The following is a 71673-nucleotide window of genomic DNA, read 5'->3' on the forward strand; positions in this document are numbered from 1 at the left end:
CCTTCCAGGTGGACATAGACTCGCATCCCACTCCCACCAGCCCTTCCAGAAGGACAGGGGCTCATATCCTGCTCCCTCCAGCTTGCCCGCCTCTCTTATCGGCTCTGTGTAATTGGCCTGAGAGTCGGGCATCGTAAATCATGCCATGCGACAGCTGACACGCATGGAGAGCCTCATCCGTCAGCCGTCCTAATCGCCGCCAGCCTCAGCCCACCACCACTGTCACTCGCGCGCGTCCGGTGCTTTCAGTTTTTTTGGAAGTTATTACACGCTCCCAAAACCTGCAGTGCAGGCGCCCATGAGCAGCGCCAGGGTGTGAGGGTCAGCCGGCTGCCAAGGATAGTCTGTCGTTTCAGGCCTGACATGGGGAGTGGGGGGGGGCTAAGCTATCAGAGGGACAGTCAGCACAGAGTGTGATTACCAGCAGGTCAGCAGCATGTCTGACAGGGGGCTTTGAAGGCTGCGCCCCACAGTGGCTAATGAGGATTATCGAGCGGCTCTTTGATTTATATTATGAGACTAACTGGTGCTCAGAGACCCTAACGGATCTCATGAAGCCCGTTAGCTTACATTTTCAAAGATGCCCATTAGCTCAGGTCGTCAAGGATGCCCGTTCGCTTGGTTGTCAAGGATGCCCATTACCTTGCATTGTCGAGGATGCCCGTTAGCTTGTGTTGTGGATGATGCCCGTTAGCTTGTGTTGTCGAGGATGCCCGTTAGCTTGCATCATCAAGATGCCTGTTAGCTAGCATCGTCAAGGATGCCCATTAACTTGCGTCATCAAGACCGACTGTTAGCTCCAGTCAACATGGATGACTGTTAGTTCAGGTCATCAAGGATGCCCATTAGCTTGTAACGTTGAGGATGGCATTAACTTGCATCGTCGAGGATGCCGGTTAGCACACGTCATAGAAGATGCCCATTAGCTTGTGTTGTTGAGGATGCCCGTTAGCTCAGGTCATTGTGGATGCCCGTTGCCTCACGTTGTTGAGCATGCCCATTAGTAGCATTCTGGAGGATGCCTTTTAGCTTGCATTATCAAGGATGCTCGTTAGCTTGCATTGTCAAAGAAGCTCATTAGCTCAGGTCATTAAGGGTGCCCATTAGCAGTAGTCATCAAGGATGCCCGTTAACTTATGTTGTCAAGGATGCCCATTAACTCCAGTTGTTGAGGGTGCCTGTTAACTTGCGTTGTCGAGGATGACTGTTAGCTCGCGTAATAGAGGATCATTGTTAGCTTGCATCTCCGAGGATGCTCATTACCTCAGGTCATCGTGGATGCCCGTTAGCTCACATTGTTGAGAATACCCGTTAGCTTGGGTTGTTGAAGATTCCCATTAGCGTGTATTGTCGGGGATGCCCAATAGCTGACGTCGTAGAGGATACTTGTTAACTTGCATCATTGACGATACCCGTTAGCTTGTATTGTCAAAGATGCCTGTTAGTTTAAAGCATAGAGGATGCTCATTGGCATGTGTTGTTCAGCTTGCGTTGTAGAGGATGCCCGTTTGCTTGTGTCGTTGAGGATGCCCATTAACTTGCGTCAAAGATGCTCATTAGCTCAGGTCATTGAGAAAATTACCTTTACCATGCATCGTCAAAGATGCCTGTTAGCTCGCATCGTCGAGGATGCCCGTTAGCTGGTGTTGTCGAGGATGCCCATTAGCTTATGTGGTCGAGGATGCCCATTAGCTCAGGTTGCCAGGGATGCCCGTTAGTTCACGTCATTGACAATGCTGATTAGCTTATATCGCTGAGGATGCTCATTAGCTCAAGTCGTCGAGGATGCCCCTTATCTTGCGACGTTGAGGATGTTCCTTAGCTTGCGTCGTCTAGAATGTTTGCTAGCTAGGCTCATTAGAGGTGAACAAAGGAGCATGTACAGGCACGTAAGAGACAAACACACACACTTGTGCACGCCCCATGCCGCGCACAAACACACTAACTTTGATGTAGGGCTCTTCACAGGAAACAATGCAAATGACATTTACTAGGGAATTGTTTTTTTCATTAATGAACAGCACTTCAGGGAGAACCCTGGCAAGAGGCATATAATTTCTGAACTATTTGAATTGCTAATTAGTTTCTGTAGAGGAGGTGTACGCCTAACGCAGACAATTACAGCAGCTCCTAAGTGTTTGCCTTACAGTTGCTAATTACTGCTGGAGCCAATTAATTGCAGTCGACTTTTTGTATTCTTTTTACTTATCGGCAGTTAATATTTACATTTATAATGAAGACAAAATTGGCAAACAGTGTGTCATTTTGTAATGAACAATTTCGGTGTCTAAACAATGAGCACATTATCTCGGCTGAGCCTGAGGAGAGAGGCTGATTAGCATATGTTCAGTTCCGTGCCCGTGCAGCCTTCGCCTCCTGCCACTACCGGGGCTGTTTACCCGCTGACTCTAGCGGCTCTCCAGCCTCGCCAGGACACTGGTCAGACGGGTCTGCCATCGCCCCGGCTTCCCGTGGCCCCTGGGGCCCCCTGCCTGAAGTGCGCATTAAAAATGCAGTGGGACCGAGATTCCTGTTCCTCTCCAACAGACGGGTCTCCCTCCGCACGCAGGAGCAATTTGCACCCAGCAAAGGTCATGGCTGGCACGTGTAATCAGGGGGTAGGGGATCGATACAGACCCAATCGATGGCTTGGGATGGAATGGTGGGCCACACAGCAGACAGAGCGTGTGTGAGATGGGACATCTGCTGCTAAACAACACAGTTGTTAAAAAAATAGTGTTTGAATTATTATTATTATTATTATTATTATTATTATTATTATTATTGTTATTGAGCTCCCTATAAATAACATAAACAAACATCAGCTATTTAAGAAGTGTGTTTTTTAATGCAACTGTGTAGTTCCTGTGTAAAAAATAAAGTTTTTGTGAAACTTCCAGGTGAAGATATAAAGGCCGTAGGTTTGATTTTGACAAAAGAACAGTACCATGTGTGAAACAATATTGGTAGGGACATGGCCCTATCATTCATGCTAAATCCACACACTTCTAAATAGATGGCGTTTGTGGGGAGAAGAAAGATTACCCACGCTGACCAAAAATCTTAATTGCTGTATCATCCCAGGCAAAGATATTTTACCTGAATCGCTTTGGTTAACATCCAAGCGCGTCACTTTGGAGGAAATCGACACTTGTTATTCAAATGAACAGCATTTGATTTCATGAAGAGCTGAGAAGCTACGAAGGTGGAGAGATGGGAGGTATTGGGGCTAGAGCGACAGCTGTGAAAAACGCAGCAGTAAGCTCTATAATCGTTACTATTAGTGCTATAAGCTTGTGACACAGTGGTGGGCGACTGGCACTCTGAGCGTCTGCTGGAGAACAGGAGCGTGATGCTCCAGAGTGGGCAGAGAGGGAGGTTGGCCACACCGAGTATTAAGCGCAGGTAGACAGCCAATTAGCATGGAGAGCTGGTAACAGGGAGGGGAGGGGGACTGGGAGTATGGCGAGCCACGTCCCGAGCACGGTCTCACAGCCATATGCACGCCGCGGCGATTCTGAGAGGAATAAACTCGGAATCTCTCCCCGAGGTAAAACCACCCGGCAGCTGCAAGCAGCTGGCAGGCAATGAACATGCTAATTAACTCTCGCAAACACCTGCTACCGTTAGCGATTTGGCAGATCTGTCCGGGCCCCGGCCGGGCTGGGATTCGGCCACAGCAAGCCCCGTTATAAATCTTTTGGGTTGAAGGCCAAACCAAAGGTAATCCTAAGCACTTCTAAATAGCTGCCTGGCTATGCTACAAACCCATAGCGATGTGCATCAGTCCTGGAAGTATCCACGGCGGCCTGACTGCGCTTACCTGCGAACTGCGATGGACTTAAGGCTTAAACATCGCAACCTGCATCGTGGGAGCATCTAGATGAATTCCTCTCACTTTTATTCAGGAACAGGGGGTCTATCGCCATTCACAACATAATTGCCCTGCAGTGACCAGCTGAAACAAAGAATGTTCAAAATTAATGTTTAACACTGCCTCACCGCTCCTTTTTTTAACCATTAAACCATATTTTGGCAAAGCATAAATTAGCCGCAGGAAAGAGCATGTTTTTAGTATGCTTCTCTTAGCGGCAAAAAGCAGAAATGGGGCATGCACCTCTATAAAATCATATATTCAAGGTGTATTGGGTACAATGACTGTCTTTTAAATTGGTTCACATGCAAAACAAATACTCATGACTTAATTTAGGGGTCTGAATTTCATTACTGCAGCAGGATCCAGAATTATTCTTTGACAGGGAGCTGCTTTGCTCTGTCTGTGAGGGTAACAGATTCTAAATCATTTGTTGAAAAGACTGAGTCAGCTGGTCATTTATAGTGTTCACAGGCTAGTCATTTATCATCTATTGCTTAAATATACACTTATATTTTTATAGGGATACGGACGGTCAGATTATAGTGATCACAAGTCTGTAATCAGATTAATTAACGCAGACTAGTAAATGTATGCACTTGCTAACATGATCCGCTGAAGGTTTCTCATCCAAAATGTTGTCATGATAAATTACAGTTACACCCATCCATCTTGTAACCGCTTATTCCGGTCAGGGAGGGGCCTGGAGCCCATCCCAGGCAGCACAGGGCCCAAGGCTGGGATTCCAGTCTACTGCAGGGTTTACACACACTCAGACTCCATAGGCAGCCTAGAGACACCAATTAGCCTGGCTGCATGTCTTTGGAGTGCAGGAGGAAACTCCAACACACGCAGAGCAGAAGCAAGACTTCAGCCCCCAGCCCTGGAGGTGGGAGGCAACAGCGCAGCCCACTGAGGGACCCCCCCCCCCTTTATAACACTGTTATTTATCTCAGATATGTCACTTAATGCTAATTATACAATGCAGCAGGGATATTTTACATATAGTCAAATCCTGTATCATGATATTTCTATAAAATATGAGAATACACAAATACAAGGAACAGAGAGGTCTTAAAAGTGACTGAAAGAAATATATGTTGCAACATTTTTAGCAGAAATTGTAACTATTATTGTTTAAAACAGGGTCCCTGTGCAGGATGATCCCCCGATCGGGGGTTGGCTTTGAACCGAGAGACAAGCGTAAAACTAAAAAGCTTATAAGTGTTATTCATCACCCATAAGGGTCACAGCATAGATGAATTTAAAGCAAGAGACTGGCTGCCAAAATGCATTTCAAAATGTAGTTTACATGAAATTCAAGGATTCAATATTGCACATCCATTGTTAGGAAGTAATTGAGAAACAATTAACCTCATAATTGTGCCTTATAAACTGGCGTATCCTGCGTAAGGATGCCCTACTGCCCTGTGCTGCCTGGGGTCTGCTCCAAGCCCCACCCCCATGAATCCTCCGCCAACAGGAGGACAGAGAGCGGCCTAAAACCACAGCTGGCGCAGTGAGGGACGGCGCTCCTCTGAAGGCTCGTTTATAAATAGTCAGGCTTTAATGCAGAAGTGGCCTGCTATGGCTAAATTACTTCTCTTTAAATGCCTCAAAGTGGCGTCTCTGACCCAACGTGCGGCTCCCAATCATGGCAGCCATTCTCACTACAATAACAACATCATCCACAAGGGCCCTTCAGCGCTCCAGCGCGACTCGCCTCGCTATTCCCAGGTCAGGCCCACAACGTTCCGGCAAACCTCCCCACTCTCTCTTCCAACAAAATCTCTAAATCTTGCTCTCCTATGAGACACACAGACGGTGAGAGCAAAGCTTGGGGTCGGAGCACTTGGTCAGCCATTTATCTGGCACCTCTGGAATAGCGGGGGTTAAGGACCTTGCTCAAGGGCCCAACAATGATATGATAATTCTGCTGGACAAGGGATTTGACCCAGTGACCTTCTGGACACTGACACAGACTCTGAACCCACAGAAATGCACACCGCCCTCTTTATGTAATTGACTGTTAGAGTTTCTGGAAAAAAAATTAGAGAAAGCAGGGAATAGGCCTGTCCTGTTTTTGCATAGGATTCATGCCTTTTCGCTCATTTTTTAATTTATATATTCCGGTTTACAAGATTAGCCTTAAGTTGCTCATGCGTGAAACTCTGTCTGCTTTAACGGAATAAGCTCAGGGCATCAGCCTGCCTGGCCGGGCCCGGTAACGTAGCTCTCTACGCGGTAACAGGATCAGCAGCGCTCCTGAGAGCAGGTGCCTCAAAGCTTCGGCACGGCAGCCTGTCTCACGGATCCACTGTGTCACTGACCTATTCAGCAGCACCACTGCCGTCCTGCGTGGGCGTGGTCTGTCTAAGACCTGGACAGCTCCGCCTTTATCCTGACCAGAGCCAATCAGAGGCTGAGTGACACTTAAGGGGTGGGGCTATGAAGGGAATCCATTGTTAGGAAGACATACTATTTCCAACAATGGGCATTAAGTTATGTGGAATACTAATAAAATAATACGGGGGGGGCGTGAAACCTTTATTAAGTTAGTTGATCACAGCAACTCAAAGCCACATCCCAAAGACATTACTTGGCTGGAGGGGGGGGGGCAGAGTTGTCTCAGGTTCAAGAAATCTGTTAAAAAAAGAAAGCAGAAATGATCAAGGAATACCTGAGGCCCAAAGCAGGGACAGATCAAAGCAGCCAGCGGCGCTTGGCTCGGCCACACGCGAGGGAGACGCGGCCCAGTGTCCAATCCTCTCCTCCGCCTTGTTCCCCAGCCGCCCTTCTCCGCGTGTCACATCCTGCCGCCTTATCTTGTTACGAGCTTGAATGAAGCGCTGCTCCGCATTAGGGAGTTTTCCGTGTCGCTCCCCGCGGGCGGATGATTATAAGTCTGACCTTTGGAGATTCGCTGTATTTCCCACTCAATCAGGCCCAGAATGAGGCAGTGGGTGAGGAGGATCTGCGAGATCCCGACGGGAAAAGCTAAGTCATCTAAAAAATAATGAGTTTCCCCTTTCTGAGCCGTTTCATCAGCTCCAGATAAGGGGCTTGATCTCGGCGGCACAATAATAATGCGGCACACAATCCTCTCTTTACTGGCAAATAGGAACACAGCCCCCGCCAGCCCCCACCCTCGCAGACGGAAATGTAAATTGAGCCCCAGCATCGAACAAAATGCTTCACTTGGCCTTTTCTGAGGCGGTGGAGCACGCTGTTCGAGATGAGGCCCAGCGAGACTTTTTGATGCCTCATAGCCTGTGTGATAATTGGCTCCCTTGTTGCCTGGGCGATGAGAGGAGGCTGGGATCATCCCCTCTTTGTCTCGTTAAAGTGACATGCCCATTGGTTTAGAGATAATCTCGCTAAGCTCCCGTGTTTGGTCATCAGTCACCATCCTAATAATTGATGCATTTTTTTTATTTTTTCCCCCCCACACCCCCTCCCTCTGCCTCCCTCCCAGCACTCTGTTCCAGTTCTCTAGTCACTAATGCTGACCGGCAACTGGCTAATGGAGCTAATGTGACCCAGAGAGAGAGAGACTGGGCTGCTTCCTCCCTGCTCCTGCTATCAGGCTTCAGGTAACAAGGTCAGGGGCTTGGGGGAGCATTTCTCACGGCGTGTGGGAGCCACAGGCAGATGCAGAGGCTGCATGCTGATCTGTATTTACCTCTGCAGCCAGTAGTACGGAGCACTGGCTCCAATAAGAGCTCCAGGGCTAATATTGTCTCAGCGTAGGGGTTTTTCTACACCTTAAAAAGAATTAGAATTTAACCTCCATGCCAAATCCTTAGAGACTTAGACTAAGCAGTTACCATGTGAAATGTAGCAATTAGCCTCTTAGAAATAGTTAAAATAAGTCAATATAAACATATAAGAGACTTACTATAAAACAATGTAGTTTTAAGCTTTGCATTTTCTAAGGATCCCGTACAGAGCACAGCTTCTAAATAAAGAAGGGGTCAATGGTCACCGGGATTACCATTTTCTGTAAGAGTCAGAGGTCAGATTAATGCGATTAATAGTGTGTGGCATGAGCAAGACAAAGTTTGACCTAACTTTTAAATGTCTCTTTTTAAGACCCTGTGACCAAGGCCTTATTTAGTGATGTCATCTATTTACTCTCATCATCTAGCAGATGCTTGTCTTCTTTATCTTCATATATGTTTATATATGTGTATTACATACTTTGTAAGATGAGTGCGTGACTGTCTTTCAGTGGTAATAGAAACGCAGTTGGAACAAATGTGGTTTCACTGCTCCTTTCCCTGTAATTGGCACTGGAGGAGTCATTCTGATTGCTAATCTCACGGGGCTTTATTCCATAACAAAGACATATATATTCCCCACTTACTGGATGTGTCTCAGGGCAGCACAGTGATGACATCAGCAGCTGTGCTGGTCGCTTGACCTGGGCACTTCAACCAGGCTGGTGTATACACCTTCCCAGTGACTGTTGGGGAGTGGGGGTGGGGGACTCCATCGTGGTTCTGCAAACCCTGTTACATACAGGAAAATGCCTTCACTCTGCAGCACATCTGGACCTGCCAAGGCTGAAGACCCCGATCGGGATGCTGCCCAGTTAGGCCGGTTTGCCTACCCTCTCTGGACATGTCAGACGTGTGGGAGGGAGACAGCTGAGAGCTGAGAGCCGTGTGCCGCAGTATGAGCCCTCAGAAAAACCCCAGTAAAGGCCGCTCAGCTGCACTGGACCTAACATATAGCAAAGCTGTAGATGGGTTGGGGGTGGGAGGGGTGGGTGTGTGAAAAGCACCAGTGTACCCTCCACCCCCTCCCCCCCACACCTGATGGTTTGAGTCCATCCATGAAGTCAACTTTGATGATCTTTACAGAAACACCACCATCCACATCATCAGTTCATGTGCAAACCCACCAATGACAACCTTAACCGCTACCCAGCCCTAACCGTAACCAAACCAAATACAAGGCTTTCAGCATTTTTACTTTTTTCACTGCAGTCACTCACAGATTTTTATAAAATGAAGTTTCCCATTGTGGGGAATGAAAAAAAGGTATTTACACACACACACACACACACACACACACACACACACACCATGGCATTAATCGAATCACTCCATCCTGTTACTCCTCGTTGCTCGTTACTCCTTTCCCAGTCCAGAAGAGAAGCAAGAATCCTGTGTTCTCTGTTGCTTATGTGTCTTTAACCTACAATGAGATCACAGGCGGGTCATGTGCACCTGCTGTATTCACACATGAAACTAATTGGCTTGATTTGATCTGCCTACTTATCTGCAAGGATAAATATGAATAGCCATAATGAAAATCACTTACATTTTTTCTTTCAATGCCCAAATGAATGTTAGGAATTAAATAATCTAAACAGCTCCTGCCCTCAAAGGTTAGTACAGGGGAAGCCATTCTCAACAACTATGGTCGCTGGATCGTACCGCCTTCACTAGTAATAATTTATGGCTTAATCTTACAAGCAGACATATTAAATTAGTTTTACTCTTCGAAATTGACTGTACAATAAAACAAGCGGAATTAGCCACCGGAGAGTCTTACCGAAACTCAATGACGAGACTCCATTTTTAATGAGGGGAGCGAGCAAGCATTATCGCGGATATGGGAGCAGGACCCTGTCAAATCTGACATTCATTAATATTTGATGAGAGGAACGTGACAGAGACAGAAATTGATCTCGTTTTCCAGGCTCCCCCCACTCCATCCAATATTTGAAGAAGTTCTGAAATGTAAATAAAAAGAGCTAACAAGACGTAGCAAGTAGCACACATCGAGTCTCGAATCTCTGATCAACCCCAGTAGCCTGAATTATTCAGCGTCGCCCTGGTGCAACTCATTACAAAGCTCTTTCTACGACTGGGGCCCAGTCAAATTACACTCGGGGCGATTCTTCCCGAAAAAGGATTATTTACCGCCAGCTGTATTCCGCTAAAAATCAGGCAAGACCAAAAAAGCTTGACAAAAGTGTTTGGAGGGAAATGTCAGCGTTGTCAGGAATTGGGAGTGATATTCCTGCTTTGTTCAGAGGAAATGCAGTTGCCACCTGTTAACTCCGTCAATATTAATTGTCGGCTATTTGGATCTGTTTGCCTGCAGCTCTACAGTTTCTACTCCATTACCTTCACTGTATTAAAATGTATATATTCCAAGCGGTGGATTTTGTGTGTATCGGTCCGATTCCACCTTTATTTGAACAGAACACAATTAGACAGAGCAAACCGAGTCAGTGCGGAGCTCTAATCTCGATGGCGAGGAATCATCTCTCGTTCCGAGAACCGGGATGAAATGTAAATATTGACGAACATGAGCGGATGTAAATTACACGCCTAAGTGGAGGGCTCTGATTTGTGCTTTGCAGGAAACCGGGAGCCATTTTGAATGAGATTTATGCTGGGCTGCCGCCTCAGAGACTAGCTGCCGAGTTATTCTTCGGTAAAACAATAATTTTTTAAGAAAACCTCTAACCTACTTGAAATCAGACCGCTGTAATAGATGGCTGTGATCAGCTGTCTGCGTTATTTTTACAGACAGTGCAGATATGCATGCTGGGATATTTAAAGTAAACTGCTCATTCCTTAATAAATAGGATATTCAATTCTATCATGCTAAATAGGCCCACTGGAACCATTTTGAATAAAAAGTTTTTATTTATAGATATTACACCCTGCAGTAGAGAGTTTAATACAAGGCAGCACAGACCAATAAAATATCTAATGCTATAAATAACAATAACATTCGAATAGTTAAATCTAGGATAGCTCTAGATTTCTTCTAGGTTTACACAGACCAACAGAGCAGAATATCTAAGCCAACAAGGTATCAGTAACTTTTAGAATTATTATTATTATTTTTAACAGTTTAAATATCAGTAGATAGTGTTTTTTTCACTACCCAGATAAACAGCCATAGATTTTATTTGACTGCCTAAGACTTTTGCACAGTACTGAAAACACACAGGCACAGGTTTGTAATTACCTTTGTGGGGACTCTCCATTCATTTCTATGGGGAAACTCTAACCCCAACTTGATGACCTTAACCCCTACCCAGCCCTAACCTTAACCATAAGTAACCAAACAAAGTACGAGACTTTTGGCATTTTTAGTTTTTAGGTTGCATTCTCAGATCTTTGTGGGGATCTGAGAATGCAACCTAAAAATAACAGGTTTTTACCACATCGTGGGGGCCATTTTGATCCCCATAATGCAATATAAACCTAATCCACACACACACACACACACACATAGATATATGTAGTATATCAAATTTTGTCTTGGAGGCGTAGGTTTTATGTCTATTTTAGTCAAGTTCAAAAGAAAACAGCTGCATTGTGGCTCATGCTCTCTGGATGTGGCCTCGACCTAGCAGTGAATTAGCATAATTTCCCAGGCACCCCCATGCTTCGCGCCCCCACTCTGATCCTGCAGTTCAGATGGCTCCGGCAGACTAGAGGACAAAGTCCCTGTACAAATGGAGAATAATGGAAGCCGGTTCTCCAACAACAAAGGCTCACTTTACTTCAAAAGACTGCTGGGGGAATAGGAGATGTCTATCTTCATTATCCAGGCCTTCATGGCCTCTCTCCCCTTCTGAACTGTAACACGGCTGAGCACCAAAGCCAAATCAAAAGCAACAGCGATTGATACACTATATGCGATTTGTAGATTTAAAGAAAAAGGAGAGATTGCGCTCGGTGGCACCACTTTACCCATCCGCTGCCTTTGTTGAGGTGTAACATTTCAGGAGCGTATCTTTAAGGTTCCTGAGGGAGGTTGGTACACGCCGCAGACCTGTCACCCTCAAGCTCTCCGTGGCGGCGATGATCAGAGCGTGCTTGATGTATGAATGTCGCTCGCATTGTCTCACTAGTGCTCTCCGTGAGCGGTGGATCCGTGCAATGTGGGTGGCTGTAACACGGGACGGTCAAAATGCTCTTTTAATTACACAGGCACTTGTGATGTTAGCTGGGCGACGTACTGACCTGCTCTGTTCCCGAAACGGCCCAGTTATCAGACACTCCATCTTATCAGCCTGTTATGGGTTTTTTTTCCTGTCCTGCAATCCAAAATCGAGGCTCGGAGGTAACACCGCTGCTTTTGTCTCGTGGGACGAACAGGGCATAGGGGTCCCCCCCCCCCCCCCCCCTGCCGTGAGTGTGATTCTGATGCAAAGCATCCTTTTAAAGGTTGCAAATAATAGAAGACAGTTTTCCATGATGATTTCATGTTATTTTTGGAAACGCTCCAATAGGAGGGTAAGGATGCTGAAACCATCTCCGGATTTGGCAGCCGGCCACATGAGCCATCCGCGGACGCTTAATTGGGGATGACATCGGCGCTGCTCGGGGATAAACAAATTTTGTTAATTATGCGCATGGGTGCTCAATCGTTTTTTTTTTTTTATTATTTTCAGCCAGGCCCAAACCAGGTTGGACACCCCATGGATGGGGTCCTTCCATCCTCCTCATCGGCATTGTCCACACTTCTGCTTTTCTGATACTTCTTGTCTTCATTGCATTGCGATGCCCATGTCACCTGTCGGTTTCCCAGCGGAGCGGCTAATAGAAGGTGCCAGAAAACTTCCGCAGAGTTTCACTGAATAAGGAATAACTGCAGCCCCCGTGTCAGCATATGGCCAGAAATAAACGCCTGTTCTGAATGATACACAAGCAGCTGCCACTGGAAACCTGAATGAGTGTGTTACCATTTTCACATGAGAGCTGAGACAGGTGTGTGTTGAAGGGGGGCTGCATCACCCTCTCTGATGTCCCTGTGGCGTGTGGTTCAGGGTGTTTGTCAGCTGGGTGATTTACATGAGCTCACAGACAATGTTACCTGGCAGCTCTGGTTCACCAGGCATCTGCGGTTTGGGGGTGACCCACTCGGGAAGCAGAGTGACATCGGGGGGCTTTAGCCACCTGGCCTTGGATTCGGATCCCGCGTTACACTCTGCACTCCGTTGCAGGAGCACCTACCCTGGATATTCGAGACCTGGGTCACTCTGCCTTGCACTGCCCCCCAGTTGGGCCCCAGCCCCACCCAGCTCGTGCCCCTGTACTGAATAAGCCATTAGGAGGTGGATGGATGTGGACTTCTACACAAACTTCACTCCTCTCACTTTCCAGGTTTGAAGATGTTTGCCCGTTTGAGGTGGATGGCGCCCCCACCTGGCTGGATAAAGGACTACAATGAGCTAATGAGCTGGGTAGTTTCTGCAGACAGCTGACTCCCCAGTTTTAGGTGGGGAGGGGGGTCTTCTCGCACATATATTTGGGCTCTCCCATCCCAGAACCAATTTGTCATATCAACCACAACTCCCCCCCCCCCCCCCCACCCCTGCAGAGGGCGGACCTGGGAGGCTCTGGAGTGTCCCAGTGCGGCCGGCCTAATGTTGTGCATCAGCACCTCCTCACATTCATCTTCCCTCTCATTGCCTGCTCCGTATCTCGCTCCTGGGGGGTCTGGCAATGTAATCCTATGTCTGTAGATAATATTGCCCCCCTCCCCTACACCCAAACTACCCCTGTTGCCATCACAACACCTCCCCTCTGCTGTACTCTCTTCCTACTGTATGTCCTTGGAGCAAACCCAGGGTGTCTGCGATGGATCAGGCAGCTTCGGCCAGCGTGAAGATGACACACATGATCACATTCTGAAATTCCTGAATAAAAACAGAGAAAGACTCCCATATGGTCGAAATCTACAATCGTGTTTAAAGCTCTTTTTCAAAGTAGTCACATTGTATTATTCAAGATTTGCGCATGTTTTATCATATATTTATCCATAAACTATCTGTAAATATAATAGTTCAGCAACATGCAGCCCATTTTTGTTCGTGACCCACTGGAAAGGTCTCACTGAACATGATTTTATAATGGTTTTGGATTTATTTATTTGTCTTCTGAGACACATTAAAGTGAACCAACTTAAAAATAGGAGCATGCAGTTTTATTATGGAAGTTTTGTACAGGAGGATGTCCTGCTGGGAATTGCACCTCTTTTTGGGTCGCAGGTCCAGCTCCTTGAAGTGACAGACAGGCCGCTGTAGCCCGTCATGGCGACCAGAATCCGCTCTGTATGTACATGCTGTCTGCAACACTGGAAGGCAGCCACTGGCTTCGCACCTGCGATGTAAAGGCCAGGAGTCCCTCTCCGCTTCACTGACATGCAGCTAAAAACCTCCAGTGTGACAGTCCTCCTCCCACGCAGTGTGGAGGCAGCTCCTACTGTCAAAGGTTCGACCCGCGGAGTAGCCGAGCCAGTAGAACCCACCCTTTCGGCTTGGCGGGGCGGGCCGGCCTCTCCGATCACCACGGGTCGCTACCAGCCGCTTGCTCCGCGTCTGACGGCCTTGCGGCCTCCTGCCACTCCTGGCTGGTTACCAGCTCTGCTGATTTAACAGAAAGACGCTGATCCACATGTTTTATTCATTCCATGTTTGTTATCATTTTGCCCTAGTTTCCATTTGCACAGGGATGAAGGGATGAACAGCATAATGGGGATGTACTTATAACCTGCTGTTTTTTTTGAGAGAATACAGTGAAACACACGCCGCATGCATGGTGACGTATGCCCACAAAAGTTTGCATGCAGACATGCACTCGCAAAAGCATGCACGCACATGTATGCCCACAGAAGCATGCACACAGACGTACACCCGCAGAAGCATGCCCGCAGATGCGCGCCCGCAGACACACACACCGATGGATGCCCGCAGACATATTCCAGCAGATGCACGGCAGCAGATATATGGATGCAGATGCATGGACGCATGCAAGTTCCCAAGTTCCCAGCTACTGGAATGAGACTCCTGCAGCGTCCTGCTTCCATGGGACACTGACAGTCTGACTCGGGTCTCACTGTGACAGCTAGGAAACAGCTTTTAACACATTTAAATGTGTGCTGGGATGTTGAAATGAGGAGCACAATTTCTAACCCAACAAACTGGCATGAGTATGACATCACCAGGGTCTTATCATTCAGGTGGCACTATGAATCACCCTCTGACACTGTGGTCCCACCCACCACCCAAGACCCAGCCCAGCCCCCTGAGACTCTGCCCTTCCCCAAGGCCCAGCTGGCCACTTGAGGCCTAGCTTGTCACCTAAGGCTCTGCCTACCAAGAAATGCTTCACCCATCACCAAGTGCCAAGCCCACCTCTAGGTCCCACCCACCACCTTCGGCCAAGCTTGGCCCCGCCCCCTTTGCCGAATTGTTGGATCATTTTCTCTGGGGTCCCGTGCGGTTCGGCGTCGTCCCGCTCTGTGGATTTTCTGCCCTGCTCTCTCTCTCTGCGCACTGCACCATTTCTATTTTTCAGCCCAAACGGGGGCCTTGGCCGTCCCGTGGGGGTTCATTTGGTTAGACTTTGATACAGCGCGTCGGATCCAGCCTTAATATTTTACAGCAGAAAACCCCCGCACCATCTTTTATCTTTTATTTATGCCTGTCTTCTCACCCATTGCTCACCAGCGGCTAGAGAGTCAGAGGTAGCGGCATTGATCTTCCCATTTCTGCACCTCCCCCCCCCTCATCCCCACACCTCAAGCCTATCCCACCGCCCGGGCTTTTTCCCTGTCCCGGAGACAGATGAGGTTTTGGTATGTGCGGCTCTTTGTGCTCCTTCCCCATGCATGAAATCAAAGCGCAGAAGCTGAAATTTGACAACTGGAAGTAATGGTGGTCATCTCACTTATAAACATATTACGACAGCCCTCAATAATTTAAGGGGCCTCCATGTCTCTCAGAAAAAACAAAGAAACTCTCCGAAGCGACAGCAGCCGCAGTCGGTCTCGCCATGAATCAAACCCCATGACTGTTTGCATGGTGGCCGTATGATAACCTGGACCCATCAGGACATTTTCTTCAAAGAGACCTCACATGACACTTTCTACAGACTACGTTACAAAGTCAAACCTACATGAATGGCGATGGGACGGGGCCAACAAATGGGGGCATTCTTGAGCTCACAACTAAAGGCAGCTGAAAAGTGGCACCGGTATACTCGATAAATCACGCTTACGTATACTCAGGCTGTACCTACTCTACTTACAGTGTTACTCCAGACTAATTACATAATTGCTAATTTTCACAAGTGGGACCTTTGCCTCGTAAAAACACTAAGTGCTCATTTTAGGTCCTAAGTGGAGTAATCTAAAAATGTAGGGAGGCAAATATAATTAAATACACGTTAAGTTCTCTTCCAAATATCTATGGGGAAGACTTTCATTTTACGTTAACCAAATAAAAACAAAGAACTTCCTGAATGTGCATTTCGTAGATTTAAAATGGACAGCTGACACGTGAGTGGAGAACGCTCCCATGTGGAACATCCAGGCCAAACATGTGTGGGGTTTGCATGTCCTCCTCTGGCTTCCTCGGTTCTCTCCTGCATTCCCAAAACATTTCAATGGACCCACAGTATGTGTGTGTGTGTGTACGTGTGTGTCCTGTGATGGACTGGCATCCCATTCAGGCTGACCCTGCCCTGTGGGATATAGGCTCCAGGCTCATAAGAATCCTGTCCTAGATCAGAGAGCTAGAGCCACTGATCCAGTCATGTGAATTCCTGCTGACCCCAGTGTGGGGACGTTGGTCTAGGCAGAGTCTGGCTTAGTCATGTGACCATGCAGAATATAACCTGGGGGGGGGGGCTCCCTGTCTCGTTTTATTTTATACATTTTATTTCTCTGGGAATAACCCTAATCCCAACAATGACAACCCTAACCCCTACCCAGACCTAACCTTAACCATAAGTAACCAAACAAAATACTAGACTTTTGGCTGTTTTGGTTTTTTGATTGCATTCACAGATCTTTGTGGGGACTTGGAAAATGGTCCTCACAACATCAAAATAACAGGTTTTTATCATATTATGGGGGACATTTGGTCTGCACAATGTAATATAATCATAATCCACACACACACGCAGACACACACACACACACACACACTCACACACACAAACTACGGTCAGTTACAGATGCCAGTTTACTGAGCTCCGTGTATTTGGGCAGTGGGAGGAAACTGCATTATGCAAAGGAAATGGGGGAAAACATGCAAAATCCACACATATTTTATGAATGAAAGTATTCAAAAGCTCAGTACAGCACCCGGAATGTTAAAGACAATCTTTTCAAAGATTTAGAATCAAGGGAGAGAATTTCTGTATGAAGGCAAAATAAGCCAGTCTATAAAGATATATGCAGCAGTGCCAGTCTGGTAACGAAATAGCAATGGAATAAATGAGTATTTATAACCTCACACTTCTTCACATTGTCCACCCATCTATCTTCTGACCGCTTAGCCTGGTCAGGGTTGTGGGGATCACTTTACATCAGTGCCACTTAAATATATAAAAACTCAGAGGCAGGCGGGAGTGCAGAGTGCATTTTGATTTATAGAAAATAAGGAATTACTTTTTCATAGGCCTCCATAAATGAACCAGCACACAGAATTACAATGACTGAAGGTCAGATTTCCTGACGGTGCAAGCCCTTCCTGTTTACGACTCACATGTTTACCTGATTCATTGCACGTCACTCACAAACGTGCGTAAAACTTTGGACAACGTTTCTAAGAAGCTGCCAAACAGCTCTCTCCATCAAAATCATGCAGATAGCATGTGGCTTGTAACCCAAGACATGCTGATAGATCGATAAAACATAGTTTGTGTTTCAGAATGCAGATACACAATAAAAAAATAATATATTAATCTATCTCATCCTAGTCCCAGGCAGCATAGGGCCCAAGGCTGGGGTACACCCTGGGCAGGATGCCAGTCAATCACAGGGCACAAGGCTGGGGTACACCCTGGGCAGGATGCCAGTCAATCACAGGGCACAAGGCTGGGGTACACCCTGGGCAGGATGCCAGTCTATCACAGGGCACAAGGCTGGGGTACACCCTGGGCAGGATGCCAGTCTATCACAGGGCACAAGGCTGGGGTACACCCTGGGCAGGATGCCAGTCAATCACAGGGCACAAGGCTGGGGTACACCCTGGACAGGATGCCAGTCAATCACAGGGCACAAGGCTGGGGTACACCCTGGGCAGGATGCCAGTCAATCACAGGGCACAAGGCTGGGGTACACCCTGGGCAGGATGTGAGTCAATCACAGGGCACAAGGCTGGGGTACACCCTGGGCAGGATGCCAGTCAATCACAGGGCACAAGGCTGGGGTACATCCTGGGCAGGATGCCAGTCAATCACAGGGCACAAGGCTGGGGTACATCCTGGACAGGATGCCAGTCAATCACAGGGCATTCACACTACTGGCAACTTAGTGGCACCAGTTGTTCTAACTGCATGCCTTTGGACAACAGGAGGAAACCCTCTCGACGGCAGAAGCAGTTTTACGATAAAATAAATACTACTTTTGCAAGGAAAATATGGACATTTCTGGCCTACATCACAAATAATGGAAAAAGACGCAATAAACATGTTATATATAAAAGAATATTCTCAGTCTTGTACATATTCCATGCTAAAAATTACCTCAGTTTATTATTGAGCTGTAAATCTTTTAAAGCGCTACATACTCATGATCTTGGTAGTGGAAATACGAAGTAATGGCCTTTGCCTGTATGTTTGCGATCTTATAGCATAATGGCAGCCTTAAACAGAGCTGGGAGTGTATGCACTGACCACATGGTCACAGGCTGTGATGGACTGCAGGGAGCAGCAGAATCCCCTCTGTGTCTTCCAATCACATTCCTCCCAGTGCAGGTTTGATCACGAAGGCCCAGATGCATGATGGCTGCAGCGTCAACCAGAGGCCCCGCCCTACCAAGCATGGGGGGCGGGACAGGGGGAGCAGCATGCCCTCTGATTGGCCAAGGATCCACCCACATGCCCCTGGCAGCTGTCCCAGAGGGAGACATGGGAGTCAGTGCGCAGAAACATCATAAGGCGGCGCTTTGCTTTGGAGAGCCTGAGCCTTGCCTTTGGAGATCAGAGGAGCGGGCTAGACATCTCTCCACACAGTAGCCACATCTCTGGATGCTGATCAAGAGGGACGCGCATGGCCGGCGGTGGAACTGCTCCAATCCACCTACCCCGCCGCACGCTGGTCCACATGCAGAAACTGCTTCAAGGCCTCAACCTTCAGCTTCAGTCCTCGGAGAGAAAGGAAGCCAGAGGATAGCAGCTACCGTACTCACACACGCAAACACACACACACACACACGCACGCACACACACACACACACACACGCACATGCTGATAGCATTAATCCGCACATACACAGAGTCAGTGATCCCCACAACGCTGGGAGATTTAAAAGCAGACCCATTTGGGGAATTACAGAAGCGGATGGAAACAGGCCTTCCAGGGGACTAGGAGAACAGTCCCACCCAATGAGGTGAAGACTCACACAGAGGATCCGCCTTCCTCAGCCAATGAAACGGTATGCAGAAGCTTCCGGAACTCCTGCCAGAATAAAAGCCCGTGCCAAGGTGATGGAGGCCCGCCTTCTCTTTGCTGTCTTCAGTCTGTTTGACTGTGTCTTATCCCGCATTTGATGGATGCCCAAGCAGCATCCATTGAGGACACCATATCTCTCCCGCAGAGCCGTCGTATATCCGTCATCCTGCTCGGCGTAAACTGCAGCCCGTGTGTGATTTAAGCACAGCCTGCGGGGGCTACGTGATGTGAGGCCAGGCCTCCGTCTGTTTCCCCTTTTACTTCCCCACCTACCTCACCCTCCCCACCCCAACCCCCCCACCAACAAACCATCGCTCCAGGAGCTGAGATCAATTTTCAAAGCCGTTGATCTCCATTATCTCTTGGGCTCGGCGCCAGGCCCGGAGCGGCTCTCTGTGGGTCCGCTGGGCAGTGCCAGGCTCTCGGCATGACACTGAGACACTCCTCCTCCAGCCCCCCCAGCCCCTCACCCCACCGCCCCATCTTCAGATGGTCCGACCCGACTCCATTCTATACCCCATGGCGTTCCCGGGGTAGGAAAATAAATAAGTGTGAAAGTGCCAGCGGAACGATGGGAAGCAAAAAGATGAAATAAAAATTGAAAGGAACAGAAAATGAATGTATGTGACGCCCATATACCAGGAGGGTGGGAAATCGATTCAGCTTTCATCAAATTTGTGCTATTGCTGGTGATTTTCATCACAATTTCCTGCTATAATAATTGACCTACTGAACCCTATGTGACCATCTGCCCTGCGATAGATAGAGGAGATGAAACCTTATATACACGGATGACTAAAGAGTGACTGAGTAATACGGAATATGAATGAAACATGACGTATAATTAATTATAATTATTTATAACTAAATAATAGCATGATGCTAAAAAACACACCAAGAAGAGTTTTGTGGGGTCGATTTTTGTTTGGGTTTTTAAAAATAGGTTTGGAGAAGAGCGTCTCCTCTACAGAGTTGGCGCGTAAACCACGAAGCCGCAGCATATACGGCAGGGCCTCCGCGGGCACGTGCACTGGATCTGGGGAAGGGGCATGCTGGGAATCCTCAGGGGCTGACACACTTTGAGTGAAGCTGCTTGCTCCCCCCCCCCCCCATCCGCCTCCCGGCGCACGTCATCACGCAGTCGATAAAAAAAGCCGCTCTCATCGATTTAAGGTTCGCGCTCCGATTGGCACACCGGCATCGGGTCGACTTCGACGTCGGTAAGTCCCATCGATTCACGTGTCGCTTTACGATCTGATCTCCGCCGCCGCGGTCTGTCAGTCTGGGTGGGGGGAGGGCAGGAGGAGGGGGGAAGCAGTTTGGAATTCAGCACTAGGGAAACACAGGAAAGCAGACTGTGCTGCAGAGAGATACAGGCCTAGAAATCAGGGCTGGGCCGTGAATCCTGGGAGAAGAAAAACACTACAGACTCATAGGAATGACAGCAGCAGAACAACAGAGTAGTAAACAAACCCCCCCCCCCAAGTAAGCTTACACTATAACACTGAGTTACTCTGAAAATACTATGTACTTTAAAAAGGTGGGTTTTAAGCATTTTATATGGGGTCCAAACACAAACACACACACACACACACACTCTCTCTCACACACACACAGGCTCATGAGAGCAGTCGATCACCCTGCGTGAAAAGAAGCAGAACAAATTGGTAGATAATGCCCTCTTATTAGCATGGAGATCAGCAGGTGTCGCCGCGGTGGGGGGAAGCCCCCAGGAGATGCTGATTGGACCTGACAGGCGCATGGCTGAGGAATTAGCCAGCCTGCCCCTATCGCTGATTGGGGAAAGCCAAGGAGGAGCGGTCACCAAACTCTCCAATCCCCTGGGTGCTAATTATAATTTACAGGAAAGCGTTCGCCAGGCTAGACGCTCCTACTTACTGCAATTACCAGTCGCTAAATGTTGGAGGCAGCCGGGGCTCCTAATGATTTCCTCGTTCTCACAATCCCCTGTCTTTGTTCTCCTCTCTGTTGCTCTCCTCCACTCGCGCCATCCTCCTCCTCCACCTCCTCCTCCGCGGAGCGACATCACTGGGTTTCTCGACTGAATCGGCTTCGTATGAAAAAAAAATTCCCACTTTGGTAGCTCTCCAATTAACAACTTTACGCTGCCAAACAGACATCTCCCTCATGCCACTCCGCCCCCACCTTCTGTAACAGACCAGACGCCCACCTCCATCTTCCCGGCTGAGGCACCTTTCCCAGAATGCAATGCCCCGTGCCAGCAGAACACTCGGCTTTGGGGGGGGGGGGGGGGGGTGTGATGGTGTAATAATTCTCTGTTTTATTTTGCGTTTCACATTTCCTCCACAAGGATCTCGAATCAGATCCCGCCCACTCCTGCCCTGCAACACGTCCAGCTTAAAAACAATGATGAATACTCACAAGATTGCATCTTGCTTACACAAACACGCACATATAAAAAGTGGTCACACGCGGGTGCGCAGCCAAACCCCCGTCGCACATGCGCTCGCGCGCACACACAGCACATGCAAGCCCAGACTCGCAAACACGGACGTGCACTAACCTAACATCACAGATAAATATCACACGTTGAAATAAACACGTATAGGGAGAATCTTGGGAAAATCTCACCACAGAATGATGATATACCAGAGAAGCACAACGATAACACATGCAGCATCTATTCATTTCCTCTGCTGTGTTTTTAATGTATTTCGCCTTGTTATTGGCCTGGCAATGAAAACAGGCTCCACGCACTGAAGCTAACAGGGCTGTCCGGTTCATTGCCCGTTACAAAGGCGCAAACAGTACAAGTGGTGACATCCCCGCAATGATCATAAAACACGTTCCAGGAACACTTTCATACCACTGCAAAGAGCAATCATTTCCAGTCTTAAAACACTTTCTCACCATTTTGCAAAATAATTACCGGATAATATCTCAGTAGGCACCTTTGGTTTCTACTGATGCGATAAAACATAATTCAAAATGAGACTATCAAAGAATTTATCCGAATCCTGCGCATCCAATTACATGGGTGTCGGAGCTGTTAATTAATCACAAGATAAACACATTACAGAGAATGGGAGCCTTTTTCCGGCAGCTGGGACTGTGAGGAGAGCAGACATTCTCACTTAATCACTTATTCAAAGACTTCAACCTTGTTCTAAACCCCGAGTTTCAGTCCGGAGAGTGGCTGGACATTTCCAGATGGGGTAAACAGTTTCTAACGGAAACTGCAGTTAACGGGACATCAGTGTGGAGCAGACGTCCATGCAGCCATGTGGAAGGCGAGTGGCAGTAGCTCCGCCCCCTTGCATCAGCATCGCTCGCCTTCCGGGGTGCCCGGCTCTCACAGGGCACCTTGGCCTGTCTGCCGGCCCTAAATGAAAGTATGTGGTGGGATAAAGCGAGCATTTATCTGACAGGCTGGCGTGGGCTTGCCGCGTGTGACTTGTTTGTCCAAACATTACCCAGGCATTAAGCCAGAATCTTGACATAGAGTGCAAAAATGTTTTGACAACCCAATCCCGATTTAGTACCGGATCCCCTGGAGATTAAGACGGATCCTCTGTCACCGTGTTGGCTGGGAAAAAAATAAAGAAGACTTGGCAAAGAAATATTTAAGTGCCCTTTGCTCTGACACACCATATCACATCCGTTATGATGGCTGGCTGTTCACTGTGATTTGATTGGCGGCTGCCATTGGGGTCAGCATTTGTCATTGGAAGACTGCATAATTAGCTCATCCTGGCACTTAAATTTGGTTTTTCATAGTTTTAAAATTAGTTGTAATTTAAGCTAATTAGAATGTAATTGCTTTCAATACCTCAAGTCAATTCAAGTCTCAGCATTCTCAAAACAATAAGTAGCAATAAGTGTTTCTGTTTTCGATGTAATACAAACAAACATACTCTTAGACCGAGACAAGTGAAATGGAAAATGACTGACATGATGAGTGAATTAATTACTGAATGAATGTAAACAAAGTTAAAATATTTTAATGTCACATACACTATACATATAAATATATTTTTTAAATTTTGGAAAAGCTCTTAAATGAGAATACCCCTGAATTAAATGTCCTGTTCTTGACTCTACTGACCTCATTGCCTTCCACAGATTGATATCCACATTTCATATGACCTTTAACCTGGTAATGTCCATAGTATCTTTTTTGGTCTCAGATCCAATTTGCAGTGTAGACACAGTGATCATATCTCCATTCTCTACATGTAACAGCAAGGTACCCACATTATATACTGTTAAGCCATGATGTTCACAGCATTTGAAATACCCCGAGCAGTCGTAGTCTCTGTGCATTTAAACATGGCGGACATCTTAATGCCCCCCCCAGTCAGCAATCAGGGGTCAGCGGCGACCCCACAGCCAGCAGGGGGCTCTGAGGGCAGGCCGGAGAGCGGGATGGGTGGAGGGGGGGGGGATGCCAGCCGGGCCGGCGGGCCGTAATGGCTCCCTGAGCCGCCGCTAAGGTTAGGCCAGGCACTTCACGCTCACTTTAATGGCTGACATTTTATTGCTGGGCATGGTGGTATTCCATGCCTCCCGGAGGGACAATTGTCTGACCATTATTGCTGGGGAATTGCCCCTTAAAGGATACTGAATAATGAAACAACCACATAACAAGGAGGCCGCTCCTGTCGAAATTATTTCCGCATTAATTATTTAAATCATTGACATTTGCCCATGAAGGTCACAACCACAGTTCAGTGTAATTTCCAGGCTACTTATAACCACACTGGGCTCTCGGTTCCTCCTCAGCCACCACGGGCTGAATTTTAAAATATATTTGCAAGTTCATCCAGCCAGGAGTCCCAGCGGCTCCCCGGACATGCGGAGCGGAGAGCCGACGGGGGCATGCAGAGTCGGGGGGGGGGGGGGCTCCAGGACCGTCGCGCGGGTGTGGAGCTTTTAGCTCCAAAAAGATTCTGTTTTATTATTATTATTATTATTATTATTATTATTAATATTATTATTTTATCACCATATATTTACACTCGGGCTAGCGTTTATGTAACATCCCTGCCCGGATGATTCATCTGACGTTTGGGCGCGTATCTCATGTCGGTGGTCTGTGTCTGTGATGCGTATCTCATGTCGGTGGTCTGTGTCTGTGATGGGCATCTTTTCAGTGTTACACCATGGCTCCATAATTAATGAGGAAGCAACGTTGCATTAGGTTGATTTCGAAACTTCAGCCGTATGTAATGCACAGTATAAGTATCTGTGTGTGTGTGTGCGCGAGCGGGTTTACCTATCCTTTTGGGGACATAATGTCCCCATAACGTGATAAATATCCATTTTTTTCCCCCGGTTTCCTGGTCCCCATAAGGGAAAACTCTATTTTATAAAAATCAGTGACTGCTATGAAAAAACTAAAAATGCAAAAACTCTTGTATTTTGTTAGGTTACTTATGGTTATGGTTAGGGCAGGGTGGGGGTTAAGGTTGTCATAGTTAGTGTTAGCATTTTTCCCATTGAAATGAATGAGCGGTCCCCATAAGGATATGTTTACTCTACAAGTGTGTGTGTGTGTGTGTGTGTATGGGTGTGTGTTCTCCAGTATGATTTTTTTAATATCCCCTCCTGTCCCCTGGACCAGCTCTAAAGGAGGGATATGTAACTGTTAAGTTCTCTGTTATCCAGGCCTGTTACTCGCCCTGTGAGTTCACACAAAGTGATGGAGAGCCACGCAGTGGGGAGCGGACAGGCGGCCGGCCGGGTGGGCGGGTCTGCCACCGGCCTGCTCCCGGCTCGGGTGGGCGGCGACGCCATCGCCCGGTCCCCGCCAGTGGGTCCGTCTCCAAGTTCTTCAGCAGGAAATCGCAGACATCCCGCGACTCGCGGACACCAGCAGCAACGCCGAGGTGCCGAAGTCGCCCCCCCCCGTCTGTTTTCTTGTTCCGCTCTCCACTGGGAGAGGATCCGGCACCATGAAGCGGGCTTACACGTTCGCACCCGCGCCCACGCGGCCTGACGCCCAACGCCCACGGTATTGACGCGTCGTCACCACCACGCGGTCGCCGGGCACGCCACCAGCCACCGAGCGTTAACGCTCCAACGCTACCGCTTGCAAACATGGGGGTGGTGGAGGGGAGTGGGGGGGCTCGCTGGCGCCCCCCACCCGTCCCCCCCGCCTGGCGAGCCTCATGCCTCCAAGATGTAAGACAATATTATAATTTAACAAAGCGGCCTCGTGCTAAACGGCGCTAAGCCCTCGTGTGAATCTCAAATCATATTCTAGGTGGTTTAAGGAGTTGAGGAGGTGGGGTGTGGGGCAGGGGGAAGAACAGGGAGGAAACTAGGACAAGGTACAGACCCACGAGAGAGAGAGAGAGAGAGAGAGAGAGAGAGAGTAAAAAAAAAAGGCAATTCAGTGGAAACCCACAGAAAATGTGTTTTTAATTCCCTGCCTATCACAGCTTGTGGCTGCTGCACGGGGCTTCAGATAAGATTAGTTGGTCGGCTGCTATCAGCACCTCCACATTTCCCCCGCGGGGACCGTGCTGACAGCGCCGAGCCGGAGGCTTGTCTGAAGATTAACACCAGCTAATGATTATACACTGAAGCTTTGCAACTGTCGGACTAATAGGATTAAGCTGTACCAGATGCAGGTCCCTTGCTCAGGTTAAAAATGCACTTTTTACATTACAAAGTCAGGCAGATCCCTTTGAACATGCAATGAATATGGATGTTTTCAATTATCACAGACTTCCAGGGCTATACCATCTAGTAAATTAATCCCGTTAGAACAGCAGAAAAAAGGGGGGGTGTGAACGCATGGGGGAAGGAGGCGGGAGCTAATGGTGGACAGGATTTATCTGTGCAGCTTGGGGGAGGGGGGGGGCTGTATTTTTTAATCTGAGGAAGAGAATTTCGGTGTGCCGTGTAATAATCTCCCCTTTCTGTTGCTCTCCAAATGGAGGCGATTCCTGGCTCGTTCTGTCTGGAAACAGGTAGATTATACTCTGCATGAAAGGCTCTTTAATAAGCATCGCAAAGCCCTTTACGTCTATTTAATTACTTGGGGAAAGAGCAGTGCACCGTGTCATTATCATCTGCATTATTTTTACACTTTATGCCCATTTGCAGGCCTGATGATTTAGAGTGATTGGAGTGCCGGCAGTCGGGGGGGGACGGGGGGGCTCCCTTGGTTTGCTGTTGGAATCCGCCGCCTCCAGATTTTCAGAAATCTCTGGCAGATAATTGCAAAGGCAGCGCTGAGGTTAACCACAGCACACTTCCAGCGCCGGATGGCTTACCTTACTCCCTTATAGCCAGACGGAGGTCACGCGGTATCCACCGGACATCCGATGAGGCCGGCGTATCTCAGACGGGCTCCGTTACTTCACTCGAGCAGGAGCTGTTCAGAAGTCTAATGGCTTTCATTAACTTTGCTTGATTAAAGTACCAGTTACTTTACTTCTTATTATATACATGAAGGTAAGGGGAAGGAGGTCAGGGATAATGCTGGTGGACATGCGAGTCAAACACACAGTCCCTCCATCCACACACACACAGAATAGGTATCTATATCTTTGTGGGGACTCGTCGTCCATTTCTATGGGCATAACACTTATCCCAACTATGACAACCTTAAACCCTATATTAAACTAGTGGCCAAATTTGTGGAAACATAGCATTTTTGGCATTACACTTTAAAAATTACTACACAAATATTGGTGGTGATCTTTATAAACAATAAAAAGAATGTTACAAATATCATACATTGGACGATTAAATAAGTAACTGGAGCAACGGTTGAATAAAGTTCCACAATCACAAAAATTTTGGTCACTAGTGCATATTTGGTCCCATGGGGTATACGGTCCCATAGGGTAACATATACATGAGCACACACACATACACACACAAACTAATGGCAGGTTATTTACACTGCATGTCAGACTCCACACATAGACCCAAATCAGGAATGAAACCCATATCCTTAGTGATGTGGGGTCAGCACTGAGTCATTCTACTTCTACTTGAAAAAGGCATGAGCGTTATTCATTTGACCCTCTTTCATATCAATACCACCAAAGTGGATGATTGCTGGATTACATGAAAAATCAGTTTCGTATAAAATTGATTCTCAACACTTATTTTCTTGTGAGTCCCCATCACTGCCGTCCATCAACACGTCCTCCTGAACCCGTGAAATAACAATCTGAATGGCTGCCGCAACCTTCACTTTCACGCAGAGGCTAAACTCGCCGTTCGAAAAGTAGAACGATAAAACGAGGATTAAATCATCGTCTTCACCATTTTAATGCATCCTTTGAGCGGTGCTGTAATGACCACGAACTATGTCATTATTATGAATGTTATCTCTAAACGCCTCAGAGTTTGATAGAATACATAGGAAACTCCAGAATTCTGCAGAAGCAGGTTTCTGCCTGACGCTTCAGATCCGGCGACTTGAGGAGACTCGGTGGACAAGGAGAGCGGAGTGAGCCGTCATGTCGGGATATACAGGAAGGCGGTACAAGTTGGTGTCACCATGGGCCTTTTCACCAACAGGTCGTCTACACGCAACACGCGGCAAAGCGAACAATCCGGGAACACAACAAGGCCGAGCTTCGGAAGAATCCCACAGCTTCTCATTCCGCTCACGACAGACGCCGTGGGATTCCGAGAGAAGGGGAGAGAGAGTTTATTGTTACCTGGCCGATGTTTAAAAGTCTGCAAACAACCATGGGATGAAAACAACTAGGAGTGCTACCCTTGACAGGCGGGGGCCGTTAGCGCTCGGCGGCGGGCTAATCGCTGCCTCTTGATTGAAGTGCTTCTTTGTGCATTTGCTTAAACGTTCCAAGGAGAGATGCGGAGTACTGTTGGAGTGCTCCGCTACATCACAGGCACTGGGAATAAAAAAAAAGACAAATAAATAAATAACCAAAAGCACGATGCTTCTATAAAGCCGGTTTTTATTTTGGGTTTCTTTGTAACAAAGACGTGCTTTAACTAGACCCAGTGGGATTAACTTGCAAAACCCGCTCCGCGCATGAGAACTTTATTGAGTTCTCTCTCTTTTTTTTTTTTGCTTTCTCAGAAGACCGCAGGAATGTTCTTCTAAGCATGCGATGTAAACACATCTCTTGCGTGGAACATGAGTTTTATATTGCGCAGATCTGACTCTGATTAAGAGAAGTGCATTTTTGTTACGAGCCCCCTGTTGCGTGTCATGGAGTGAGAGCCGGTCGTTTCAGCAGGCTCTAACTGTACATGTTTAATTCAGAGGCAGAATGTGCTTTAACATGTACCTCATAAAGCACAAACGTGAACCATCATAGATTTTTCTGAGATTGTCAACCCGTCTGTACATGGACAGACGCGTCTGTGGCAAGACCTGCCTAGGACTGTGGTAAAAAAAAACTATATAAGCTACGTTTCTAAATGCCATGTCAGGGGTAAAAATTTCGATCATACTGTCCGTCAGAAAATCATTATGGTGTTGTACCCTACCGATGACTTTCGAATGAACATTGACAGCCCTTTGTCCACGCTGCAGGTAATACATTCTCACATAGACTGTACATGCGCTTGTCTTTCATTATGCAGTTGCAGTCTTGAATGCCTGAAGGTATCACTTTTTGCATCCTAATTTTCCCATGAGGATTAACCAAATTTATGTGGAATCTACAGTAAATTTTGAACAAATGAACTAAATGCTACTTAATGAATTACTGAGTTGTGGAAACATTGACCAATAGACAGAAATTATAGCATCTTAAATGGCAGCACGGCTGTGGATGTGTTTGGACGAAGGCCTGGATATCTGTATTTTCACCTGTCATAGTATGTCATATAGGACCAGGACAAGGAAACAGGCCTGCCATTGGACAAGGGCTCCAAAATGGTTTTGTAATCATTTACCACATGACCTCCTTCTAGTTAAGTCCATTAGCAGTAAGTGCTGCTTGCATTCTTACTTTTTCCTTCTCAAGTAAATTTGTGGACGCGGCACCGGGATAAATTCCCATGGTTCTGTTATTTTATTCATTTTGCAGCTGCATCACTCTGCTGCGACAGGCGGGTGGCGACGCCAATGGCACTCAGGGCATCGTGGCCGTGATAAAGGGTGAGCTTTGTGGAAAGAAGCTCGCTGATCTGTTGTCGTTTCACACGTGGGCTCACTGCATGTGATATGCTCCCCCCCCACAGTTAGTCACGCTGGGACACCTGGAGAGAGTGACACGCTGCTTACCTAGTCGTCCACATCTGCTCATTTTCTGGTGAAATCGTGCTTTAAAAAAACCACCCCCCTTGTTTCACCATGTAAGATAATCAGGTATGATTGCGAGAATTTATTCTGCGGGCTAAAAACCCTTGACAAAAGATAATGGTTCACTTTCGACTTGTTTCCCATTTGCAAAAATGCACACAAACGATCCCTATGTGTTGAAATTGTAGTTTATCACAGCTTGATGCGAACCGACCAATCAATAGTCCTGAATCCAAAATTTCATTCAAATTCCCTTTTTTTCCAATACATCGGACTTATAGGCATTGTAATTATATATTATAACACAATGCACACTATGAGATATGACACATAAGATCGGGCATATACCTTTAAAAACACACATACACATGATTACGTGGATAAGGACACGGGGAGAGGTGAGCGTTTCGGTCTGATTCTGTCTCCCGTTTCGGACATGTCAGACTTCAGCTGGTGGCGGCAGGTCGCAGCGGACAGCTGCGGCCAAAAGAAGACCCATAATGTCAACGGAAGGCGTCACGCAGATGTGAAATAGGTCAGATAATTACCGGAATGCTATGCTGACATTTCCCAGCAGCCCTCCCTCCCCCCCTCTCTCGCTGACTCGCCCGGCGTGCTCGCTGGCCGAGCATGCTAATGCAATGTGACTAACTCCTCACACACCTTCATGTCCTCTAATTATAGCCGCCGTGCTCCAGGGAGTCGCCCCAGCCTGCCGATTGACTCCTCAAGCACTTAATTATCTTCTCACTCAGGTCCATTTCTTCGGCGCTGTCAGCATCGTTCGTGTTTGTATCCCGAGCATCAAGCCGGGGACAATTAAGCCGGTCGATATGCCGGAGAGCAGAAAAACAAGCCGTGTGCGTTTTAAGTGCAGCTGTCTCCAGTCCAGCTCGTTCCTGCTGGCCGACGGCACCTTCTCAGTCCTGCTGACGTCGCCCAGGATGAAATTAAAAGCTGAATTTAGACAAGGGCATGGGTACGATCAAACATCGTAAATGTCTAATCTGACTGGAAGCAGCCCGTGTTTTGGACCAAAGATACTACTCTGCGGATTTAACATCCTCCACTAGGCCGCAAAGATTGCTGGGTGATCTTGATAGATTTTTTTTTTTGGGACATAATAACCATCATCATTCACCGAAAGGGTAACGTCGTGTGGGGCTGGATAAGTTACCACTCAGGTGGAGGTCCTCCTGGAATATATGCTGAGATTGACCAAAAGGGGGCGCTCTCCTTCCTGACTCAAAGAAGGCTGCAGCGGTCCTTATGATTTGCCAGAGGCAATATCACCCCATGGGATGGGATGTTAAACCAAGACCCGACTCCCTACAGTCATTAAAGATCTCGTGTCATTCGGTGCCAGTGGGACAGGCATTAAGCAGAATGTCTTGTCTAAACTCCTGGTCTGGATGTTTAATCGTTGCCATGGCAACAGAGAGAGAGAGTTCAGGAGAGAAATGGTTGCTGTACATCATGCTGCTTCCGTATACACATTAGCAGCCAGTCGTGATCTAAGCGCTAACAAACGTAGCTACATGCTTAAACTGAAATGATAATAATTTTGTCGTTTAACTGCAGGCATTGAGTTTCCTGGAAGTTTAATTGTTTTGTTTTGTTTTTTTCTAAAAAAATCCAATGTTTAATTTAACATGTTTTCAATAATTAATTATGTCATTTCTTGGCTTGTCAGCCAAGAGATTACTAGCAGTATAAAATACATCTGAGGTAATAGTAGGTGCACACGACAATGGCATTTTTCTTCCACACCTTTAAAAATGTCATTTCTCTCCCACTAACATGAATGAGGCTTCATGTAAAAAGGGAAAAAACAGTCAACATCTGTGATACAGAAGGTTCGCTAAACAAAACAAATGGGATGCTGTCACGGACTGAGATAAGGCAGCGCGGAGCAGTTTATGAGGGAACAAATGGACTGGAACCACATGCAAAGAAGCATAGGATTGAGTGCAACGGTGCTACGAGGTGTGGCCGGTGTGGAACCGACCTCTTCCTCCCCCTGGAAACAGATTGGGGGGGGGGGGGGCAGCAGGGAGGTTGCCAACTCCAAATTCCTCAACTTGACTACATGGAAGTGACCAATGGATGCCAAAGAGAGACGTAGCTGAAAATATTATCTCCAGAATAGGCACAAAAATATGGTCCCCACTAAACTATGCAGAAAATAGGAAAATAAGCAGGTGAGGCAAATGGATTTGCGAGGGCCGAGGTTAAGAGCAAGACAGGGATCATAATGCATGCTGCAGAAAATTCATACCATCGTCACTATGATTACACTGTCCTAGTTTGGGCAATAAGACATTATGCATTTTAAATGCACCATTTTTAAGTACTTGGGCCCTGACTGCTTGATGATAAGACCTGGGGTAAGGACTGCAGCTGAAGATCAGTGGCTAGGATCAGCACTTGCCTGTTTTTATTGACCGGTTTGCTCACACTCTCTTAAGATGCTTCTGGATCTTCCATAGACTTAGCTCAGCTTAGACCATGCAGCAGGAGCTGAGGCCAGACTTTGACAGTCCCCCATCGGGACATTCTGCTTCTTACTCGTAAGCCCCTGTCCTTTAAACTCCCGCATCCGTAGCTTTGTGTTCCGGATCACGGTGCCGCTGAAAGGGGAATTTACGCGTAAGTGTTTCAGGTTTAAGCTGAACGGGGCTTTCCTCCAGTATTTGTCTTTACTTTGCACAGCTTTTCCTTTTTTATACTTGGTCCTAACAAGAGGTCCACTCCTTGGAGTCTGCAGTGATGTTGCTGCCAGCAACCTTCAGCAAGATGGTGTTGATGAGGTGAAGCAGTTTGGGGTCAGTAACACCCATTATATTCACTAACTGGTTCCAGTTTGGTCATATCTATCTGCAAGACCTTCTGCCGCATTTGCTCTCACTCGGCTTCCTCATTAAAAGCCAACGGAGGCGTTCATTTTCCCTCCAAAACCATCCGACACCCCTCTGAATGGCTATTTAATAGATATGCCCTTCTGTGAATTGTGTGCATTTTCAGCACCTAAATTTGTATAGATTTCCCCTGGCAAAGAGTTTGAAAAGTGGACCAATTATGATGCTACAGTTTTATGTTCAAGTCAACTATTTATAATTTAAGGTTTTCTTTCTTTGTGTCAGAGGTAATAAATACAAGAAAAAGGAATTGTGAGGTACAAATAACAAGACTTAAAGACAAATTGGAAACACAATTAAGGGGTCTGAAGACTTCTGCAATGCAGTGCTTACATATTCAGTACCTGGAGGTTAGTTTCATTACCCATGATCCTGAATACGACAAGTGGGTGCAGAACATGGAGAGATGGAGAGATGGATTAAGAGCCATTTTTCCTACCCCATGACATTCTGCCCAAATCTCTCAGAGTATCTGTGTTGTGATACCATTTGTAATTAGTTTGTCATTTCTTATGAAATTAAAAATTCTCTTATTCAGCTTCTTTGGAAATTCCGGCGTGTTTCACAGACGAGGCACGACAGCCTTCCTTTTCCCATCATTTTCAAGATTCATTTTTTTGGGAACAACCTTAAAAAAAAGCTGAACATAGAGACACGTTCTCTTGTTATTTGCCTGCCCTGCTTGTTCTCCCTGCCGCCATGTTTTGGCAGCGGTGAGGAGTGTGACTGATTTCTGGCAGGTGGGCGTGTCTCACACGTTTGACCTTTGCTCTGGACGCGAGGGTACGCCTGGGGAGGGACGTGCTTTCGATGTCTCTTTTAGGGCGAGTGAGGGAGCAGAGCCCACCCCCACCCCTTTACCATGTGCTCAAGGCTTTTCTGTTACACACATATACGCACACACAGGTTTGTAATTATATCATTGTGGGGACTCTCCACTCATTTCTATGGGGAAAACTCTAATCACATGACGACCTTAACTCCTACGCAGCCCTAACCTTAACCATCAGTAACCAAAGTAAATACGAGAGTGCTGGCATTTTTTGTTTTTTGATTGCATTCACAGATCTTTGTGGGGACCTGAATAACAGGTTTTATCGCATTGTGGGGGACATTTGGTCCCCACAATGTAATATAAACCTAATCCACACACACACGCAAGCACAATAGCCCTGATTGATGGAGCGACAGGTCAGGTCTGACTGCAGGGGGGTCGGGGTGGGGGGAGGGCGTACCAGACAGACAGCAGGTTAGATTGTGTTTATGAGGCACCAGCAGCAGAGCCGGAACGAGGTCTAATGGAAATGGAAGGTTCCAAGTCCTGTCGCCAGCCTCCCCGATTTATTTCCCTAAACGTCGGGGCTGACGAAGGTTGACCCACCCCTCAGAGGTCTGAGATACGTTGTAGCTATGGAAACAGGTGTTAAGGCGCAATGAATTTTAGGTCATGCTGATCGCAGCGTTCGCTGATGGCCGCTGCAGTGGTATCAATCTTCCTGATTTAATGCCATGCATCTCATAGACTCCACAGCCAGGAAGCAGACACTCTGCTTCCGCCATGTTTCTTTCCCCTCCAAGAATAGACCTCCTCTTTGGACAGGAAAAACAACCTCCATCAAAAAAGGAGAAGCGTTAAAAACAAGCGTTAATAACACAGTGCAAACTCTGCTAATAATGTCTTACCTCTCTTAGGAAGCGTCACCCATATGAAGGTTTATCCCTGAGTAAAACACACTATCGTCTGTAAAAAAATTTGCATCAAAAACAGCAACAGCAGATATAGCTACAGCGGGCTATGGTATGTGGGACATAATTTATGGTATTGCAGGAAAGTGCATGAGGTAACATAATCAAGGGGGTGGGCTAGGTGGGGGGGGGGGGCACTCTTCTCCCATAAAAGATTAATCGCTGCGCCAATTCTGTTCCAAAATATTTTCATAACCTTGAATTTAGACATTTGCCATCCCATAACAAACATTACAGATTAATGACCAGCATCCTGCAACAGACGCGGACAGAGCGACCCGTGGGATGGGGGTGTCTGTCACCACTCACCGGCCACCCCAAACCAACGCAAACCGACCCAAACCCACCCCCCACCCAACAAAGCTCATCACCTGCACCTAACGGGCTAATTTCAGAAGGCGGCACAGCAGTTCTGCCAGGAGCCTGCTGCAAACAGAAGGGGCGCTGTGCGGGGGCGGCATCAGAGCCAGCCCCCCCCCCCGGCTTGATTAGCCGCGGGCCGGTCCCATTAGCGGCTGCCGGGACGGCGGTTTGGAGCTCCTCCAGCAATCTCACCTTTAAATAACTGGATTTATTTACAGTGTGCGTGGTGCTAATCGCTGTGTCCTTCAGTCGCTCTGTTTTCAAGGAGGGAAAAGCTGTTGCTAAGCATTTCGAAATGACAGCCCTGGGGTTCATTAAAAATATGGCAAACATTTGCTAAGCCCATTAAGTTCTATCTGGGAGTGTGTATCAGATTTCCCTCCTGCACGCTGAGCGTGACCAAACATGTATTACCCCCGATGCTATTGAACGGCTGATACAGCTCATAGACAAAACAAAAGGCCTGTTTATTGAGGGGGGTAGAAGGTGTCCTATAGACGGCACATGGTAACGGGCGCTGTGAGGCCCCATCTGCCCCTGTGGGGGGCGCTGTCCTCCTCCCAATCCTGCCGTATCTGCTGGGTCTCACACCAAAATGTCACACAAGTATACAAAACCTTTATATCAGTATGTTTAAATACCTTTGCTTAATTACGCTATTTCTGCACATGTGTATTAAAGTTGAGGGAATGGAAGGATTTGGGGAAGAAGGTTAAAATGCCCCATGATCCAAGCTTGACTTACAAGGGTAAACCAACAAGTCCAAATCGGACCAAAGCATATATGTTTAGTGCTTTCAGAGCCACAGCGGTTTAATTTAGCCCCCGCCCCCAGACCAACCCCCAGTAATTCTAGTGGTACAGCAGCTTCAATGTCTATGTAAATTTTTTTAATAGAATTACCCAGGAATTGCAGCAAGCATGCGCCGCTTTCGCTGCATTCAATGGCTGTGGTGGTGATAGACATGGAGCTGGAGGTGTGGGGTCAGCTGGCCTGGGCTTTGGCAGATCGCAGGCGCTGACACGCTATCTGTCTTCACCTGAGCCCTCCAAACCCCCCCATGCGGACAGGCACCAGGGACAAATTCATAAATAACTATCAGGGCCACGGGTTGGGAATGCAGGCAGCTGTACCGCTAGAACTGCATGCATCTGCATGTTGGGTCTACCTCCGCCCAGCCCGATGTTAAGGTTATCGTCGGCAAAACGCGGACATCGCCGCCTCGCCGGCCATGGTGACGGTCGTCACGGTGCTTGTGTGAAATTTGTTTGGCTTGTAACTTCCTTTCGGCAGTTTACTTTCCTTCCCTACTGCACGAAATCGCGCAGGAGACTCTGAGCAGGGAGAGGAATGAAGTTTGGATGAATCCCGAACATCAGGGTAATCTGCCTCCGGTCTCAAACATTTCAAAATGGCAGACTCCTTTGTGCCGGTTTATCGTGCTGCCCAAGCGGCCGGCGTTCCGGATGCTTCTTTATGGGGCTGCCAAAGATGCGCTGCTTCCTTGCGCGCCTCGGGCGGCCGCCTGTTCCTCGCCCTCCTTTTCACGCTGCCAAAAAGGGGCCGCCCTTTTGTGGAGCACAAAGAGAGCCTGCACCGGGCTCTGGCGACACGCCCGCGATAAACGCCAGCTCTCCCTAAAGCTCCCATTCAGGCCCTTCATCCTAACGGACCGTACCAGGCAGGTTCGCGGGCAGGCTGCTTGCATTCACTCATGGGCCAGAACAAGGGGCCTGGTCACAAACAATGCCCTCCAATGTCTTCGAATGTGCACGTGGGGAGGGTGCTGTTTCATTCACACGACAAATTTCCCATAAATAACTAATACGGAATTTCAGGCAGTATCTTGAGCGAAGACAGCCAGCCCATGGTGGCTAGATCACACTGCCTAGGACTCAGCTGGCATTTTGCAGCTTATCCTTTCCAACTACCGGCTTCCGGAAGCACACCGGCAAGTGGCTCCCAGCTTTTTGTTGCGTGTAAGAAGTTACTGCACAGCACGCTTCGCTGTTTCATTGACGCCAGTTGCCTAATTATGATGCACTCTAGCGATAGTCGGGCTCTTTCCTGCAGCCAGGATGGAGCCCAGAAAGATCCCACTTAGATGCAGTTCTGCAGGCCGCCGAATTGTAAGACCCGTGTAATTGACTGTGTCACTGGGGTTCATCGCAAGTCGCACAGAAATGGGACAAGTATGCCCGACGCCCCCCCCCCTCCTCCCAATGCAGGAGGGGAACATTCAAAATAATGCGGCTTTTTGGTTGTACAAAAGCAGCTGATGCACAGCTTTTCTTCCATCTGATACCGCGAGCCGATAGGCCCGTATCCGTAGAAGTATTCCGAAACAGTTCACTTATTAACAGCTTCCACGAATGCCATTAGTCCGCTCTTCCGAGGATGGCTTTCTTAATGAGCTCATGTCTCCCCAGAAAAGAATCATAATTGCATCCTGCTTCTTTTATGAAAGTAAATTCAGGGAGAAGGGGAAAAAAAATGTAGTGTCTGGTCCTGAATTAACAGCACATTGTGCCCAACTGGAAGGAGCAGGAAGAGGGATTAGCAGAGAAGCTTCTATTTAGATACAAGATATATAGGTGCTAATTGGCTAAGTGGCACCTATAATTAGAAGGCTATTGAAGTGATTTCTGAGTACATTCGAGGTCATAAAAAGGCATTTTAATGGCAAAGTATTAATTTAATCCTGTGTGCAGTATGGGGTGGCGAGGAAGGGAGAGGCAAGAACAATAGGGGAATGAACTTGACGTTTACCATTACAGGGCCATGAAGTGGAAAAGCGGATAAGAAATAAGGCCCGGTACTGCCTGGTAAGCACGTACCCCTCACATGGCAAATTTACGGAACTTTCCGGAGCATCCGGGTCAGGCCGAAAGCAGAAACGGGGCCCCCGCAGCCTGGCCCCGTATGGGGGGGAATGGCCTCCAGCACACTGAAAACAATCCTCTTTATTCTACTGGTGAGTATTTACCAACAAAAGATTACCACTGACCCATCAAGTTGCCCCCCCCCCCCCCCCCCCCCCCCCCCCCCCGGTGTGTAGACACGGTTGTCGGGCAAGCCCATCTTCACTCGGTGCGAGTGGCGGCCCCCCCCATGCCGGAGTCACGTTATCAGCTCTGATTACCCAGAGCCAGGAGGATTACACATGGCCCCGGGAACGGGGCTTAGAGAGCCACAAGCTCAGGAACCGACAGGAAATTCATGATGAAAAAAACAACCCTTCCCCCCCAAGCAAAGCACCCCACTTCCAATTACACCTGCCACCCTCAGCCAGCATTTTCTGTCTGTGAGTACAGCTTCTGCACTGATGACTTCAATAGACCTTCAGGTATTTCAGATGTACCAATGTTCCTAGATCTTCCTGAAATGACAAAAAATAGCCACGGTTCCTGATGTGCTCGTGTATGTAAGGCCCCAGTGTGACACTGGGTGACACTTAGCTCTGTTCCTGGTTAGCGATCCTAGCTGTGCTGTGTTGCAGGGTTTTGGACACTGAAATTAAGGTGCAAATACTGAAATCCATCTGGAATCCTTCAGCAGGAAAACAGCCCTGTCCAAGAAGTGTTTGGGTCTATGAATTTTACATAGAACCCAGGGTTCCTCCTGTCAGTCCTATTGGCCCAGGTATGTGAACATGTACCTCTGACTCTTTAAGTGGCTCTTGGCTCGATCCAGAAGCTTCTGTCTATGACTGCGTTGGACATAATCTGCCACGGTATCACTACAAGCAACTGACACGTGAAAATGTGAATACTGACCATTTGTTTTGTGTACCTAATGTTACGGAAAGCAGCACAAAATCAATTTCTTAATCAAATAGTTGTACCTTTGACCTCATATAGCTTAAATAGAGTAAACAGAGTAAATAACAGAGTAGATAGAGGCTTAGGCATTAGCATGAGCATTATTTAAATGGGAATCTGTAATATATAGAAAATATATATATATATATATTTTTAAATGACACACTCGTCCATGTCAGAGGTGAGGAGCGTGTTTCTCCTTTTCAGGCCGCCTGAGCTCGGCTAGCTGACTCGCAGCACGAGTTAACAGCAGAAACATGGCGGTATCCGCACACATGCACTGCGCCAGTGGCCTGTTTGTTGTGAAGCACGCCGCATTATGCTAATGCGCCGCTTCACGGACGCACTCCTCTGCCCCGTCTTCATTTACATGCACCGTAATCTCAGGCCAGAAGTGTGTAATTTACATGTCCCAGCATCTCGAGGCAGAAGTGTGAAAATTAATTTATGTTACAATTACCGCAACTCATTACGATATTAGCACCTATTAAGATTAAAATCGTTGTTCAGAAGGGGGGGGGCAATATCTTTTAAAGCAGAACTCTGCTGCTGGTAGCCGGTATGACATACTCCTGATTAGGGTTATGCTTTTGTGTTTTCGTCTTCCTGCTGTAATCATTTATATCATTAAATCATTAGGTTAATAAGTGGCGATGATATCAGGGTCACCAGGCATGCGATTTGCATAAACACACTCCGGTTGCATTTTTCCGTCGCAGGCTTGTCCACTCGCACGAAGCCACCGCATTTGGTGCTTTAAACCTTTTCCCAATGCATCACCTTCTTTTAATGTTTTGACCAAGCTTCCAAAATGCACTTCACACCCAGCGCCCGTGAATAATGCTGCCCCCCCCCACCAAAAGACCCGTGTATCTCGGGGCTCACGCTAGTCTTACTCAGCGAGATTCTCCACCGGAAACTCGCAGCCGGATTTTGCTCCGTCTGTATTTTTTGGGATTCGACCACCATATTTCCTCGCAAACACACGCACGCACAGAAGGGGGTGGGCAGTCAATTTAGAAGCGGGTTTTTTGTGTTGACAGCCCTATCCTTCTCGCCACGGGTCACTGGGTCAAGAGAAATCACTTCCCAACACACACACCCCCAGCCGCAGAACCAGTGCCCACCTGCTCTACAGCGTCTCCCCTAAAAATGTGAGCAGGAGAGTCGAGAGCTAAACCCCCCCAGCAGCTGCAGGCTTCTGCACCTTCTTGTTACGCCCTTGACAGAGACACTTAATGCCGGCAAGTAAGCAAGAAAAAGCGTCCAATAAACAAATAAAGAGTGAAATGATGCTTGCTCTGACATGATAGGCTGCCTGAGTCACCTGACACGGGCATCAGCATGGTCCTGTGATGTCCAACACCCCCATCGCCAAATTCTCCCTCCGGGGACATATTGAGTTTCTGACCCTCCGATAACATTTCAGAGAGGAAAAAAAAAAAAAAACGCAGAAGGGCAGATCAGTGGTAATGCACAAAACGGTGTTGAAATACTGCGACTGCCCCCCCCCCCCCCCCCCAGAAAAACTCCGGGACGTTTTATCAGAGTGTAAGTGACAGTTAGCGATAGAGCACTTCCTGTAAGTACGCCAGCTGCAGACGGGGGTAACCGAAGGCGACTCGGCCCAGTCTGCCAGGGCCTTGTGGCTGCCTTTGGATTCCCTCTGTTTGACACGGCCATTGATTATTTTCAGTTTAAATTCCATCGGGGGCGGAGGGGGGTACTGGTGTCATACGTCTTACCTCAGGCTTCAGAAAGACTCTGGGTGGTCACTGCGCCCTGTCGGACCGAGGGAGGGGAGCGTTTCGGGTCTATACACACTGCGTCTATGGGTGCTTTACCCGAGGAATTAAGACGTGCAATGCCAGTGTGCCAGTGTGCCAGCCGCCGGTCCTATGGATGCCTAAATAAGGATTAGGACTCGACGCCACACATGACACAGAATGCCTATAAGGATGATCCGGCCCCACCAAAGTGGGGGGGGGGGGGTGGCATGTCTTCTTAATTGTTCGTGTCAGTTTTGCTCACTGACAGCTGCAGCACTTGCCAGGGATGGAGCTGACATACCCAAAGCCGGCTTATTTAAATAGGCATTGAATTCCTCTCACACGGCGCCTCTTTGCTGGGCATAAATCTGTTCATTATTAATCCCTGGGCCTGGGAGGCAGGCGCTAAGCATTGTTTACCCTGGCATCCTGTCTCCCTTTTTTAATTTATTGAATTTACCTTCCTGTAGCCAACCCAGGTTAATGGCATCTAAGTGGGTCAAAACAGAAATAAATCTGTCTATGAACACCTTCGGAAATATGAACTTCTCTGTGTAAAATACAATAAGAGGCCTTCAAGGACATTATCCAGGTAATTAACTCTGAGCTGGATCTTGTATAGCTATACATATAGGCGACGGCAGGTTTTCAAAAGGGAAAAACATCATCAGACCTTCAAAACAATGGCTATGTTATTGATTTGGCACCCGCCTCTATCTAGGACAACATACATAACTTTTTTATGAAAGTGTTCGGCTGAAACGCCCGGTGCTCGCAGCCAGAGGTCTGGCCCATTAGTCCGGCAGCCGTGGGGCCACCCAGGATCTTCAGCATATCTTCATCCGTCCGTCTGTTTTGGCTCAAATCGCAGCCAGATCCAGGATCAGCTCTGTCCACCACCGCGCTCATTAAGCTAATGACATGCTAATACATGCTAAAATATTCAATATAAATAATATATTGTAACATGCACTGGTTTTGTGGAAGGGTGGCCTTGGAGAGAGATATTTGTGATCTATCACCGGTGGAACTGTGGTTTGGCTGCTGTAGTGGTGAAGGTGAGCCTGGTTTGTGCCCCCCCCCCCCCCCGCTGAGGCAGCCCTCAGCCGTCTCCATGACGATCTGCGTGCGACTCAGAAGCCCATCGGGGGCAAAACCGCCTCCCAGATGTACCCGCCGGTTCCAGGTGAACAATTACTGGTACATTACCTTGGCTCAGCAGTGCTCGCTGAACAGGGGGTCATCCTCACAAAACTCCACCCTGCCCCCTGGTGGCAACGGACAGAAAAGCCTCGCTGGGACCGATTGCTTGCTTGCATAAATGAGCCATTTCTCAAAGATCACTTACAAAGCTGTATTTCAATTATACCATATTAACATTGAATCGGACATGATAACTTGGATAAATAATGGCATATCGCATCTTTAATTGGTACGTTTAAAATCTCCCATCAAAAACATAAAAAATAGCTATTTATCTTTGGTAATTTAGTGTTCGTACTAAAGCATAAATGCTGAACAAGAAAGGAAGCAAAAACTACAAACAACGTTTGATGGATTTATTTTCTATTAACCAGAAATTACAGCAGTGTGTGTGTGTGTGTGTGTGTACATGTACATGCATGTATGTGTGTACAGGTGTGTGTTTCAAGCCTGGTCACTGTGAGTCATCATCACAAGAGAACACTCCGGTGAAAAAAAAGAAGGAATTTCCTGAGGTAACTGTCCTTGACCCGGCTCTTTAATCGAGTGAAATTTCATCACTTTATCTAATATCATGCTTCATGGCTCTGGCTCCCAGCAATTCTATTTTAGTGTGGTCTAATGGGCAGCTGACATATCCAATCAGCACCAGACTGAACAGAATGTGCTGACACGCTGGGAGCACAGTACCCCGTCGAGAGCTGTTTATTTGGACCTGACAAGGGGAAAAATCTCCGTTATTGCCGCCTCTCTCTCCATGTTCTCGGTCTCAGCTTACAGGGCGCCTCGCGGGCTGCGCGTTTCAGGCCCCCATCACGAGGGGTCCAGCTGTTGTGTGTTTTTTTTTACGCTTCGGCAGTGGGCTGGGGGTAGGGGGGTGGGGTGCGAGTGGCCGCACTCGGCAGGGAGGTGCAGGGTGTAAAGCCGGCCGCGGTGTGAAACGCGACGCCCCGCGGGCCCATTATCGAACGTGTCAAAGCGACTGACACCGGAGGAGCCCCCCCCCCAAGCTGGGCGCCTGTCCTGGGGCTCCCTGTTTACAGAACGGTAAAGATAGCCCCCATCCCCAAGCATCTCCGTCTGCTAAGCACTAGCATGTAGCATAATAGCTTGTCCTGAGCCGGATTCCATTCCACCAACATTCATTTCAGCATGTACTTCCCCCCCCCCCGCCATGTCTGTCAATTCCCGCTTAGCCAATGGGCTTACACCAACACCTAAATATAAGCAATGTAACAATGTAACAACATAAAACGACAACAATAAGCGACAACAACTAAAGGGAGAGTAATCAAATAATAGTAATAATAATAATGTTTTTTTTTGTTTCATTACATTGCACAAAATATGCACAACACAAAGTCAGTCGTGCATTGACACAGCACCACCAATTAGCTATTACAAAATGAGTCATCCTGGGCGGGTTGACGGTCCATCGCAGTGTCTGTTCATTATGAGGAAGTGAATGATAACAGGGAACGTGACAGTGAAGGGGGGGGTGGTTACCGCGCTGCAGGTAAAGGATTCCCTGCCTGTTTTTCTGTCACTGCGTTTTGCTTTTAACATGCCAGTAGCTGTGGTTTTTGATGGCAGGTGATTATTAAGTCGAGTCTTCTGGCGACCATCGATCTCTGCACCCTAAATGCTGGATGCCTTCACTCCTATCCTGCTCAGTGTGCATCTTTGTGGTCAACGACTGCTGATGCTAGCTGCCTATTATCTGATTCTTTATTAGCAGATATCTCTGCTGCTCGGCACATTCTCAGATTCTCACAAAATGCAAAGTTGTAAAAAATAGAACACACTAGAAGGTTTGTTAAACTTGACCACCTTCCAGAATAAGAGGTTTTCTTTCTGCACTGTTCTCAATATTTCAATGTATCAGAAACAGAGTTTGATTGGCTGAGAGGAAACTCACCCGATAGGCGTAGTCAGACTAAATGTGGAAGCGTCACTTACAGTACGATATGTCCAGTACCAGTGACTGAAGGTGGGTCAGTTCCTTTTCAACTCGGCACCGTCATGAGCTCATAAGCTCATATTGTCAATGTGTCTGGGTGTGTGGGATTGTTCCAACAAGAACTGCTACACAAAGTGGACCTCTTCAACTGTTAATGTGCCTTAGTGCTAGACCAAGGGGCCTTCAGCGATAAACCAATCAGAAATGCAGGTGGGCAGGGAAAGAAGCAGAGCGGCCATTTCCGACGCCATTCACCTTTCAGCAGCCAATGACAGCCATCCAGCATAATGATTAGGACACATCTCCTGTCTCCAGGGCACTTCACACCAAATCAGCTGTTCACAGTTACGGAGCTCCGCTGAACTGCTAAAGGATTTCACAGTTACAGTGGACTCATCGCTAACTGTCGTTGGGCCTGGGGGGGGGGGGGCTGGAGTTAGCTGTTTCTCATTTTAATTTGGAGTGAGTTGTCTAACACAGTATAATAAATGAAAATGAACCAAGAGCACAGAGGCTGGCCCAGGCAGGACAGGGTACAAGGCACAGTGGTGATCAACCACAAGGTGCACACCAAGAGGCCATGGTGAGCTTAGGCAACTCATGGGAGTGTTAATTACACAAAAATGTTCTCAGGGCAGAATGAAAGGTGATTGGTTCAGAGAGATAACCAATCAGATTTTGTAGAGGAAGTGGGCCCAAGTAACTAGAGGAGGTGGGACCAACCAAACAAATGTATTGGCCCTGCCTCCTCTAGTCACTTGGGCCCACCTCCTCTACGATCTCTGAACCAATCATCATTCATTCTGCCCTCAGAACATTTTTGTGTAAGCAAAACGTCCACGAGCATTTAGGCATCAGTCAGCCTAAACTGCAGATCTTTGGACTGTGAGAAGAAACCTTAATACCCATAAAAACAGAAAAGCATGGAGAGATCATGCGACCTAAGAGCCAGCGAGGGGATCAGGTGAGCAAGTCAGGAGGAGTGAGGCCGCAGCGCTCGCAAACGAGACACCGGGAAAGCGGTTGAAAATAAACAATGCCCACTGAAGAAGCATTTTCTGCCAGGCAGAAAATTCAGAACACTTCAATTTTTGCAAGTGATTAATCCCTGCGAAATATGTTTCACAGTTTTATCGTGAGAAACATTTTTACCGAGTATTTGTAGGTCATGAAAAAAGTTGCCAGACAGAGCAGGATTTTGTGTTCATGGAAAAAACATCTACGCTCTGTTAAAAAAAAAAAAAAGAAAAGAAAACAATAGACAATCTTTACAGTGGGTGGTTTGGCAGCTGGGCAAGAGGACAGCAAATCAAAGGCAATAAATTGCAAATATTTTACCCAAAAATACCACGTCCTAAACATTATGTCCTCGCAATGCAGATTATTTAACACATTCCTGATAATATCCATGAATGAAAAGCAAAGTATTAATGCATACATTCATTAAGGTGTGAAAACTGCAGCATTACAGCACCTCTGACTATTGTCAGCTGGCTGATGTCTTTTACAAGTTCAACCAATAATAAATCAAGGTCTTTTTTGTCGTTCCTTTTAAGTAAACAGTCTTTCCCGTCAGCTCTGCCTGAATAGGGGGAAAAACAAACACGGCAGCCAATCAAAGAGCTGACATTTGGGGCTGGTGTGGCCGCAGACGGCGCTCCGAACAGGAAGGGCCCGGCGGTAGGGCCCCGGCGTGTTTGAGGGGGCTGTCGGAGCACGTCAGTGTAAACACGGAGGGTCCGACAGTAACAGGCCCTGGGCAAACACATCAAGTGTCACGGTCGCCCTTTTCCCCAGTGGACGGGCGAGCTCCCCCCACCCCCCTCCCCGCCAAGACGTCCCAGACTCTTCCATGGCTGACCTGCAGCTCCTGACATGTTCATTAAAGCCCAGCGTATTCGCATGCGCGCATGTGTACGCCCACGTCTGTGCGGGAGTGTATGTGTGTGTGTGTGTGTGTGTGTGTGCGGACTGCAGATCACATGAAGGCGATGACAGCCACAGGACAGCCGAATGAGGGGGGTGGGGGGGGGCTGCGACAGGTGCTTTTTCACTTACGCCACGGGAGTTAATATAGTTTATCATCAAAGTGGATTACGCTCAGGGGAATGTGGGAACCGGAGAGCCGAGTGGCAGATCAAACCCGGGACGCCGTCTGCCTGCCCTCCTTCATCGCTGCCCTTCAACTTGCTGCTATTGTCTGCGTTTGTCTTTTTGCTGCCAGTCATTGGGGTCTTTATGGACCGGAATGTCCCTTCCCAGCCATTATAATATAAGAAACTCCAAGTCCAGTTATGAAACACAGCTATCGATGCAAAAATAATAGCATTAATATATGTCTACAGACTAATATGGCCAAGTAAACAGAAATATACATAATACATTTCCAGCTAGCTGAGGGGCGCTGTGAGGCTTGGAGTGTTAGGACATTGTCTACCATCAGAAGGTTGCCAGTTCAAATCTCCTGGACAACAGAGTGTCGTCACCATTGGGCCCTCAAGCAAGACCCTTAATTGCCAATTGCTATTGGGACTGGCTGACTCAGCTTCCTGAAATGCATGTCATTTTGGATATAAGCAATTATGAATTAAATAAATGTATTTCCAGCTATGTTAAACTGACATTGCACATATATTACAGCATATATTATTATCACTACATTAAGATGGCAGATATCACAATGTTGTCCTATCCAGGCCCTGACCAGCCTTGGATCTATTCTGGGAAGACCCAAACCCATTAGACTAAACCTATTTAAACCTACAGTAGTTAGGACCATGATTAAAGGATGTTATGTGCTTATCCAGCTGTGCCCAGAGGCGATACCGAGGAAGGCCTGAAGGTGGCCCTGCTGAGCGCGGGCTTGGTCTCACATGTGCTATTAATTAGCTGTGCGGAGCCGTTCATCCAAAGCACCTTAAATGAAGGTGCCTCTTAATGCTGCTGGACATTCCCTAGAGCTGTTTTGCAACACACCCTCAAGAGAGACCTAAAAACGTACGCTCTGGCTTTTCATTAATCGCCGGCGTGAGCAAAGTCCACGCAGCAAACAGCTCTGGCCTGAGCAGAAGCTGAGATGGCCGTCACCGAGCTCGTCATCCTGGTGTTAGTGCTCATGTTAGCGCTGGTCAGCGCGGGTAAGGATGCAAAGCGCCCCGTGGCCTTTCCAGCCTGTCTGCCTCTTCCTGCATTCCTCAGCAGACGGTAGCTTAGCTACGACCTCATACTGCTAGTCTGTAGTCTTATAGCTCAGAATCGTCATTTTGAAGCATTGTTTGTTTTTTTTGACCGGCCTGTTATATGCAAGCAAATAATCATTGCGGTTTTGTGAGTGTCTTATCAGTGATCTTCGTCAAGACCAGCTAGCGGTTTAGCGCGAGTGTCACCTCTCCATTCGCAAACATCAATCATGTCCAGGTTCCGAGATTCGAGGCGTGTTTCAGTGGTGTGAATTAAGGCGTGATGTTACGGTAATGCGATCTCTCCCCTCAACATCCCACAAAACTGCGGGACTAACAATCACAATTAATCACAATTAGAGTATTTTTACCTTCAGTAAAGGTTTATTGGTGAATTTTTGCTGCATATACAAAGGCATATTGCTGGCAGGTAAATGTGCAAGGTAGCCCAAGGTAATCCTGGTTATCCTTTTAAAATCCAACCTGCGCTATCCGAGCAGACTTTCTTTGGTTCTAGGTACACCTGGTGCCTCGACGTCCTTTAAAATTCTGCCTTTTAAAGTAAATCTGTCCCAGCGCATCTGTTCCTGTCTGCCTCAGATACCGAGTGCCCTAAAAACGTGCAGATCCCCAGGGGGGTGGTGCTGTTTCCTGACAAATGCTGGTTGGGCAGCGTGCTGAGGTACAGCTGTCCTCCGGGGACTAGGGCGACCCCGGTGTCCTGGAGGGTGTGCGGGCCGGACGGCAGCTGGAGCGCGATCAGACGGCCCGCGGCCTGTGTCTGTGAGTGCAGCCGCCTGCCAGGCTCCCGCTGTCTCACTGCATACCCCTCCATCTTTCTTTGGCACTCGCGTTGCACTTATCAACAATACTGTAACAACAGAGGCTTTTCTGCTTTTCATTTAGTCGCTTGCAAAACCGGTATGAACAACACCCATCATCCCACACAGGAAGGATTATGCCTCTCTAGCGCCCCCTGTCTTCTTGTTCAAGCGTACTACTGCAGTGGCCCCATCACCCTCGAGAATGGCTGGCTGGCCCCACGACAGACCCGCTACCGCGTCGGCGACGTCGTCCGGTTCCACTGCCAACCAGGTTACCTTCTCTACGGACCCCGCAACATAACCTGCCTCTCCACTGGGAAGTGGAGTGCTCCCCCTGCTGTCTGCGATTCTGGTGGTAAGGAAACAATCGCCCAGGACCAGTGAACCAGCAGTGAACATCACTTGTGTCTCATGTGCAAATGCATCCAAGAAATCGGGCCTGCCCTTTCAATAAGCGTGAGGAACACGCATGTAACACAGTCAAAGCCCGCCAGTGCTTAAGGCAGAATTCATCGGGAAGCCAAACAAAACGCCCCATGTTGCTCCCTTAGAAGTCAGATATTAGGCATTTCTCTCATTATAAACTTACACTAATGTTCTGCTTTATGAGAAATGTTAGCATTTAAAGCATTTGCCCTTCACTTTACAATAACGTACTTTTATGGTCATTTATACTTTAGCCATATCTGAAAATAGTTCCGTTGCTTAGTAATTGAGATAAGGGTGTTGGGATTATTATGCACGCCAGGAGTGTGGGGGGGCATTTAGGAGGAAAAAATGTGTAAGCCATAATTTATGGCAGCCTTTTTTAAGCGCCGTTGTAAATAGAGCATCGCGCGTTCCGTCTATCGCCCTGGCGTACCGTGTGAAATGACGCACTCGCCTCTGCGCGTAAATCCTCTGCACCCACAGGCTCGGCGTGCGAGAACCCCGGCGTGCCCGCGGGGGGGCTGCGGGTGGGGGATCACTTCAGAAGGCACAGACAGGTCCGGTACACCTGCTACAACGGCCTGCTCATGCGGGGGCCCAAACTCAGGACATGCCTGCAAGACGGGAGCTGGTCCGGGATGCAGCCAGTGTGTGAAGGTGCCCAGCCGATACCCGACCCGGTTCCGGCAGAATTCGATACACAGCAGCAGGCACGGTGCAAATGACGGCTGTTTGCTACCGTTTATATTTACAACTTACTTATCCTGTGCAGTTTACAGTGGATCAGGTGGACGACCGGGTGGGTAACTGAGAAGTTGTTTGCTATCAGTTCATGCAGATTTTCTGCCAAAATGACTTCACAGGACCACATGCCTACGACGGCCCGCATGTAATCGCGGAGTACTTCTCCCTGTCTGAACAGGCGCTGCTGAACCCAGAGCAAGGTAGGTGATGTGAGGGGGAATGGGGGGGGGGGGGGGGTTGGGGATCAAGAGGGATTCTGCAAAAGGGTGCCCCCAGTTGTTTTTCTTTTTTTTTTAAAAAAAAGGGCCCAAATTTGATTTAATTTCAAGACTGGTAGAACAGAACATTTCTTAGCATTTGAGTTTCCATAGAATCCAGCTTGCTTTTCCTATACAGGACTGTGTGTCATTTCCATGCTACAGTAAATTAGCGATGACAGGGCGCTGCATATTTACCCTGAGACCCCGCTGTGAGTCATGCCCGTACTCAGGGTATCTGTGCTTTGCAGACCTGCACCTTTACTTCATTATAAAGGCTTCCAGGAGCGTTGGGGCTGAAAACATGGAAACGGCTTTGGATTTTATGTCCCGGCACAGCAGCCAGGTGAGGGGGGGGTGTTAACAGCATCTGAGCAGACAGCCCGTCTTCTGCCCGCATCTTCTGATGGTTTTGTGACCGTTTCCACCAGCGCTCGCTGCCAGAATGTTCCGGGGAAACACATTCCTCCCTTTCCATAGGATCCGTGTAACTCACTAGGGCGTAAGGTGGGACCCGTCACATGAGATGCTGTCTTCAAACCACACGTTGGCCTCAAGAAGGCTGTCGATGTTCATAGCGGGATCAGAGACTCGAGAGAACAGTGGGCTGCGGTTCGGATGGACGAGCGTGCTCAGGGGGGCGGGGTGCGGTGGGGGGGAGGGGGGGTGGAGCAGAAACGGAGGGACAGCTTGTAGCCCTGGGTTCTCTGTGGTAGGTTGTGGACTTCTCCAGAAAGAGGAAGGCAGAACTGATCATCTTCGGCGAGTCGGCCAGGAGGGTGAAGTATGACGAAGTCGATCACCGTGACTATGAAAGTAAGCGTGGGTCTGAAACTGCCAGACAGCGTTTAAAGGTCTTAATTACTCTGACATGCATCATTCACACAAATCAAATCACCAGCCCTGAGGGTGGCATTAGGTTTTGCTCCAACTCCTTACAGACTTTCAGGAAACCTTTCCTGCAATATAACCCGGTATTCGCTTGTATAATATGAGAAATACTGGGGGCAATATTATGCTTTTTTCATTATATGAGAAATAATAGAAAACCTCAGTGTGGCAGCGGTATCAGAACAGTAAGCATCCATCTGTACAGAATAGCATGAGAGGAATACAAGTTACATATAAGAATAAATATTTTTTTTCAGATATTGATTAATAATTGGAAGCCCATCCTGGCAAAACTTATATCTAAGTTGACTCTTTGAAAGCTGTACATTTGTTAAAAAATGTCTGCCTCCTTTTTACCTTGCTTTGGGCAAAAGTGTCTAAAAATATAAAGTGAACAACCAACAGCTGAGTCTGACAAAAACACATATATTTGGATAAAATTGTATTTATGCATCACACATCCATGCAATAACAATTTCTTAATTAATCTCTCTAAGAATCTCATTAACTTCACCCAATTGTTCAAATTGCCGGTGACAGTTCAGAAGATCCAGCGTCTTCGGGCTGCTTGGCCTGTGACAGTCAAATCCCACCTGTGTCCCAGAATTCCTCAACGGCTCGGCCGTCAATACGGGAGCAGCCCTGCAGCTGGTGCTGAGCCTCATAGAGACTAACCTGAACGTCAGCACCCGAGAGCCGCCAGCCAAGAACATCCTCATCCTCATCACAGACGGTACTGACAAACTCAAGACCCCAAAGTACAACTCATATATTCATCCATTCCAACTGCAGATCCAAACACAAAGACACACAGTAGCAGTGATGATCATAATAGTCTGCTGGAGTTACCCATTTCTGGATATTTTACCAGAAAAATTCAGCTTAATTAATTCAGAAAGGCCCGACATCATGCTCAATTCAGCCATCTGAACCGACGTCTGTAAAAAGGTTTAACCGTGAAGCTGCATAGCGTGAGATGGTCTCACACTACAGTTCATAATCGCTGTGTTTTTATCAGCGATTCGGAGCCATGTAACAAAAAAAGTAACAACAGAAATACTTGCTGAATTATACTGACATAAATGAATCAACCGAGAATAAGATACATGTGAAAGTTGTTCCGTTGTTCTACTGACATTCCGGAACCTGAATGAAGGCCACAGCTACACTCACCTCTTTAAGATGCTCCTATGGAAACACAGCCCTGGGAACCACATGCCAATACAGTAAAATGTTTGTGGCGGTAATCAGCATTATATTAGTGAGTTCTCTAAGAGTAAACCTCATCTCTGACTTTCAGAACGTCACAACATGGGCCCAAGCCCATCCAGTGTTATTCATAAAATGACCAACACTGTTCCCAAGCCGGACGCCAACTTGGGTGAGTGCGGCTCCCTCTAACTTCTACCAAAAATTCCCAGGGGGGGGGGGGGGGGGGATGGTATGCTCACCACCGGTGACGACTTGTGAATTCCACAGCAGAAGAGATAGGTACCTCGACAGTGAAATTGGAAGAGCGACCGCCCCAAATGATGTTCAGTCATGCGTTTCCAGAGATCTTCGTGATCGGCATTGGCGGAGCCGCGGAAAGAGACAGCCTGGATACGATAGCATCTCAGAGGGCAGAACCCAGAGCTTTCTACCTCCCAGACTACGACGGGTTGAGCCAGATCGAGGACAAAGGTTACACAGCAGAGCTAGTGTACAGAAGAAGGAACGGTTAAAGTAAAAGATCTGTGCAGACAGTAAATGGTGCAGGCAAATGTCAGTTTTAATGTATTACCATTTCCGGCTGCTAATTCGTTTGTAACTGATGTCTGAATAATCACACGTTTAACAGATCACACAATATGTATATTGAATCTAATGGAAAACAGATATTAAGCGGTGAGATGGGAATCCATTAAGAATGGAGACCAAGCCCATACATCTTTGAACTCTGTGTTGCACTCGCAGTGCCGGAGGATGCCTGCGGAGTGAGGGGCCACAGAGAAAGCGGGTTCGAGAGGGTCTTCAGAGGGAGGAACTCGGCAGACCATCAGTGGCCCTGGCAGGCTGCAGTGCTCTACAACGTAAACACAGAACTCAGCGCCGCGCTTACAGGAACCGGCCCCTTTTGGTGACAAACCACCGTGCCCAGCTGAAGAAGAGACTCCGCTACGATCAGTGATGCGTGTCGTCAATAAGGAAATGTGTGGGGGGGGGGGGCTTTCGTGGCACAAGCTTGTCGAGTTACATCATTGACTATGCAGTCGATTCCACACACAAATCGAAGGCGCAGGCTGGGCTTCAGCAGCAGAATTCCGCTCAGGCGTGTCCTATAACCGCAGCTTCACCCGGCCTCCGCACCCCCAAAGCTCCCAGCCCCTGTTTTCCATCTGTCAGCCTTACAGACAGCGGGAATTTTCTAGAACCCTTTGCTGTGAGCAGCTCACAGTTCAATGCTAATTTATTCGGAGAGATGCACTCTGACAAGAGTCACTGCTTTTACGGCTGAATGGCAGCAAAGTCATCAAGCAAACACCTCGACAGAATTATTGCTCCGAACAGTATCTGTTCACCAAAAACATCTCGCTGACTTGTGATTTCAAGTGCCTGTAATCCTGTGTAAGATATTCCCCTTTCTAAGAAACCCTGTGGAGAAGACGGTTATTATTGTAACCAATTATAGATCCTAATTAAACTTTTTCTTGCAGAATATTAGTTTGATCTAACTAGAACATTTAAACTATTGATTATAACTGTCTAGCACCATTGATGCTGTCTCTCTGTGATGAATTTTAATTCAAGGCCTTGTTATGGAAAATGCTCTTATTCTTTTCTGTGATTGGCCTTGCATGGCCTTATCAGTAAAGAACTGCAACCAATCCCACTTGCACAGGGAAGTCGACAGCAAAAGTGCAATAATGCAGGATACTGTCACCTTCATATGTGGGTGTTTCAGAGAATGACCATCCTGGCAGGGTTTAATAGGCCTGTTTGTTCCATCAGGGTCTTTTCATTGCGGGCGGGAGCATCATCTCCAGACAGTGGGTGCTGACAGCCGCGCACGTGCTATTCGGCGGAGAACACCCCGGAAATTTCTCTGTACTCACAGGTCAGCTGAGTATAGCTTGCAGGCTATGGCGCGGTCCTGCTAATGTGTAAACAAGTCAAGCCGCAAACATGAAGAGTCGATAAAGAGCGAACGGCGTTCATCGTGCCGCAGGTGTGAGACACAGGACGAGGGACAAGTCGCCGGTGGGGATCATGAAAGTGGAAAAATATTTCATACATCAGGATTTCAGTGAAACGCAATTTCGCAATGATATCGCTTTACTCAGACTGGAGGAGAAGCTGGACTTCAGCAGCAAGATAAGGCAAGACATATAAACACACACTCACAGACACACACAATTACACTTGCATTTACACTTATACAGCTATAATTAAATATACATATTCTTACATAGTGACACAAACATGTCAACATGAGGATTCACACAGATTAATTAAAGTGTCATATAATTACTGTGCGCCTGTTTCTCTCTCAGACCTGTGTGTCTCCCCTGCACAGCTGCTCTCTCTCACATCCTGCCTCTTCCCTCCCAAAACTGGACTTCACGCTGTCTTTATCAAGGTAAGAACGCGGCCCAGGCCAGCTTCAAGGGGCTGTAAGCTTCGGCGAAGCCTGGGGAGGGTGACCCCAATGCGGTTGGCCAGCCGCCCAGCAGCAGCCTAAGTCTGCCTTTGCTCCCGTCGCATCTCGCAGATCTCATTCTCACCGGCCGCGGCGGCGAGGATCAGCGCACCGTGAGCGGCGTCGTGACCGGATGGGGGCTCAGTGGTAAAAAACACATTCTGGAAACCAACTTGAAACATGGAAATATTTTGATAAAGGTGAGGCAAGGGTAATGACTATTGATTCTGGGACTGAATTGGGGGAAAGTGCACATCTGTATGAGGAGGGCATTAGACAATCAAGCTGACTGACCGCCTGTCACATGTCACCATGAGGAAATGCTGCTCATCTGGGCCTGAAGCTGGGGCAGAATAAGGTGCAAAGCCAGGGAGGAGGCACAAGAAAAAATAATCAGGGATAATTAAAAATGATTAAAATTCTCATAAAAGTTTGTGATTTTCCAAACAGCAACGGCAGCAGTGCAGAAAGGAGTCAGAAGCCATCAAGGTGCCACTAACTGAAGAGAAGTTCTGTGCCAGAGGAGATGATGGTGTGGACGCCTGCAAAGGTCTCATTGCCTCACCTCCAGGTTTTCCTCTAGGCTGAACTAGACAGGACACAAAGTCAGTGACGTCCGACTCAGTTTGTCCTGGTGGTGGTGGGTGGGGGTGGGGGATGCAAGAAAGATTTTTAAAATCATTTAAATAAAGATTTCATCATTTAAAATAAGTAACACTGTTTAGGGTGCAGTTTCAGGAAAAAAAACACAATAAAAATAACTGATAAAAGGAGTTTATCTGATACAGGACTACAGTCTTCGTTAGGCTTATGTGATGTTGCGATATAAGCATGTAACTGCAGACCAGCAAATGAACATGCAGTGTTATCCACTGTATGAAGGATTCTTATAGTGACCATCATTCCTGATTTTTCCTGCCAGCTGATTCCGGTGGTCCATTTGTCATTAAGAGGAGCAGACGCTGGATTCAGGTAGGTCATGGTCGCCTCATCGCCTGGTCGGGGCTCAGCTTAGACAGGAGGGACCCGGCTGAAACAGCACCCCTCTGCCCTGCCCTGCCGCAGATCGGGATCGTCAGCTACGGCACATCCAGTGTCTGCCAGAACGGCACCATGGGCTTCTACGCCAACGTGGCCAAGCTCATGCCTTGGATCAGGGAAATCGTGGGCCAGGACATGAGATTCACCTGAGAGCGTGAGGCCCGTCCTGGATGCCGACCCACCCCTCTCCCTCTACAGCCCACCCCCCACAAACCACCTGTCAATAACAGATCAATATCAGCCGGCCAGCACAGCCAGCAATATTCATAAATAAAGATGTTCTCGCACCATGAATTTATCGAAAAGGTTAAAATAATGCTCATTCTCCTAGCAGCATTTGCTCCAGCCAATAACGATTTCTTCCTCTCCTCTGTTTCTAATTTTCTTTCACGAGTGAATCGCTTGTTTCTCTGCTCATTTTACAGTTTATAATATGAGATTTTATAGTGAGTAACGACAGAGATGGGAGACGAATGAGAGATGAAAGCGAGGGCAGAGAGCATGCTGGGGATCTGACTGACTTATTAGGATAAACTAATTATCAGCATTAAGGGACGACAGTGTCCATTTATGGGGAAAGTCAGAGGTGGCAACGTTCCTTGGCCCTGTTCCCCCCTCCACATCTGACCAGCGTAAGACAAACTTGGAAATGGATTCCAAGTCCATACTTGTGTAAGCCAGGGATCCCATGCCTCAGGGAGCAGAGTGTGGGGAGTTTTCCAAACATGCCATCTGGAAAGTTCAAATGTCACCTTACCACCAGGCTGCCCTTAAAAGCCGGGGCTCCTGAGTTGGAGGGGGGGTCGGCTGAGCGTCCACATTGGAGTGAAGCATCACTCATGAACCCAGCCGCTACATGCTCAGCCATCTTATGGGGAAAAGATTCAGCCCTGTTGTGATCCTTATATTTCATACTTGGGGGTGTTGAGAGTACCGGGGCTGACTGAAAGCACAGACCATTTGAAAATAGGGGCCTAGATTCTCCTGTTGTGTAAATCAGTGTTTCCGAACCCCTGGACAGTTCACGTTACTGCGAGGGAGCAAAAACATCGATTATCTGCGGGTCTCCGAGGATCAGGTTGGGGAAGACAACCTGGGGTCTTCAGAGGGAGAGACTCTAAACATGGAGAAAAGTATTTTTTTCATAACACTCAACACAAGGTTTTCTTTTCCATCCCAATGAGGACCTTACTTACCATAAGGAGCACTCTGGGATTTAATCATTTGGCAATAACCCCATATCACTAAAACATCTGCAGTTTTACAAGCAATGATAGCATTTTTGGTAAAGAAGAGTTTTTTTTTTTTGACTGTCGCTCCCTTAACGGTGGTTGGAGACCAATGAAAATGCCTGTCGGGGCGGGGCAGGATGGGGGGGGGGGAGGGGGGGGGGCACAGGGGCAAGTCTACAATTTATGAAAGAAACCAGAACACATGCTAAAAGAATCAGAGAGCAGACAGGGAAGGGGGTTTTCGGGTGGAGGTGCGGAGCCAGGGAGACGTGCTAATAGGTCCCTTAGGGCAGAATCGTGGTTCCAGGTGATGGAGAAATTAGGGAGAACGTGGCACATGAGGCCATATGCTGGAGAAAGCTTCCCATTTAACAGCGGAACAATCGCAATAAAGGGAAAGCGTCTGCGCTCAGCCCCCGCGCCTCTGTGCGTCACTGTCCTGCCAAAACACTGAGTCCCGTCATAAAATAACCCCAAACCACAAAGCCTCAAACCCGACCGCTTTCAGGAAGTTCTCCCAACATGTGAAATTCGTTTTGGCTATTTTGTTTCGCTGTTGTGTTCTGTTGTTTTGGTAATTCATCATTTGGATGATTTAGGTGGACTGGCACAATAATAATAATAAAAAAAAAAATGTATTTCCTAATTCAAGTGAGATTAAAGCCACTTTTCCACGAGCCTACCTATTACAATGTATCATTACCTCATACTAGAAACTATGTATTATAATGCAATGATATAACCGACTGTTACTCAAAGTAACACCTGTAAGAAGGAGGAGAGCTTCAGGCTTGACGTGCAAAGCAGATGATGTAACGTACACTGCAGGAGATGACAGGAAGCATGAATTACAAAGAAATCTGGGTAATCCGATCCGGGCCTGACCCTTCTGCCCTAGGCCAGGGCCAGCTAAGCTGTCTAACGTATGTCTAACGCTCAGCATATCTTTACCAGATCTCCTTCATCGACCGGCACAAAGCTGCACCCACTAATGGGAAAGGGGTGTCCGTGTTAAGCGGGGGGGCAGAGAAGCTGAGTAATGGCCAGGGAGGGAGAGCAGAATCCTCAGAGGAGACGTCGATGAAGCAGAATAAGCTCTTCCGCGCTTATTTTGGACAGTGCTCTCTGCGTCTTTTAGTCCAGTCAGCTCCCCCCGTCCACCCATTAACACCCCCCCCTCCCCACACGCTGGCCCGGTGACAGCCATGAGCACGGAGGAGCAATCTCAGCAATCGCTCGGAGGGAGGCGTACCTCAGCGAGGCAGCTATCATTTCACCGGGGGTTAACTTAAGTTCACGGGTCCGGCTGGGAAAATAAAAACGTCGGGAGAGAGGACTGCCAGCTCTCGCAGAGGAAGCCTCACCCAGTTACCGTAAATTACAGCCATACGAGCGGCATGGGGGGGATGAGGGCTTGCTGTGAGTCCAATACGTATAAATCAACTTTTACTGTACAGGTGTCAGTGGGCCCCGCAGCCTTGTGGGAGATTATACGGCTGTTATGCTCCCGCGAGAGCGGTCGCTCGTCGCCGAGAATGAATCGCCCAGCCTGGCGCTGGCTTCTGTGGGCCCTTGTGGAAAAAGGAGAGGGGGCCGGCCAGCTAAAAGCAAGCGGGGCTTATAACTAATGCATAAGCAGCGAGTCTCCGCGGAGACAGCCAGGCAGGCAGAAGCCCCCTTTTCACCAGTATCAGAAGAGGTGGGGCAGGAGGCGCAGTAATGATGAAGGAACTAGAGCCATAACTGCCAGCTTTCAGCTACTCCCCGGGAGGGGAAGGGCTGTTGAACCGTTTTTATAAAGGTATTTAACCTGCTGTTTCCGTGTAAATGAACAGCGAGTCGACGAAGAAGAGCAGGACTGTGGATAGAATGAAAAACAGTGCAAAGTGGACCCCCGGAGCTGCAGGCATGTGCGGAGCGTGCCGCAGAATTGCGTCAGACTGCGCAGACAGCACTGATTATTAACGCTCCTGTAGGAATGATGCAACCAGTTTATCGGCGGAGAAACATCGCTGTTGTTCTTATTGTTACTTAAGCGTGGCTGTTTGCCTCGCGCTCTCGTAGTTTGTCACATCGATGTAGGGCAACGACGCCGGCCGATTACTGCGGAAGCCGCAGATGCAAAATCACATGCCCCTCCTCCCCCCGGCGCGGGCGGCTTCCATCTCGTCAAACCACGGCGACAGTGTCGTCACTGTGAAGGCTGGCAGTGCAGTGTTGAGCGGCAGGTGAGCGGGGGGGGGGGAGCTTTCACATTATCGTCTCGTCCCTCGGGGAAACAGAGAGATCAGAGGAAGATGGGTCACAGCGGGAGAGCAGGAAAAAACTCTCATTAATCCCACGCGGGAAAAAAACGAGTTTAGAACCCCTATTAGACAACATCCCCGTCTTTTTCAAACAGCAAGGCATCATCTTCCTGTTGGAGATCTGAGATGGTAACCAACCATGCACAGAAACTTTACATGAGAAGATATGTTTTTGCTGTTTTTTATCCCTCAGAATGTGAATAGTTTTTGTGCTGAATGTGAATCATGTATTGATATTAAGAGCTGAAAAACGTGTATCGGCAAGCCTATCACCACATGTAAATAGTGGCCGTTTGGAGGACTAAGGCAGAGGGCAGAGTTTTAAGAGGTCAGAGTCTCAGACGCAGTGATACTCGGTCCTCACCGCAGAAACCTACGCACGGGCGGAACCACCACCCGACGGATATGGATCAAACACATCCGGAGCTCCGGACGCTTCCGGGAAGCACGATGCTACCACAGCAGCACCTTTCAGGACACTTGGCCCAATTACTGTTTTCATGTCCCCCAGTGTGCTACAGAGCCTTCGAACTGGGATCCCAGTGGGACCCGATCAAACACGGTCACCTTGCGATGAGCGAAATGCAGGATGAAAGCTGAGCAGCCAGTGTGGCCCCAGCTTTGCTCTGGAGAGCCGCCAGACGATCATGGGTGACATTATGATGGGGAAAAGAGCTTGTGAGGCGTGGAGCCCCCAGCAGTTACACGGGCACACTGAAGGTGCAGCAATGGAGTAAAATGCGTGGGAAGCTAGGCGGATGGGATAAACGCATAAATCAGGAGGAAAACGCTGCTAAATTTAACATTGTGCCATTAGCGGAAAGGGGAAGCACATGTTAAGATCTCCAGACGTCCAAGACCAGATCAGTCCGAGGGAGAAAGAGCTTTACATAATGCTAAAGTTAAATCACACATTTTAGGAATTTTCAGATGGATAATAGTTATTGTTCCCTAATAATGCAGTATCCTTTTATGCAGGTGTATGAATTTCATCCAGTTTTTTCCGAAAAGCCCAGCCAGTTGGGAAGCCTGGCTTAACTCTGATGGTAAATGCACAACAGCTTGACAGGAAGCAGTTCAATGTTTATACAACCCGTACATTGTCCAAACAACATAGAAACCACCCAAAGAGTGTGAGCCGTAGACCAAAAACGCCACATACCCACACCAGCCAAAAGGTGGGAAGTCCGGTGAGAGAAAGACCCCCCCCGACACGAGCCTTTATGACGGCCCAAGGAAGGCGGAGACTCTTAAAACATTAGTTTCCTTTCCCGTTTCTGTCTGAATGTCTCCATGTCTTTTTTTTTTTGTAATTCATTTGTAATTCATCTCAGACTCTTCATTTCTGGCCTCACTTGCATCCCTTTACCACCACAGGACCTGATGAGCCAAACACCATCAGTGGCTAATTTTCAGCAATGCTGGAATAAAAACATTTATTATATATATATATGTAAAATAACACCCGAGTTAAAGCATGAACGTTAGGACATCACTTGAAGTTTGCATAATTTGGCATAATTTCATGCTTAGCCTTGAGGTCTATCCACATAAACTGTCCAATCTGAGTGCTTTAATACTGCTCTATAACATTAGAATATGGAAACTACTGATTTGGAGATTCATCATGAACATTTGATGAAGGCACTATGCGAGTTATGGCAGACAGCATTAGCATCTTCATGGGGTTCATCTTGAGGAACGTGAAGTACAGCAAGTATCACAAGCCCGGGAGCTGGATGGGCGTTAGCGCAACGGTCATCATGGACATGGACAACCTGTGCTACGAGCCGCTCTGGGGATCTTGTCACACAACGGGCAATGCTGCCGGCAGATGGTTTTAATAACCGGCAAATGGAACACATCCTAATATGGTGCCCTTGACCGGCAAGGAGATTAATGCAAAACGGAGTGGCGAACATGCTGTACTTATACCGAAAAGTACTCGTTTTTCATTACCCAACAGGTTAACAAGCGTCTGTGAAATACTGCGAGAATCAGAAAGCTATTCCGTAGCAGTGAAGGATGAAGCGTGCTCTGAACACACCGATAAATGAGTAAAACCATAAAACGCTTTTCTAGTAAACAAGACAGAAAGTCGCTCTCAACAGCCTTAAGTCCTGATTGCTTCTGACATGCCGCTTCCCAGAGTAGAGACATACTTCTACCGGCAGAAGAAAGCGCGAGGTCCTGAGGCCACGTCTCCGTGCCCTCGGCCTGTGGAATAGACACTGCAGGTGTTTTATTTAAAGGCTTGTCATCTCCGGCAGCCCGTGTTGACTTCTGCTCACCCCGAATGCTACCTGCAGATTTATCTCAAGGACCCCTTCAACCGTGGCCTGACTGGCACGTTCAGGGGCTGGACCGTCACTCTTCGGCAGTGTACCTACTTGGCAAAAAATGGCTTGTTCAGGAAATGTGTCGCCAAAGAAATTTAATTTGGGATGAGTAAAATCTCATGCATCAAATCCACAAGCTTCCAGTTTTGTGGTGTGATGTTATACCCAGATTACAGAAATCATCAGTAACACGTTTAGACCTTGGCAGCAACTGTTAGGAGCAATATTTAGTCCATTTTGGCTTCTGATTTTAATGCTAAAATGTTTTAGACAAAGGGACACAGGGAAATTAAAGCTGAGGACCGACCTTGAAGCAAACCAGGAGAATCACAAGAGGACCCACAGTGCTTAAGGGAGCCAGTATTCTCACAGAGCAGGCCAAGCCACCCTTTAAGTATAAATGTCCTGCAATGGGAAAACTTTAAACATTTTAACTAGTTCAATATAATGAAGGAATCTGGTATAAAACTCACTGTATTACACACAGTATCTTTTCACCCGTCTGATATATTTGCCCGATTTTTTATTCAATTTTGAAGCATATTTTATAGAATTTTGCCTCCTGGCTACCCTGATTGGTTTGCAACAAATCTCCAAATAACAGAAATAACAAAAGAAGAAAGAAATTAGCCACACAATCAAAACATCAAATCCTGACTTCCAAGTTGACTTATTTTTTGTAATCCGGGATGCTGCAAGAATTTCAGGAACCTATTCTAATATCGCGGCCTCTTTCTGGTGCTTCTGAACACCGTGGCCCAAGAGAGAGCTAACGGAGAACCCACGGAAGATCCAGGGTCAACAACCGCAGCTGTTCCGGTTCCTTAAGGGCAGAGGTAAGACGTTTCCCTGCAGCCGAGCCTAAGTATTCTTAACTTGGATGCAGTGAGCACATTTCATCAAAACTGCACTGGGGAATCATTACTGTACGTCACAACTCAAAACCCCATTGCAATTAAACACGCGTGCAAAAGAGCACTTCAAGGATCAAGGTAACACCATAGAGGAATTTAATAAATTTAGACACAGACTAGAAAAAACAGACAAAATGCATTTTGTATTAAAGAAACAATAACAACTAGTAACAGGTTGTTTCGTTCAACTGTAAGCGTACATTTTTTTTGTTCTTTTTTTAGTCATAAAATAGTGTCTTAACAATCTATTCAATACCAAAGCAGAACCAGTAGTTCTTACTGGATGACATGTTCCAGAATTGCTACGTACAGTAGAAAACCATAGATGTCTAAACATCATTTAAATGAGTTATGTTATGTATTATGCAGAGGACGGCGGGACCCAGTTATACAGAGCCTGGCACGATACATAGGCTAAGAAATTCTGCTATGATTACACATTCTTACGATTCTGCAAAAGGAAATTTGTAAATTTATGTACAGCTGTTACATGTTAACCTCATGCCCGTTATATGTTAATTAGAACACTTTAGAGATCTGGATGCAGTGATTTTTCTATGTAATTCTCTTTCTTGCAGCCAAATCTCCAATCAAACTTCAGCAATCCTTCTCCACATGAGCTCAAGTTTCAGACTGCACCAAAAGTGGTGATTTATTGGGGGGTGAAAAAAGAAACATAGATCTGGGGAAACACAGAAGCGACAGCTTTGATGGAGTCTCCCCTGCTCATCATTCTCCCTCAAATCAGTTGGTCTCAGCCGACTTTATCAGAGGTTCTTAGATGGAGTTCAGTCATGAATACTGAGCATTCAAGACACTGGTACCTTGAAGAAACGTCCTTTAAAGAACTTATTACAATACAAATGCCCCCACCCATCAGATGCGATGCAGACAAGTGACTGTTTTCAGCCTGAATGTATTTCTAAAATATAAATAGCAACACATATTTTTTATCGTTTTTTTTCTAAAAATCACTTTGGTATTCTACCACTTCCTGCCAAAGTCGGTAAATGTCTTGTACGCATCATTTGAGGGCCACCGCATTTGATCACATCACAAGATGGCCGCCTTTGTTCGTCGCCGACAAGCGCATATTCGCAAAGTCATCGTTTCAGGTCACAAATGAGAGCATTTTGCAGACAGGCAACACGACTCGGTTCACACGGGAATAAAACAATTCACCACAACGAAGAAGTGAGGCACTCACTGCACTGAGGGCACGGCTGCCTCGATGACTGGAAAGAACGCAGAAATTCATCCTCCATGTGAAAGAAACTTTTCTTTTTTTTTATTATTATTACTATTTTTTAATCCTGTTTCTGCTGACTAGGAGTCTAAAGCAAAAGCCATGAACAATCCCGTAACTGTTCCGAAATGCACGCCCTCCACAAGTCATGTGATGTCGCATAAATAGTCGCATAGGTATCAGAAATGCACACAGACGCACGCATGCACGCCCACGCATACACTTACAGATGTGTACGTGTTTGTAATCTATACATACATACCTGTCTGTGCAGCCCAAAAATAATAATAATAAAAAAAATAAAATTAAAATAGAAGAGAAAGTTGGCAGGGACTGGGTTAGGATTATACACACCATGTTTAGTATCAAAATCTGCAAGAGCACCCAAAGACCCTTTGCATTGCGACAACACTGAAGATTCGGAGCCAGGGCAGGGTTCATGAGACCGATGGCCGCTTGGGCCTCCTTCCAGGCCACACCGCGGAGACGCCACACGCATACAAACACCGGCAGCATCATCGGGCGGCACCTGAAGGACTGGGACGGCAAAAAGGTGGAATCTCAGCCTCTTATTAGGTTACTTTGTGTTTCGGTGGGCTGCCGGAGGGTTTCCACGACAACGGCCAGAAGCGACATTCCTCTCCAGACGCATCTTTGCGAGATGACGCCGTGTAAGACTCGGTTTGATTTGGAATCCTGTCGGCATCCCGCTGTGGCTTCTGCTCGAAACGGGGCCAGTTTGCGGTTTTACTCGCTCCCCACTGCGGTCTCTGCTCGAAACGGGGTCGTCTTGCGGTTTAACGTGCTCCCCACCGCGGCTTCTGCTCGAAACGGGGCCAGTTTGCGGTTTTACTCGCTCCCCACCGTGGCTTCTGCTCGAAAAGAGGCCGGCTTGCAGTTTACGCAAATCCACCCGTGCTCCTAGAGCCCCTGCAGATGAGTGCAAACTGGGCCCGTAACTCTAGATCCTACTACCAAACGCGGAGAAACACCAAAACCAATACGATATACAGCAGTACCAATATGAACAACTTCATCTATAGCAGCAAAAGGCACTGTACATCAGCAGATCCACACATGGGGTCTTTTAAGCATTCAATACACAGACTGTTCCAGAAAATAAAACAAAAGAAAAAAATAAACAAACAATGTGCTATTTACAGACAACTGCCAAGGAACATGTATCTTCAGGAAAAAATTTAGAAAACAAGTCCTCTGTAAGACATCTGCAGGAAGTTCCAAGCCTGGAGAAGGTGGCGGCCAATCACACGGCTAATCCCCGTCACGTGACGCAGGTCCACCTGGAGTGCTGCTTCTGCTGTTTTGCGGCCGTCTTCTTCCGTTTATCTCCCCACATAGACATGGAGACCAATCAATCCCCTCTCCTCCATTGCAGGCAGAGCAATCAATCTCTGTTCTCCGATCCACACGGGGGGCTAATCGATGCCCGCTCCCCTGTCTGCAGGGAGACCAGTCGATTCCAGAACCCCCCCTGCCGTCCTCCAAGGTGCCGTCTGGACTCTGTGAAAAGGGAAGGTAATCCGGCTCCGTCTGGCCCAGCTCTCTAAACGTTTCGCCTGCACGTGGTGTTGGTGCTTTCCTCCACATCTGGGGATGGACGACTGCTGAAAACCTGCAAGTTGGGCAGGGAGAGTGATTAGCTACCACTTACAAAACTGACCAAAAGCCACCATGTTTCATTGCATCCATCTCTACTAGTTAAACAGCCTTCATGCTCTACTACTGGTAGCTCATTACCACCGGAGAGGCAAGAACAGCATGTAGCTGAAATGTCCCTCAGACACAGTGACCTGTCACACACTGACAATACAGCTTGTATGTGTGTAGTTTCTGTATAACAACAGAGCACTGATACACACACCAGGGCTCACAACGCACTTGATGCCTGAGAGTGTGCGGGAAATCAGCGCGTTCGGCGTGACAGTCCGCTGGGCGCCGTCTTTCCAGATGCCCACGGAAGCATTCATTATCGCGCTCCTAATTGTACGAATCTCCAGCCGCCATACTGGCAAAGCCGATGTTATTACAGCGGTGAAATGCTTCACTTACAGAAATACCCTTTCAGCTCGCACTAATCATCTCTTTCCCATTGTTGTACTAGATGTTCGCTGTCACTGTAATTGCTTTAACCTTTATTCAGTTCAAAATTCATTTCATGAAAGTTAAAGAGCAAATGTGAGATTGTTATATATAAATGGATGTGGCTGGAAAGATTTTTCAAATGGTAATTTACTTTCCAGAACTGACTGAATCTGGTAAGCTGTCATGTAAATTTGGCTCTTCGTATGTGGCAAGCAGTAATTAGCACGTGGTAAACAAGTAGACATCTATCTCTGCTCTCTCTTGTGCTATATACTGTTATTCGGGGCATTTTGTGTGCGTCTGCTTAAGACTCCAACCAGCAACTGAGATTTAGGGGTGCAAAACTGTTTATCCTCCGTTACCTTTGGAAAACAGTCCCGAGGTAACTTAATATAGACAGAGGCTTACACAAAGCAAGTTCATATGTGAAACTGGGGGAAAATGTCATCTGATTTTCATTCTGTTGGGATGAACCTGAAGAAAGAGATATACATGCATAGTCCTTCTGTGTGTGTGTGTGCGTGCGTACATGTGTGCATGAGCGTGTGTGTGCGTGTGTGTGTGTGTGTGTGTGTGCGCGTGTGTGTGCATGAGCGTGTGTGTGTGTGTGCATGAGCGTGTGTGTGTGTGCATGAGCGTGTGTGTGTGTGTGCGTGTGTGTGCATGAGCGTGTGTGTGTGCGTGTGTGTGTGCATGAGCGTGTGTGTGTGTGTGCGTGTGCGTGTGCATGAGCATGTGTGCATGAGCGTGTGTGTGTGCATGAGCGTGTGTGTGTGCGTGTGTGTGTGCATGAGCGTGTGTGTGTGCGTGTGTGTGTGCATGAGCGTGTGTGCATGAGCGTGTGTGAGTGTGCGTGTGTGTGTGCATGAGTGTGCGTGTGTGTGTGCGCATGAGCGTGTGTGTGTGTGTGTGCGTGCATGTGTGTGTGTGCGTGTGTGTGTGCATGAGCGTGTGTGTGTGTGTGCGTGTGTGTGTGCATGAGCGTGTGTGTGCGTGTGTGTGTGCATGAGCGTGCGTGTGTGTGTGCATGAGCGTGTGTGTGTGTGTGCATGAGCGTGTGTGTGCATGAGCGTGTGTGTGTGTGTGCATGAGCGTGTGTGCATGAGCGTGTGTGTGCGTGTGTGTGTGCATGAGTGTGCGTGTGTGTGTGCGCATGAGCGTGTGTGTGTGTGTGTGCGTGCATGTGTGTGTGTGCGTGTGTGTGTGCATGAGCGTGTGTGTGTGTGTGCGTGTGTGCATGAGCGTGTGTGTGCGTGTGTGTGTGCATGAGCGTGCGTGTGTGTGTGCATGAGCGTGTGTGTGTGTGTGCATGAGCGTGTGTGTGCATGAGCGTGTGTGTGTGTGTGCATGAGCGTGTGTGCATGAGCGTGTGTGTGTGCGTGTGTGCATGAGCGTGTGTGTGCGTGTGTGTGTGCATGAGCGTGTGTGTGCGTGTAGCACAGGCCCCACTTGCAGACGTACCTTCCCAGTGGGCTGAGGCCTCACACAGATGTGTGCAGTTCCACTGAAACACTCATTTAAAAAAAAAAGAAAAAAAGTCCTTTATAAATAAATAGCTTAAAGCCGCTGTACAAAGCCAAAAGGGGTTCGTTTCCAGGCCGAAGGAACCGGCTCTCCTCGCCTCTGAATCAGAGTGTGAAAAATTTGGTATGGCGAGTGACGGGCCCAGGGTAATGTCGTGGGGATTGGGGGGAGCGGGGCCTCGTGGGGACCGGTGTATCTGCCAGTCGGTCCGCGCTGAAGGAAAAGTTGGGTCTTATAGAAACAAATATAACAAAGTGCTTTGACGGGGCTTCTGTTGTCTTCAGTTGTAACTCCTCCCCCCCACCCCCCCACCCCCACCTCCCTGCCTGTCTAATAAATAACTTCATAGACTGTGGCTTTCTTGTCCCCGGAGCCCGTGACGATGTATTTGTCATCGACGGAGATGTCACAGCTCAGCACGGAGGACGACTCCTTGGACTGGAAGGGAGAGAGGAAAATATATCAGTCTCGTGGGGAGGGGGGGTTACACGTCTGTGCTGCATTTGTCCAGACTTCAGCATTCAAAGAGCTTAAACAGCAACACATGGTGAGAAACCCTATCTCTGTCCAGACAGAGCGGGCGTGTGACCGGCCTGCCAGAAATAAATGATTTAATAGACTATTTTCTTAGTGGTCGCTGGCAAAGCCGGCCGTTTAAATTCAGCACGTTCAAAACGACCCGTGATTCCTGGCAGAGGGGGGAAAGTGGTCTCAAACAAGAGTAAAGCAGAAACACAGATAATCCCAGCCCCCGTCACGGGCCCCTCCTGTCCCCTCGCTCGCGTGCTGCAGTCTCCCTCGGACAGAAGGACTCATCTTAATCTTCTCTCGCCTGCATGCATAGGAGTACTTCTCAGTTCACTTAAGATGGTGGTGATTGTCCCTAAGCGCTGACATCCTGAAGAACGTGGATAAGTATGCCGTACAAGGCACTTCATAATCTTCCTTGAAAAACTTAAGACAACTTAATCGGAATAATGACTATCGGAGGTTCACTCGGCCAGCTAAAACGGTTTCGGTAATTATTTAGTTTAAAACTACACATCCATCATCCAGACCACTCATCAAGTGCCATTTCATGGAGAGGCATGCAAATTCACCACACACTGAGCTGGGGGTAGAAACCGAACCCCCAGACCTACAAGTATGGGCTACAGTCCTACCCAGTGATTCAATGTGCAGCCACTACCTCACCAGCTTCCCAGTAAATACCTACAAAACTGAATCAAATTAGTTCACTAGGCTGCCTAGTGATGAAAATAAAAAAGAAAACATTAAAACATACCACAGTGGGCAGAGAAGCACATTCTGTTTCTGTTAGCAGCATACAGTTTCGTAACATGGATCTATAAATGATCATTCTCTTCACTTAGATTGCATCATGTGCTAGTTTTTCCCTACATGATTAAATGATGTGCCTGTACCAGCTCCTTATACAGCACTGGCTCTTAGCTGGGATACACCAGCTCCTTATACAGCACTGGCTCTTAGCTGGGATACACCAGCTCCTTATACAGCACTGGCTCTTAGCTGGGACACACCAGCTCCTTATACAGCACTGGCTCTTAGCTGGGACACACCAGCTCCTTATACAGCACTGGCTCTTAGCTGGGATACACCAGCTCCTTATACAGCACTGGCTCTTAGCTGGGATACACCAGCTCCTTATACAGCACTGGCTCTTAGCTGGGACACACCAGCTCCTTATACAGCACTGGCTCTTAGCTGGGATACACCAGCTCCTTATACAGTCCTGGCTCTTAGCTGGGACACACCAGCTCCTTATACAGCACTGGCTCTTAGCTGGGACACACTAGTTCCTTATATAGCCATGGTTCTTACCTGGAATATACTGGCTCCATACGGTGTCCTCCAGGCATTAAGGAGGTTGTCCTTCCCAGTGCTAACAAACCATTTACCTGTGAAAAGTCAGACAAAACAGGGATCTCGTTACCACACAACTCTTCCGCAAGTTAATCGCACATCGGAGCCAAGCAGGGTCTGCTGCAGAGCTTTCCACTCACACACAGTAATTATGCCTCTGAGGCAAAAGAAGACCGTTGTGCTAATATGGAGAAGAGCAGGATGCAGGCTGGTTGCGATGGAGAAGGACCGCTAGCAGCAAGCAGCTCAAAATAAGTGCCCATATCCAGATTTATTAGGTTTTTGGAGCGTGAGGATTAAACAGCAGGTTCTTTGGGCAGCTGGAGTAGTGACCAGTACCAAGGTCACGCAGCACCCTACACATTAGCAATGTGATAACTTCTATGAAGCATTGGACCCGACATCTGGGTACCTGTCACACAAATCCCATGTGACTTCCCAGGGGTGACCTAATGCAGTCATCTGCATGCCCAACATTCTGGAGTACAAGCCAGCTTCAGATGGGAGCAGATTGGTGTGGAGCAGTCCAGCGAGATTTCCAGAACAGATGCATTACGAGAGTGATGGAGTCTAAGGGGGACCATGGTTTGTCACAGTGACAGAGTCTGTCTTTTGTAGGGAGTCGTCCCTATCCAGTGCCCGCCCAAGAGCTGCTTGGAGCAGCGGCGAGACCGAAGGGCATCCTCTCTGAGCACAAGGTGCCGATCTCCCTCTAGAACTTGTGGTGAACATTAGGGAGCCCATGAAGCCCTTTCTGTTGCAGTCAGACAGTGTTTTTGGAGCAGCCCCGCGGTACGTACTGGAGTGTTTCACACCAACTTGCGCGGATTACCGGGAATTACTGTTATCTCTATGGGGAGAAGAGAAGAGGCTAAGCTGTGATTTGCGGAAGCCGCAGCGGCGCTTAGTTCCGACATCGTCCCTACAAACTCTACTCCGACTCCAGCCTTTGATCAGGGGAAATCGGAGCCCCTTGATGGCGGTAAACATCCAGCCTGTGCGACTCATTTACTGATGATAACGAGTTAATCCAATCAACTGCGCGTCAACAGGGCCCTGCCAGCCCCTCAATTACCATTCTTGTCCCCGCACTACCATCGCCATGACAACCGCTGGTGTTGTCCCCACCCACCCAAGCACCCCTGGGGCCAACAGGAGGGTGGCTGGGCCTCACTTAAAGCCTGGTAATGAAGGCATGATACTGAAAACAACACCGCTGCCTGCAATGCTGCGCAAGCCGCTCAGGACCCGTCAAACATGTCACCGAGTCAAGCCCGCAACAGAGCCATGGCAACGGAAATGTGCGAGCAATGCCCGAAGCGATGGAAAAAGGCATACTTGTCAGAAAATTTGTGAAAGGTTGTGAAAATAAGCAAATAATTAGGCTAGAGTTGCTCTTAAATGACGCATAAGCTAAAACGGCAAGTAACTGTTTTCACTGCCAAACCATAGTCCAATCACACAAATACAATGTAACAATAGAGCTGGTGCATTAAACTACCAACCAGAATCCAATTACAGGACGTGGATGAGTCCATTAAGTGAGTTTAGGTAGGCTTTGCTTTTCCACCAGTTCACAGTCACAGTGTATGGGCTTGTTTTCTTTGAGATATACCTGATCAGGGAAGCTACGATAAGCGTTAAATCCCACAAAAACAAACTGCAGCCCACATTCAGGACAGAGTATAGCGCTGACTGCACCTCTCATTAAAGCAAGAGCACTTACTGTACACTGACCATAAGTCAATAATCAACCGTGTTACTCGAGCTGTTTAGGTAAGTAAGTAAGTAAAGTTTATTTATATAGCGCCTTTCACAGACAAAAAGTCACAAAGCGCTTTACATACATTAAACAAAAAGCTTTATCTGGAAGAGTCACGGGATCTTACCACAGTGGGCAAACTTGAGGGACAGCACACAGCTCTCGTGCAGGTGCAGCTGGTACTTGTCCGGCTTGGTGACGTGCAGGACCTCCACGTTGCTGTTCTCCATGCCCACGGCCAGCCACTCGCCGGTGGGACAGTAGCCCAGGGAGAAGATCTAGAGATGATTTCAGAGTGTGAAGAAAAACGTTAGCAGGAACCATGGCAAAGCGTGACCGACAGAGCATCCAACGCGACCTACTGAGAGGCCATGACAGCTTTTCTACAGAAACACTGGGGTGTTTTAGATGAACCCCCAATGGTGAAGACCCATCAGTCTTGACCATTGATGAACTAACCAAATACTACAAATCTAGGTTGATCTCTCTACCAAACTTTGAGGTAAAGTGGGGGGGCCAGGGCGTGTGAGGGGACGGGGCCCTACCTGGGAGGTGAAGTCGTGCTGCTGGAGCTGCCGGCCCTCCCTCAGGTCCCAGGAGCGCACCGTGTTGTCCAAGCCCCCCGTCCACAGCTTGGTGCCGTCGTTGGAAATGTCAATGCAGCTGGCTCCGTCCGTGTGGCCCTGAAACTGCCTGATTTCGCACAAAGAAAATCTTAACGACGCTTAATGAAAAACCCTTTGCTATGTATTATAAGAAATTAAGGGGTTTTTTCTTCCCGCATTTGTAAACAGCAACAGAAAAAAACAGCAACCTAAAGCTTTTACAGAGTGTAGCTATTCCTCCATTAGTTAACTGCAAATACTGAAATTTAACTTAGATCTATATTTTAAATTAAACTGCATGTTTACAATATCTGGCCTCTGTGGAAAAACCTTAGAAGTTCATATTTTTGTAAGAAACTGTGCAGAGGTCACCTTGACCTGATGGTGTACAAAAATAGGACATGCCAAAAAGTATTGTGGGCAGGGCCGGATCTTCAGGGGCCCTAGGCAGGCACACAGCCAGAAATAATTTTTTTGGGGGGGGGGAGGGGGTGGGTGGGTCCCCTCCATATGTTTCAGTAACCAGGTAGGGGGGGTTGGGTTTTCCTCACAGATTTTGCCAGCCCCGAGTGTGGAAAGGCCACAGGATCCGCCACGCTCTCACCTGACCAGGGTCTGGTTGTGCAGGTCCCACACGGCGATGTTGCCGTCGCTGCAGCAGGAGAAGCAGACTTTGGAGTCGGGGCTGATGGCCAAGGCGTAGCAGGCGGGGGCCGAGGACGTGAGCTCCGCCTTGATGCGCGGGGTGGGGGCGGCCAGGTCCCAGATGGACAGGGTGCTGGCCTCGCCGCCCACGATCAGGGTGCGGCCGTCGGGAAGGAGTCGGCAGGACCGGATGTAGTTATCCCTGTTCTGTGGAGATGGAAACCTTTGTCAGTCACTCTCAAGGGGGGACAGGAGTCCATAGCATTACAGTTATACCTCATACCCTTAATGACCGAATCCCATTAAAGCGAATGATGGATTAAATGAACGTTGGCCAAGTATCCAAAAGGAAATGTTTATGCGCACAGACTAATATATAAAACCCACCATTTATACACACGCAGGATAATTTAAAAAGAAAACGTGTACACACACTACACAGTATATAACGAGCATGTAAATAATATTTAATTACACTTTTGCACAGTAAGAATTTCAGCCTTAATTATCACTGCAGAGCAAAGACCAAAGGCAAGAAGGTACCACGCGGTTAACCTGCTAATAGACTAGAACGGAGAATACAAAGAGAAGCTGATTAAATATTAAAGTGAACAAGTGGGGCTTGTTTGAACGCAGCCGTGGAATTCATTCGCAAAAGCAAACCTTTTGTCGCCCTGCCGGCTGGGTGCACACAGAGAACATCGGAAAACGGGTCACAGGTTCTTTGTGAGCACCCAAAA

General features: G+C 47.7%; 2 protein-coding genes and 2 long non-coding RNA genes across 13 annotated transcripts in view; 1 reads left to right on the forward strand and 3 right to left on the reverse strand.

Moving 5' to 3' along the window:
• Window positions 1-13420: 13420 nt before the first annotated feature.
• LOC111839304 (uncharacterized) lies at window positions 13421-21453 on the reverse strand. The gene is made up of 5 exons (XR_002837071.2): window positions 21218-21453; window positions 18838-19011; window positions 18541-18757; window positions 13888-14279; window positions 13421-13553 (listed from the first exon to the last, which is right to left on the reverse strand). It is a non-coding gene; the product is annotated as an uncharacterized lncRNA (long non-coding RNA).
• Window positions 21454-46394: 24941 nt separating this feature from the next.
• Window positions 46395-54667, forward strand: LOC111839196 (complement factor B-like). Of its 2 annotated transcripts, none has more exons than XM_023802872.2 (18): window positions 46395-46466; window positions 47109-47291; window positions 47502-47687; window positions 48245-48418; window positions 48625-48705; window positions 49014-49108; window positions 49479-49578; window positions 50258-50386; window positions 50954-51034; window positions 51133-51336; window positions 51610-51725; window positions 52645-52750; window positions 52862-53012; window positions 53187-53272; window positions 53405-53532; window positions 53783-53882; window positions 54255-54304; window positions 54398-54667. In XM_023802872.2, exons 1-18 carry the CDS (start codon window positions 46406-46408, stop codon window positions 54521-54523), a joined length of 2157 nt encoding a protein of 718 aa, XP_023658640.2. In that variant the 5' UTR covers window positions 46395-46405; the 3' UTR covers window positions 54524-54667. The 2 variants fall into 2 exon arrangements, with proteins under 2 accessions (XP_023658640.2, XP_023658641.2); XM_023802873.2 differs by having other exon boundaries at window positions 51208-51336.
• Window positions 54668-61243: 6576 nt separating this feature from the next.
• On the reverse strand, window positions 61244-66347 carry LOC111839206 (uncharacterized). Its single transcript, XR_002837053.2, has 2 exons — window positions 65975-66347; window positions 61244-64043 (listed from the first exon to the last, which is right to left on the reverse strand). It is a non-coding gene; the product is annotated as an uncharacterized lncRNA (long non-coding RNA).
• Window position 66348: 1 nt separating this feature from the next.
• LOC111839205 (TLE family member 4, transcriptional corepressor) overlaps window positions 66349-71673 on the reverse strand; it is a 44370-nt gene continuing 39045 nt past the window's right edge. For all 9 annotated transcript variants that reach the window (XM_072708088.1, XM_072708083.1, XM_072708086.1 and 6 more), the window contains exons 16-20: window positions 70893-71140; window positions 70229-70376; window positions 69811-69961; window positions 67880-67956; window positions 66349-66475 (exon numbers count right to left, since the gene is read on the reverse strand). In XM_072708088.1, the coding sequence (XP_072564189.1) occupies window positions 66368-66475; window positions 67880-67956; window positions 69811-69961; window positions 70229-70376; window positions 70893-71140 (732 nt within the window). In that variant the 3' untranslated portion in view covers window positions 66349-66367. The remainder of the gene's footprint in view (window positions 66476-67879; window positions 67957-69810; window positions 69962-70228; window positions 70377-70892; window positions 71141-71673) is intronic.

The sequence above is a fragment of the Paramormyrops kingsleyae genome, chromosome 2 (assembly GCF_048594095.1).
Source record: "Paramormyrops kingsleyae isolate MSU_618 chromosome 2, PKINGS_0.4, whole genome shotgun sequence".
Lineage (NCBI taxonomy): Eukaryota > Metazoa > Chordata > Actinopteri > Osteoglossiformes > Mormyridae > Paramormyrops > Paramormyrops kingsleyae.

Bases quoted from the DNA above. Each gene is read 5' to 3' on its own strand.
- LOC111839196 (XM_023802872.2), top strand. From the start codon at position 46,406: ATGGCCGTCACCGAGCTCGTCATCCTGGTGTTAGTGCTCATGTTAGCG. The intron at 47,292-47,501 runs GTGAGTGCAGCC...TTCTTGTTCAAG, and splicing joins ACGGCCCGCGGCCTGTGTCT to CGTACTACTGCAGTGGCCCC. The intron at 51,726-52,644 runs GTAAACACAGAA...TTGTTCCATCAG, and splicing joins AGGCTGCAGTGCTCTACAAC to GGTCTTTTCATTGCGGGCGG.